Below are 58,111 nucleotides of genomic sequence, written 5' to 3' on the forward strand. Positions count from 1 at the left end.
TAAAAGATTATCTTCATTTTCTTTAAGAGTGGAAACAAATCAAGTCTAAACTTTTAACTCTTTCTACTAAAACATTTTCCTTTTGTTTTAGAGCTGAGTTTTCTTTTTAGTTCGAAAATTCTTTTGAGAGAAGTCTTAAGACTAAAACACAGTTCATCAATGTATTTAGAAACTTTGACAGGAATTTTAACATCACTTACCTCAAATTCACCGTCCGAGTCCGATCCAGTCCGAGTCGATTGTGCCATCGACATAGATTGGCATATTCATTATCACTTTCTCCACACTCGTATCTCCAGTGTTTCGGCTTTGAGAGCTTTTCGAAATTTTTCAGCTTTTCCTCTCTTCTTCTTCGAAGAGGACAGTTGGGTCCGATGTGTCCCTTTTTCTTACATTCAAAAAGCAGACTACATCTTTGTTTGGTTCCTCATCATCACGAGACTTGGTCTCGCTGTCTTTGAAAGCTTTGTTTCTTTGAGTTGAACCTTCTTCCTTTTCTATTCAGTTTTCTGAATCTTCTTATCATGAGAGCAAGCTCCTCATCGTCCATATCATCTTCAGAATCTGTATCATCAGAATCATCATTTGATTTTAATGCAATGGATTTCTTACCTTTTGGATCTTCATCTTCATTGATCTGTTCCACTTCATAAGACTTAAGAGTTCCAATCAGCTCGTCGACAGATAGTGGCATAATTCTTTGTGTCTCTCTTATCGAAGTCTTTATGTGATTCCAATCCTTGGAGAGTCCACGCAGTAGCTTGTTTACCTTCATGGGATCAGAAATTTTTGTCCTTGATTCTCAAGACCATTGACAATATCTGTAAAACGGCTAAACATGTCAGTTATAGATTCTCCTGATTTCATTTTGAAGGCTTCATATTGACCGAGAAGAATATTAACTCTGGTTTCCTTCACTCGATCTGTTCCTTCATAGGTGATATGCAATCTGTCCCAGACTTCTTTTGCTGTAACACAAGAAGATATTCTATTATATTCAGTTGGTGACAAAGCACAATATAAAGAGTAAATTGCTTTTGCATCGAGTGCTTGTCTCTTGTTTATCTCTTCCTGAGTCATTCCGCTGGTCTCAACAGTTTCTTTCCCTCTTTCAGAGACTGATGCAGCTGTATGAGTAATTCCTTTTTCTACAACGTCCCATTCCAGAGGATCCTTTGATCGTAGGAAAGCTTTCATCTTGTTTTTCCAGATGTTGTAATCATTTCCATCAAAGTAGGGTGGTCTGGTATTGCTTTGCCCTTCCATCAGCCCTGGTGCTAGCATACTAGCCATGGATCTTTAACTCAAGTAAAACACTTCAAACAAAGTGAGTACACGAGGCTCGATACCAATTGAGATAGCTAGTATAAACACCTAGAGGGGGTGAATAGGTGCACAAACAATTTGTCGAGATACGAAAGCGATTCTTGGCAAACGATAGAAAGGAAATTCTCTCTTGATTAACAAAATGAAATACGATCAAGGTAGAGAGAGTGAGGAAGAGAAAATTGAACACATGATTTATAGTGGTTCGGCTTATTCCAAGCCTACGTCCACTCTTCAGCCGACAGCCCACCGGCTGGATTTCACTATGATCAAAAGAGAAGTTACAGCACGGCTTTGCCTTGATTCCAAGGTGTAGATGTTCTTTCACACCTCCTCAAGGTTTCTCACAAATATAGACTCTTTTTGTATACAACTATTTGCTCAAAGGAATTGTCTAAACAAAAAGGAGCTTGGACTTTGGAATTCTTCTATCGCGCACACCTCGAACAACTAAGAACGTCTTCCTTATATACTCATTTATGCCATCATACCCGTTGGCACTTACCAAAGGAATTCCTCCAATCTACCCGTTGGACAGAATCAATTAGGAAGATTGTTCGAGCTATTAAAGGAACGTGTTGATAGCCCATACAATCAGGATCTCGGTTTCCATAAGTAGAACCTTCCAATAATATTTAGACAATCATCGAATCTTCAATCATCGAATCAATCTCGATCAATCAAAGGATTCTGTTACGTCTTTTCCAGCCACGAGGTCTTCTCCAGATGATAAGGTTAAATCCTTAACGAAACATTTAGTTCTGGATAGCCTTTCTTCAACGGATTAGAGACTGTCAATGAGGATAGACTTTGAGTCTTGAGTCTGGCTGTCCGGAGGTCTTCAGACTTTAAATAACAGAGTCTGCAAGCCTTCAGACTAGACTGATAGAAACGTTTTGTCAACTTCAAAACACTTCAAGAAGATTTCTCCAACAAATGACACGTGATCGATATAGGGGTCGAGATATCTTTTGGGTTGTGGCCAAGTGTAGTTAAAAATCTTAGCTTTTCTTTTTGGTTGTACCGACCCGAAAATCCATCATGAAAATATGTAAATAAAAGTGGCTCGGCTTTATCTTTTCATATGGTGCGTAGTTGGTGTGCATTGCATTATGGTTATTGGAGGGAGAGATGGTGAGATTCAATTATGCTTCCGCTAATAAGTTGCGTTGGGACCGTTTTCAAAAAAAAAAAAAAAACCTATGAACTACGATGCTTCTACTAAAAGATGTAACTAGTGTTCATTAGGTATAGCGATAGGTACCTGTGGCGACCTTAGGTGTTTCGGGGTGCCACAGGACCGGCGGTCAAACCGGTCGAACCGGTCGGACCAGCCAGGAGCTGTTTGGCTCGCTGGTGCGTGCGCCACACGCGCCACGCACTCAGGCGGCGCGTGGGGGCGCGTGCAAGCTCTGATTGAAGCATGGTTGGAGGCATTGGGTTCGTATGGATGTGCTTTACACTGTGGTATAATTATTTTTTAATTTTGAATTTTATAAATGTATTAAAATGCATAGGAAACCCTATGAACACGTATTTTTTGGGGTTTAATGCATAGTTTATTCATTTGTAGCTTGTATTTTCTTGTGGTTTAGGAAATACAGTAGCTAGCTTGTATGCAAATGATGTCATATATGCTGTGTGGAGCTTGGTTCGTTGATATCATACATATAGTTTAAAATACTTGCAATTTTCTAGTTGCTAGAAAATTCGAACAATGGTAGGAAATCCATTACATGTTGAATTGCACTTTTGATTATAGTTGAAGCATGATTGTTGTTTATGCGTTGGTTATTATCATGCTATGTTTTTTGTGTTAAGGAAAAATGTAGAAATTATATAAGGTTATGTAATTATTTTTTTCCTAGTGGGAGTTCGTAGGTTGGTAGAATTTAAAGAAGTTCTCACCTAGAACTTAAAATTTGCGCAAATTAAACTAATTAATGATAATAGAACAATTGTACATAGAAGTTGATTGGGAACATAGTGAACTTTTGCTTTTGTGTCTTTTGTTGAATTATCATTAATTTAGTTTGTCTTTGCTGCAAATTAAATGTGTGTTACTCTGTAAAGTGTACTAGTATTGAATCTGCGTTTATTATGTCAATGTGTTATAGCAATTGATTATGGTTTCGGCATCCAAGACCATTGTAGCTGACCTCAATAAGGGTGAGAAGCTGAACGGTGACAATTATGATATTGGTACCAAAAGGTTCAGTACATCCTTGAGGAGTAAGAGGTTTTGGAAACCCTCAACCATACAATGGATGAACCTGAGCATGGAACTTCAACTCAACATATGAGAGATCTAGAAGCTTATCAAGCTTGGAAAAAGAAAAATAGCATTGCTCGCATCACGTTGCTGAGCTGTATGCAAGATGATCTCATGTGTGAGTTTGAAAGTTATGATAAAGCTCAAGTTATGTGGGTTGCCTTGAAAGATAAGTTTGCCACTAAGTTGAGGAGACTCACTATCAAGTTTGACACATTCCAAAAGCGCCCAAATGTAACGATGAGGCAACATCTTCGGGAGATGTCAAACATGATCCATGAGCTGAAGTTGGCAGGTCACTCCTTTACTGATGAACAGCAAGTTCAGGCTATTATAAGGTCTCTTCTTGACAATTGGGAGCATATGAAGATCAATATGACGCATAATGAGAACATCGTCACTTTTGATAATATTGCGCGTCATTTGGAATTAGAGGATGAGTGCCTAAAGGCTGCGAGATCCTCTACCCATGCTTATGTTGCTGAATCAAGTTCGCGCAAGGCTTTGGGCTTCAAGCGCAAAAGAAATCTTCAGTTCAACAACAAAGGGAAGAGGACTTATCAAGCACCCAAGGGGGCTAAGACCTTCCGACGCAAGAAGCGTGGTGGAAAGAAAGACAATGCCAAGATGGAGTGCCACAATTGTGGCAAGATGGGTCACTTTGCTTGTGAATGCACTGAGCCAAAAAATGTACTATATTACTCCATTACTTTGAGTAATGTTTTTGTTTCTAGTATGTAATGCTTGTTGAATCTTATCCAATGTGGACTGTAGACTCAGGAGCAACAGATCATGTAGCTAGAGACCGAGAAGCATTTGTGGAGTATCGTCGGATACCGCTTGGAAGAAAATGGATATATGTTGGGAATAACTCAAGAGTTGAAGTGAAGCGAATCGGCACATGTAAATTAATCTTACGTGGTGGTCGAAACCTATTCCTGCATGATGTCCTTTATGCTCCAAATATTCGACGAAACTTGGTCTCTGTAGTTGTTCTTCTTAGCTTAGGTTATGTATTGAATTTCCATGGTGATTGTGTTGACATTTTGTATGGAACAGTTTATTATGGTTCAAATCATGTATTAAATGGTTTTATGGTGTTAGACATTGACTATGATCAGTACAATGTTAATATTGATGGTTGTTTTTCTTTAATTGCATCTTCTAATAACGTTGAGATTGATGCAAGTACTCGACATGCTAGATTAGGTCACATTAGATTGCAAAGAATGCAAAGATTAGCTAGAGAAGGCCTTTTAAGGTCACTCACTAATGTTAGTCTATCCGTATGTGAACATTGTCTAGCGGGAAAAGCAACTAGAAAACCATTCGATAAAGGGACAAAAGCTGAATTTCCATTGCATCTCATACATTCTGACATTTGTGGTCCTTTAAATGTGAGGGCGAGGCATGGAGCCTCATATTTCATCACTTTTATAGATGACTTCACACATTTCAGTTATGTCTTTCTGATCTCCCATAAGTCAGAAGCATTAGACTGATTTAGACGATATATAGCGATGATAAAGAATTAGTTGAACAAAACAATAAAGGCATTGAGAACCGATCGTGGACGTGAGTATCTATCAGAGCAATTTAAGGCTCTTTGTGATGAAAAGGGAATTGTACGACAATTGACTATTCCTGGTACTGCACAACAAAATGGGGTAGCTGAGAGAAGGAATAGAACCCTATTGGAAATGGTTAGGTCTATGATAGCGCAAGCAAATTTACCTATCTCCTATTGGGGAGATGCGTTATTGACTGTTGTCTATATACTTAACCGTGTGCCCTCAAAATCGGTCACTTTCACCCCTTATGAATTATGGACTGGTAGGAAACCAGACTTGAGTAGTCTACGTCCATGGGGATGTGCAGCTTATGTTCATGATTCTTCCCATAAACGTGGTAAATTAGGTCCTAGAGGGAAAAAAATGTATCTTTATAAGATATTCTGAACACTCCAAAGGGTACGTGTTCATAAGTGAACAAGCTGATGGAAGTGTGACCGAAATAGAGTCACGAGATGTCACGTTCTTGGAGAACGATTTTCCTAGTAGAGGTGAGATTGATAAGGATTTCCAATTATATGAGATGGAAGATCCTAATAACACACCCACTGATGTTATAGAGGGAAATGAAAATTTACCTCAACATGCAAGACCTAGTAGGAGTGTTGCATCGCCTAACAAATTGAATTCAATAGAAATTCAATTGCGTAAAAGTAATCGTAAAAGTATTTCTCGTCGTCGTTTTGAGATTGAAGGGGAAGCATTTATGATTGCTTAGAATGACGATGACGAGCCTAAGACTGTTCAAGAGGCTCTCTCATCCTCTGATAAGGAAGAATGGAGAAAAGCTTTGGAAGGTGAGATGGAGTCAATGAGGGCAAACCATGTCTGGGATTTGGTTGATCTACCATCCAATCGTAAGGCTATTGGAAACAAATGGGTCTTCAAGATTAAGCGAATGACGGATGGATCCATTGAAAAGTATAGGCTCGCCTTGTGGCGAAAGGTTATACTCAACAAGAGGGTATAGACTATGAGGAAACATTTTCACCAGTTGTAAGGTTTGCCTCAATACGCCTTATTCTAGCCATCGTTGCACATTTGGACCTTGAATTATATCAAATGGATGTAAAGACGGCATTTCTCAATGGAGAACTAGATGAGGAAATCTATATGAAACAACCGATAGGTTTCATAGCTAAAGGTCAAGAGCATAAAGTTTGCAAGCTTCATCGCTCAATATATGGCTTTAAGCAATCATCTAAACAGTGGTATCTTCGTTTTCATCGAGCCATAACCACTTTTGGTTTCACGATGATCGAGGAAGATCACTATGTATATGTCAAGCGGTCCGAAGATAAATTTATGATTTTATCACTTTATGTGGACGATTTTCTATTGGTTGGAAATGACAAAGTTTTGGTTATCACCATAAAAGAATGGTTGTCCTCTAATTTTGAAATGAAGGACATGGGAGAAGCTGCTTATATATTAGGAGTTAAGATCGAAAGAGATCGATCAAGGAAACTCCTTACTTTATCACAAGAGTCTTATACTATAAAGATTCTTGAGTGTTTCAATATGCAGCATTGTAATCCCATTGATACCCCTGTCATGCAAGATGAAGGCCTAAGTATTGAGATGTGTCATAAGACTCCAGAAGAAATTAAAATGATGGAAACTGTTCCTTACGCTAGTGCGGTCGGAAGTTTGATATATGCTATGATGTATACTCGACCCGACATATGTTATGCCGTGGGATTGGTGAGCCAATATCAATCAAATCCCGGTCAAGCACACTGGAAAGCAGTGAAGAGGATCCTGAGATACTTGAAGGGCACCATGGACTATCAACTTTGTTACCAAGGGAATGATTTACGCCTATTAGGCTATTCAAATGCCGATTGGGGTGGAGACCTGGATGAGCGTAAATCGACTTCTGGATATGCGTTCTTGCTCAATGGAGGTGCGATTTCTTGGAATAGCAAGAAACAAACATGCACGGCCTTATCTACGATGGAGGCAAAATTTATTGCATGTTCTGCTGCAGTGCAAGAAGCAGTATGGCTAAAACGTTTCTTAAAAAATTTAGCCACTGTCACTAAGGTTCCAAGATCGATGATAGTTTATTGCGATAGTCAAGCAGCCATTGCCTATGTGAAGGATCCCAAGTATCATACAAGGACAAAGCACATTGACATAAAGAATAACTTCATCAGAGATATTATAGCGCAGAAAGAAGTGATCCTGCAATACATTTCAACCAATAGAATAGTTGCTTATCCATTTACAAAGGCTATTCCTAGGGACATATTCTTGACCCATAAGATGTCACTAGAATTGCGTAGAATGTAATATCTATTATTATAGAGGATCATTGGTTTATGTATTTGTGGACAGATGTATTGTACTTGTTTGTTTATTAGTGATTTGATGTTTTATCAATAAGTACAAATTCACTATGAGACTAGCACAAACACACATATATTATTGAAAAGTATGTCAGTAGGCAATGATTGGCTCACTCACACGAGCAATCGCCTCAAGTGCTGTAGTTAGCACGTTGAGATGAGACATTATGTACAAATAAATGCTGAAGAGCAAGTCTGGTACATAAAATATGTCGCCTTGATTAGAGTCAAGATGAGATCTGTGATTTTTTTATAATAAGACTGAACATGAGAGTCTCGGATGCGAGTACTTAATTGGACGCTATAGAAAGCGAGCTGATATAGCACTCGGGCTAAACATGAGTACGTGAAAAGCACGTGACTATGTTTAGGCTAAGATCCGTATAGTTGATATATTTGATAAATGACATATGCTCTTATAGAAAGAGTAATCCACTATAGCATGTAATTCATACTACATGTGCATTGTACGACCGACAAGGAAAGGTGAGTAAAATTATCCCTATTTACTCATCGTGTGAGCCTTTGAGGTAATTTATAATTTACCTCATTATGTGCCATATGATACTTCTGACTATGTTCTCGAAGTGAAAGATCAATGTTGCTACTTTAGCATGTTACGGGCAGTCATGAATAGATATGGCCTATGGGACATGTCTAGGAAAGCAGTTGTTCTGAAATGGAGAGAGACATGAGTGTGAATGAAGACTATTGTTATTTTACATCTATCACATGTATTTACTAGTCGACTAATTATATCGCCTTATGTGGTTGCGGATATAATTATAAATACATAGTGTGTTTTTTAGAATAGTCAAGTATAGCCTTTAAGGGATATGTATACTTGGACTGATGTAACAAAATATGTTTGGGGCACTGTGAGACATCGATTGTTTATTTATTTTAGGGTTGTAGCCATTATGTCATCCCTAAAAGGTGCATAATTTGAGCTCCCAAATGCAGGTGTACTCACTGGTCACGCGGCTTATTTGCCAGTATGAATTGTTTTGTAAAGTTGATGAATGTTGAATGCCTTATATTATTGATAGAGCGCTATCAAGCCCATCATGTCCGAGTGGGAGATGTAGTACTTTAGCTGGTACATCCATGATGGGGTGCGATTGGAATGCACCGTTTCGTCTTTGATGCGTTACAATAGAAAGACACTAATGGAAGGGTACGAAGGGAGACGTATAAAAGCCTCCCGAACACAACCGTTGGACCGGTTGGAAAACATACGCACCAGATTTCTCTCCATTTCTATCAAAGAAGAAAAAGGCATTCCAATTTCAGTTTTGCAAGAACAATCAGCATTTATGCCGTGGAATCAGGTGTTTTCCTTGTGATTGCATCCAAACTAACGTGAGGAAGTGTTGTTCGTGTTTCATCAGCAATTCAACGTTCGTTCCGGGGCTATTTGCTGTTTGCACATCGGAATCCAGTAAGTCGTCTTCCGCCGACTTGAATTCCAACAGAGACAAAATATGAAAGAAAGTCTGGAATTCTATCGGCTGGTTACTGACTAAGTGACTAGGAGTCCCATCTCCATTTGGTTACCTGGCATTAGTCTTCAAGAGGAGGGCTTCGGCTTCGGCTCCCGCTTTTGCCTCGGACCGAACTTTCACTGCGGCTTCGGGAACCATCAATAGGCGAGGATCGTGAGTGTGACCTCTCCCGACTAGGATGTGGGGAGTATTGACTTCACTCGGCCGTGCCTTTTCTCCTGAGGCGAAGCAAGTCTGACCCGAAAAAAAATGCATCACATCATACGACAAAAATATGCAAAAGCTTTGGAACTCGAAAATATCACTGCATAACCCAAAATTTTAGAATTTTACAGAGAGATGTGTCAACTAAATCTCTAGCAACTGGACGCAACTGGACAGATAATGAGATTCCCCAAAAAACAATGATTACAACATACCAAGAACAAATTTCTTGCACAAGTTCAAAACCTCACAAAATGCTAATAAAATGCATATCATCAGGTATTGACTCAAAGTCATCAGGAGTTATTATATCACAACACACAACTTATGGCAAAAAAGTTTGCACACATGTTGAATGATCAACATAGCCTAAGTACCAGAAAAAAAAATTGCCATAGACCACATCTTGATGAGAACAAAACCATATTCACTAGATCCGGCTCGAGTCTACTGAGGTGATGATGTTTATAGGGAAGGTCCCATAGAAAAATAGCTTTACAACAGGATGAAAGAGTTACAGACAAGCCCAGAGAGCATTAGCCATTGCATGCCTTCTTATTTATTTGCCCTATTCAACAATCTATATGGTTTTGTTTTTTTTTCCCCTTCCCTAAATCAACTGAGGGAGGAAATAGAACCTACAGCAAGAAACAAGAAAGCAAAGCAGGTCACATACCTTGAGTACCTTCTTTTCGCAGGAGGGGAGAAATAATCACGACTACGGGACCGAGATCTTGCATGACGAGGAGGTGGAGACCAGGAATATCCCACCGGAGACCGTCTTCGATCACTTCTGCCTCTGCTGCATAGAACCAGGAGAATCAAATCCAAATTTTTTTTTTTTTAAGAAAAAGTAATGCACACTTTTTCTTAAAAAGAAATTAAAAAAAATTCACCAAGACCAGACTCCAGTAGATTCCTGTATTTAATTTATCAAAGAAATTAATACATAGGACAGGAAGAAGAAAAAACGCAGGATATTAATTTTCTCAAGTATGAAGTCTTCAGTTCGATGCCATTTTTTTCTTTAAAAAAGAAAAAAAGAAGTGCGAAACAAGAAGAATTATGTGTAACAATTAAATCAAACGAAGTCCTAGATATGCCTGAAAGAACCAGCCACTGACTCATGTTCGTTCAACTTTATATTCCAATATGGCAATCAAAGAATTAAGTTTAATAAAGAACATACATAATGATCCACAAGGTCCAAGATTTTTGCAAAACAGGATGAAGGAAATGCAGAAACAAATTATATATATATAAAACCTGCAATCATGACGAAGATTGCGAACAAGGAGGCTAACAGGCATATCTCTGCTGCGACCAACATAACGACCCCTTGGACTAGGGCTCCGTCCTCTCCTGCCATACCCCCTCAGGGGAGATGGGGTGTAGCTCCTTCCCCTCATTAGAAAGATTGATGAACCCTACACAGTACACGAATGTTTCAGTATGCACACAAAAATGTTGAGGAAATGTAAGAGCAACCAGCATAGCATGATATCAAGGAGCTCGCCCATCTTTTGCTTTAACGAGAAATGAGAAAATTAAAGAAATAATTAAGACAACTAAATGACAGATTGACCGAATCATAATGTTATACGAGCACTGGTAGAGGGAGTCACATATGTCATCCAAAAAGACAAGCAAATTTTCATTGTCTTAATAACACCAGAGGGAAATACAGCAATAAGAACAGGGTAATCAGTTCGATTCACGACAGCCATTACACAAGATCCCAAGAACCCAAACACAGGTAACCCACTATCATATGCCAGAGCTAAAGGTACTGAATAAGAAATCTGTACAACAGAGCCACGTGAACCCGTATTCAATGTCATGACCCTCAGGGTCTAAGTAGAATGAACCGTCGATCATAAGTGATTACGTAGAAATAAAATGACAATTACCCTCGATGTTAATGACTGTGTTAACTCAGATATTCTCCATTTGCATAGAAATATGGCCTACAGAGAATTCAAGGAGCTCAATGGCTCTCACAACCCAAAACTCTAACTCTATCATAGTACCATGCGCATACAAGCCAGTCGGACCGCTCCACTACGCCATCACCGTCTTCGACCCAGAGACCGCGGCCTGGGACCTGCTCGACCCGGTTCTAGACTACCCGGATGGGCTGCCGCTGTTCTGCCACCTCGCAAGCTGCGATGGCGAGCTGGTGGCCCTCGGGGGGTGGGACCCGGCAACCTATGAGCCGGTGGCCGATGTCTTCGCATACGACTTTGCGGCGCAGGGGGGCGTGGCGATGCCCCGGCGGGCCTCCTTCTTCACCGTGGGCACACACGACGGGCGCGTCTACATGGCCAGGGGGCACAACGAGGGCAAGAACGCACTGAGGTTGGCGTGGGCGTACAACGTGGGGCGGGGCGAGTGGGCGGAGCTGCCCCTGATGAGCCACGGCCGGGATAAGTGTGAGGGGGTGGTGGCGGCCGAGGAGCGGTCCTTCTGGGTGGTCAGCGGGTACGGGACGGAGGACCAGGGCCTATTCAAGGGGAGCGCGGATGTGTACGACTTCGGGATCGGGGGAATGGCGGAGAGCGGAGAGGGTGTGGCCGCCAAAGTGATGCCCGAGCTCGCGCGTTAGCGCGGGGAGGGACGAGCGGCTCTTCAACTAGGCCGGGTTGGACCCGGTGGTCCGGGCCGAGACGTGCCGGGTCGAGCTGGGGGGAGGGCGAACCCTGGTGGCGGGGGCGGAGTACGAAGGTGGGTGGCAAGGGTTCTACATGGAAGAGGGGCAAAACAAGAAATTGGAGAGGATCAACGTGCCCGACAAGTTCTCCGAGTTTGCGTGGACTGGATGCCACGTCGAAATCTAAAGCTACAAAACACCGACACTTTTCAGGAGTTTTCACGTCGTGCCGTATTGAACACTTCGACACGTGTCCGATACTCTTGAACACTTGATTAATACGTGTCGGAAAATCCAACATCTGGTCAACTTTCCAGACACTCAAGTCGGAATTCCGACATACGAGTTTTCGACATGTATTTCCGATATCGAGGTACATTTTAAAAATTTTCAATAAATGAGAGGTCAAAATGTATATATGTGAAAAAATAAAATAAAATAATAAAAATAATAAATTAAGAAAGAATAAAAACCTAGTATTCTCTTTTCTTTTGACTCTCATTTCTTGTAATACACAATTAATCCCTTAAGTTTTTTTTCTCCTCTTCCAACATATCTAACATGCGAGATCAAAATGTAGATTGCTTGTTTTTTCTTCAAGTTTTATGAATTATTGAGATAGAGTTGAATTTATCAAATTGAAATAATTAATGATATTAATAAATTGTGGATTAATATTTTTAGTATAAAGTCATTCTAGACTTATTTATTTATGATTTTGAATCAAATTAATTTGATTGAAATAAACATAAAAAATAGATATTTAATATCCAGCGTGTCACAACAGTCGAAATTCTATATTCTTTTAGAAACAACGTATCAGCGTATCGTGTCATGTCATAGCGCATGTCGCGTGTCGCGTATCACGTGTCAGTGTCAATGTTACTTAGGTCTAAAACAGGGAAAAAGGACAAGGCTCTTACCACTTTGATGAGATGGTTCGGCTTTGAAAAATTATCTCATCAGAGTGGTTAAGGACAAGGCTCTTACCTACAACAACGTGGTAGACAACCCAAGGAATAGGAAGCTTCAGCGTTGTTGGGGTCTTGATGCTTCTATTTTCGGTCCTCCTACTTAGAGTGCCTTCAAGCTTCCTTACTTGTCTCTTGACTTGGCTCTTTTTTGATAGTTTGTTTGCTCTCCTTTCCTTTGGGCTTCTTTCTTTTTCATCAGCTCCCTTCCACTCATTATGATTTGTTGTCACTATAAGTGGTTGTTTTTAGCGCCGTTCTTTTATATTGTGGTTAAAGCTATTTATTCATTCTTACCTTTACAAAAAAAAAAAAAAAAAACAGGGAAAAAGGAGATCCTTCCCAAAAATGGAAACAAGCGTTTTTATGTTCGGAGCACGTAGTTTCGGTCACTGTCCGAATTGAGATATTTTCGCCTTTTTCCTTTTTTGGTGCTTGTCTTTTTCTTTTTCTTTTTTGAGAAACGTCTGGAGATGGGATTTTGCTTGTGTACGGTTGTAGGTACGGTTTGTCTTTCAGCCAAAGCTGGGAAACACACCCAGTTTGGTCAATTGTTTCCTAAGTTTTTTATGATGATGCCTGAAGATGTTGTGTACAAGCTTGAGCAATGTAATTATGTGTGCTATGTCACGCCCCGAACCCCAAGCGCATACCCATCCCTATCTGGTCGATAATAATTTACGACTTCCCAGAACGAGTCGCCGACCCTTTCCATTTTATTGCACATACAGAAGCGAAAAGAAATCCCCTCGGGATAGAAACGCAAGATACGAATTCACAAACAAGCATGCTTTTATATTCACATAATGTCAAGTACAAGGTCTATGACCAAAAGGCCACAAAAACTAACTTTCCAAAAAGAGACGGTCCTAGCTGACGTACACTTCACATCACCTCCTCTCGGCTCCCGGTCCTCCACTCGACAACCCTGAAAATATTGTCCCACAACATGGTGAAATATAATCTCAGCGAGTCTAAACTCTAAACCCCAATTAGGAGGGTAATACGCCCGAGGCATCCTAACCACACAATCACGCATTAAGCATAGAGGACTTACCTCGCCTCAGTTCCACCCTGCAAGTCAGTATAGTTCATATCATAGACAGCCATACACATATGAGTAATAACTAAGCTTAACAACTGGCACGTCACACTAAATTCTCAAATCAGTATAGGAGTCCTAATTATAAGGCCAAATCGTTATGACACGTCCCATACCATGTCACACAATTTTGTCCCATAATCCGACACATCACTTCCACTCAACAAGCGTTCTAATTGGCAATTACTCCCACTCTAGGGCACGACCTACTCAAAGTTTGGCGGTCTACTAGCGTAGTCAGGTATCGTCTTACCCCATTGAGCACAGTTATGTCTCTCAGACGACTTTCCCGAAAGAGTATAGGGCCAGAATCTACTGCGACCCAAATCCCACTAAGTGGGTATCTAATATAGGGTAACGTCCATCTGATACAGTTCGGGGATGGGTTCTCTTAATCGGCACACGACCATTCAATCTCGGCCTAGGACACTGTGCATTGCACTCAAACGCCTCAATTAAAATAGTGATTCTAGCATATTTTCTTCGTATTAAAAACACCCAGTAAAAATAGTCGTGTGTGGGTATACAGTTAGATTGGACCTGGAAAATTCATAATATTCTTTTCACAATCACACTGGTTCATATAGTATATTTTCAGTATTTAAAACCCGACACTTGGGATTTTTTGGATAAATATCAAAATTCACAAATTTTGGAATAATTGACCAAATTTCCAATCAGCACTCAATTTTCATAATTTAACACTCAATTGCAGAAATTAACCACACCATTACAATCAACACGAAATTCTAGTCACCGACTATCCCGACCTAATTTCCGGAAAAATAATTAATTTCGGAAATTAATTAAATAAATCAATTTAATTTCTAAAAATAGTAACCTAGGCCAAAATTATTAAATTAAATACCAATATGGACTCAGAAAATTCCTGAACCCTTCTAAACAAATAGTGCAATTTATCTAGGCCTTATCTAAACCATGCTAACCACCTAACATGCTCAATTAAATAATTAAATTTCTAATTTAATCTAACTAACCACCTAATTCCTAATTAAATAAATCTAAACACCCCTTAAATATCATTAGCCTACTAAGAAAATTTTAGAGTATAAACTCACCAGTTAATTGCGGAAACTGGTTCACCGTGACAACGGCGCGACAACGGCCGAAATCCGAATTTTCAACAATGTCGGCAAATACTCGGGCCAGGCCCAAAGGCCTTGCAAGCCCACAGCAAATGCTGGGCTTGGCTTCGGACTTGGGCTTGGTTGCGGCTGGGCCTGCTTTGCGGGCCCAAGATGGGCTTGAAACTTGGGCTGAAATCCAACGGGCTGAGTTGCAATTGAATGGACCGAATTGTTGGCTCGTGGACTGGAATTGCTGGGCTGAACTTGCAACAAGATTCGCGGGAATTGCTGGGCTGAACTTGCAACAAGATTCGCGGGCTACTGCTGAAGATGGGCTGCTGAAAACAATTGCGAACCGGGCTGAGATCGAGGAGATGGGCTTAATGCTGGGCCGGTCGCTGAAACTGAACGTTGACTGGAGAAGCAGCTGGCGTGCGCTGGGGTTTTCGAGCTGGCGGAGATGGATGAAGGAAGCAGCAGCTGCTTCGGTGGCTTCACGCTTCGGTTGCTGGACAAGTGGAGATCGGTCAAGGTAGAAGACACACGGGCTGAAGCTGCTGCAGGCGTTGGGGGCTCCGTGGGTAAAGGCTGGCACGCGGCAGCTTGGATGACTTGCGATGGAGGGAACAATGAAGCAGTAGCGTGGCGTGGAGGAAACCTGGATGGGTGGCAGCTTGATCGAAGTGTTGGGGTCAACTTTGCTGGAGTTTTCTTTCTTTGATTGATCAAGGAAGCTAGGTGCTTGGACGTGTGGCAAGAAGAGAATTCGGTGGGGTGTGGGTCTTCGATGGATAGCAAAGAAACGTGGAGAGGTGGACTGCTCGATGAAGATGGATACAGAGAAGGAGTTGGCGTGCGCAGGAGACCAACGAAGAAAGAGAGAATGGGATGAGGGAGAAAAATGGTGCAAAAAGTCAATAAAGGCTATCCAAATACTTCAATGCTTGGTCCCCCAATTAGCCCTCAAGCTTATCCATGGTCCCCCGTTACTTTCTTGAGAGATAATCCACAATTAATCACATTTTGAAGCCAATTTTTCTGCCCAAAAGTCCAGCTCCGAATTTCTTAAATATCGGCTCCAATTTCTTCGCGAAATTTCCCAAATTGACGTCCAATTTGAATGAAGAAAAAGCCCGTAGAATTTCTACAAGTACCCCTCGTCAAATAGCTTAGCTTGCAAGTCCAATTTTTCCTTTAACTAAGCTAAACCGAATTTCTGCAAATTTTCCGCAACTTCGAACGATTTTCCCTAAAAATCTCAGAATCTCCAAAAAATTTTCGGAGGATAAGTCGACGGTCTTAAAATAAATCGTGACATAACAAAACTTTTAATTTCTGAAATTGGATTCAAATTCGCAGTTAATTTTAATCTGACACGATTCAAGCGTGACCTAATCTACTAGGTAGTTTTTAGAAATTTTTTTAGTGCAATTGACCCGTGATCGATTTATCTCGAATCACAATGTACATCTTCGACACATTGGCAACTATTGGTTATCGTGAAAATCTCAAGATTTCAATTACAGACACAGAGTACTCAAAATGACAAAAATCAATTTAGTGCCGATCGATGAGAATTTTGCAATAATGACGAATCACCCATACTTTAATCACATATCTCAGTCGAATCGACATATATCTAATCTCTGATCAATTTTGACAATGCCATAATGATCCTTGCAAATCGACACGGTCGAGCAGTTAATTCCTGGTCGAATTCTCAAATCCATTACGTTAAAATCCCTTAATGACTTCCCCAGATAGTCTAATTATCTCATGAGTGATCAGCTTAGAAAATGGCACTATCGGCGCGTCGGTGAAATGCCCAATTTATTTAATTGAAAACAAATTATGAAAATTCAGCCTGTCACATGCTAAGCACCTTTTCTTTCTTAATAAGAGTCTGTTTGGCGACTTGGACAAAGGATCCTATGTAGATGGGGTTATACACAGATTTAGTTCGGATGGAAACATGAACGATCCACCCCGATTCTTTGTGTTTACTCGACAGTACTCGCCACAATGATTAACGTAAGTTCCTTTTTTTGTTGATTTTTTTTTTTTGTCGAGATCGAGGCAAATTCTAGTTGGTGATTATTTTCACCTTCGTTGAATGATGTCTATTTTAATCCAATCCGATTCTGTGTTAGTCGGGATTCAAAAGGTTAGGTGTATATTTATTATCCAAAGTCACCCATCATACAAAGAAATAGAAATTATTCAAGTCTTTAAGTCAGGTTTTTTTTCTCTAAATGCCCTGATCCACACCCGTTGAAGAAGTTTTCGAGCCCTTACGGCTTAGGTGGGCTCTAGGGTTACAAGACCCATGATCAGGTCATATGATTCCATTAATTTAAGGTGTTCAATACAATATTAAATGCAATGATCAGGTCATATGATTCCATTAATTTAAGGTGTTCAATATAATATTAAATTCAAAATAAACTATCAAAGCAAAAGATAAGCCAAAAAGTAAGAGTACAACTCGCTTCAATATTATACCTATACCAGTATCCAAATTTAAGAAGTATTTGGGACGGGTTATGTCCCAAACCTATCCCATCAGTCGTATATTATTTCCCAAATTGGCTACCTGTTTTAACATAGTAGCTCAAACCAGGCCCGCCTCACCTAAGTAGTCAAGTCCCATCTACTTCACCTTATTAACAAAGATGGTGTTCTTATTGAACATACCAAGAAATCTGTATGGTGTTTGTTTTGTAAGAAGAAGAACACCCAATAGTCTCGTGCTCTTTTCTCCTCATCTATCAATGAGATGGAGGCTTACTTGACAATCAACTACTCTAAGTACATTAAAAATAAGCTTGACATTTTTCGGTTTTTTCCACCATCGCTCGTGACTTATTGACCTCACCGGTGTCCAGGATATTGACAGACTCTGTGGTTAAAACTAGCCGATAGATTATGGAGAACAATCAATGCAGTGATCACGCAATTTCTCAATTTAACGTTTTTCGACTGAATTTTTAGCCTTTCGTGGATAAAAAAGGGCCCTAATCGGCCGGCTGGCACGTTTTTTAGCCTTTCTTGGGTAAAAAACAGGCCCCCGATCGGCCCAGCCGGCACGTGGGTAGGCGTGGCCGCCCGATGGCTAGCGCTTTCCCTTCTCGTCGGCACTATCTTGTCGCCGCCGGTCACTTTCTTCCGCACTCCTCCGCTCCAATAATGCCACAACCAAAACGTTGAAAAGAACACGCGTAGCGAGCGTGGTTTCCGCATGGTCACAAAGACAGAATGCCACAACGAGGATGGTCCCTAATACAATTTCCCGCACGTCCCCGTCATTCGTTTTGTCTTCCAATCACGGTCACACCGAGCACGCGGGAACAGTTCGGATATACTGGGCATCGATGATTCAAATCTCGAACGGCCTAAACGTGAGTCGTCGAAGGTCGACGGCTTGGTGGGTCCATCACGGTGCGTGGTTTACGAACATATGGACGATGCTTCATGAACACGTGCGTCGTTTACCGGAAAGTTTCTGAATCTTTCGTTTTCGTCTTTGACCTTTACGAACATGTGGATGATACTTCATGGAAAGTGAACTTGATCGTGAGTGTCTGCCCATGAAACATGCCTCGTTCAGATGATGTTTTGGTAGGGTGACTGTGCTGCAATAAACTGCTTTACTCATGTGACGTGGAATTAATAAGTATCCTGAGCACTCCCTTAACAAAACTCTGCGAGGAAAAACTTCACACCCAAATCAACTTCAACTCGATTCCGAAACAACATGATGTCATTATTATTGAAAAGACAAGTGTTCTGAATTTCAACCGGATGGTGCTTCTTATTCCAACTATTAATTCTCACAAATTTCCTTCAACCCAATTTATATCTCACAAGCAGGAAGTTGGAATCTAGAATCGGAACCTGCACATCGACAGTCGCAGCAAGAATACGGGACGATACTTCCCAGTTGCCTCTACAGCTTACTCTGCGCAAAGAGCTGTTGTCGCATCTGATCCCTCAACACTCTCCTCAGTAGCTTGTTAGAAGCCGTTCGAGGGAACTCGGCGACAATCTTGACAGAGCTTACCTGTCAATCAGTTGAGACATTCCAGTTAGCGATCCTCGTGCATGTTCAGATGAAATAAATGCATCGGCCCAAAGATTAGAGATAATCTTCCACTTCTTGAATTCTTTTTTCATCATATTCAATGTTTAACAATAACGTCGTGACCATTCATTGAGTTCGACCTTAATTTTTACTTCACAAAAAGCAAACCATGAGCAGCTTCAAAATGCACTGATGCATCAGCATTTACATCTCAAGGATCAAACCTTGAACAAAGGGTTGAGGTTTCGCTGGATGGCTTTCGAGAATTTCATCTTCAGATCATTCGGTTCAGCCTTACACCCCTTCTTGAGCACCACGAGGACGACCAACTGTTCTGGACCGCCGGTGGGTGGTGCTAGACTTATTGCGGCACTCTCTAGTATAGATTCATCTGCTCTATCACAGACGCGCTCAATCTCAACGGAACTAGTCTGCAATACCAATTGTTCCACATTAGAAGAGGAAAACAAATTCGCAGACCCATAAAACAGCACAAGTAAAAAGTTTTAGGTGGAAGTTGTAACATTCTTTTGACCCAGGAGAACCATATTAGAGCCTGTAGCTACTTTGCCTTCCACCACTATACCACATATCGCCGGCATATCCAATTTAGTACAACAGCAAAGTTCTTAAGTACTTTTAGACGTTTTTATAAAGAGTGAAATGTGACACGTCGTACCTTAATGCCACCAAGGTTCATTGTGTCATCGGCCCTCCCTTGTACAATATAGTACCCTCCAACAGTTCTCTTAATGATGTCTCCATGTCTCCTCAGTTGCTGCAAGTTTGTTTGAATTTTTCAGGCCACGTTTCTTCCATCAATCTACTAAGTTTACTACGCATAAATTTCCAGTAGCGACAAAACATCCGCATCCAGAGAAGGAAAATGGAATGAGTAAGCCACGAATATTCCACAAATCAACATGGCATACCACCCCCTTGTATGTTGGCATTCCCTTGAAGTAAACTTCCTCATGATCAGCATTGAGCAGCCTATCAGTTGCACCCATGTAAATAGGGAACAGTCCCACTTCGCCAACACAAGGTTGATCATCTGGCTGTATGCAATGAGACAGGAAATTAATTATGTACCATAGAAGGGATTGATTGGTTCATTAAAATATGCTATTCCTAAAATTTATCATCTGAAGCAGTTTCCAGCAGCGCTGTGGAACCTGCAATTAAGACTACTTGGTGAAGGGCAATGATTTGTGAAATACCCATGTCCACACCCTGAGAAATTTGTGGTTACTACAGTAAAGAGCTAAACGAGATGGTCTTCAAACTAAATTCAATTAGCTTCTTCTAAGGCTCATAAACACTGTTGGTGCGCATCCCTCAACAGAGAACCTCCTTTACTAGAGAGAATCTTACTCGAGGGACTCCATGGTCGCCCAGGATGACAAAGCCAGTCGTCATGGAAGCATTGCTAAATGCTCCAAAAGCTTGAGGCTGCAGATGATTTCCTTGAATGTAAGACGATGCGAGCTCCGTGCCGCCACAACACTCTATAATGGGGCTATAGAAGGACTTGGAAGAAAGCCAGAGGTCGTCGTCGACATTGGATGTTTCCCCTGTGGAGCCAAATGACCTGAGCCACCATTCATAATCTTGTTACTTCTTTACAAAACATTTTGATGATCATGTGACCAATTTGATGAAAAGAAGAAAGAAAACCTGATCTTTGTCCAATCAAGTCCTTCCATACACTGTGTGCTCTTCCATGTTTTTACTAAACTTGGTACTGTGCCCAAAATGGTCACTCCTGCATCCTGAAATAGATGCAGGAACAGGAGAGAAAGTCTGGTTAACAACTTTATAAGTGCCATCTGTTAGTGCCCAACTACAAGAATTGATCTGAAGCTGCTAGAATTGCCTATAAAAGCTGGTGTTTACCGCGCATTGCACGGCTGTCATACACAAATATAATTAAAAATGGAGTATGAAATATTTTAGCATCGATATAACATTACTATTACAAAATCATGCATGCTAAGATAACAAAATCTAGTCTGCAACAATTTAGCATGGCCTTGTATATGTTCCCCATGATAGGAGAAAACAAAGGAAAAGGGTGATCCATGCAAAGTAAAAAGTAAACTGCCAGGACTGCAGGCCTCACCTGAACAAATTTTCCAAAATCACGTCCTAGTGGAGATCCATGGTAAAGAGCGAGAGTTGCACCAGCTAGAAAGCAAGAGTAGAGTGAAATCGGTCCCATGACCCACCCTAAGTTTGTAGGCCAGCAGAGCACGTCTCCAGCCTGAACATCCATATGAGCCCACGAATCAGCACCGCATCGGATGGGTGAGAGTTGAGTCCAGGGTATCGCTTTTGGTTCTCCTAATTATTCGCAGGAAGGAATTACATCACAGAATTCTCAAAGTTAGGTGTAAACAAGGCGCTATCTTCAACTTACACTACCTGTAGTTCCAGAAGAAAAGAGAATATTTGTCACAGAGTCGGTACTTTGGTAAAAGGCTGGGTAATAATGCCTTCTGCAGAAAGTAACAGAAATCATACTTCTGTGCATGTCACATCTTGTCGACCAACGATCACAAGTTCATGACTACTCAAAAGACTTTCGAAAAAGGGATGATGTTAATTAAAGACTTGAAGGAGAGCTAACAATAGGTTTTCTTGTCGACCTGTATACTCTTTTTGGGGAAATACTAGGCAATGCAAATGCTGGTGATACCTTGGAACATGATCCACTTGCGAAAGAAAAGCTTTCCATGATATGTCTTGCTCTCTCAACTTCACGCCCACGCTATCTCCAGCCACAGGGAGCACAATCGCTTTCACTGGATTAGCTTCCACAACTCGACTGCAAGGGTGGAGAAGAACACCTGCTGTTAGTTCGTTAACAGAATATCTGCCTTCTAGTACTCTCTCTAGGGGACTAGAACAGTAAAGTACGGGTAAATTTACACAAGATAAGCACTTAATGTCAGAGTAAAGCCAAATATGACAAGTGAGATGATATGACAGCTAAAACTCGTGAGGGAAAAAATGGAATGAGACTGTCAGACACACTCAATCCGTTTCTTCTCCATTTTCATCTTTTTTTATCCAATGGGTTTATTATCAAGAGAAAAGTCGCTACAAAGAAGAAATGAAGTGACCAATTTACCTATACAATGGAAACTTCCGGCCTCCTCTTTGTATAAAATCCTGAAACATATGAAGAATAATTTATAGTTCATGTAGTATTGCAGTTAACTCCTAGAAGAAGCATGAAATTTCATGCGAGCAGAAAATTTTATCCTAAGCCTGCTTAAACATTAAAGAAAAAACTTCAACCAGCAACCACTTGAAGGAAATAAAACTTAATCTAGGTGATATATTGACAAGTGAAAGCAAGCTTTTGGCTTAAAGACTAATAAAGCAATAGGGTCACATATATATACCAACAGAATATTAAAGAGATTCCCACGGTTAGGTCATGCATTTCTGTAATGAAATCTCCTATATAAATATCAATAGGTGTAACTTCGTTGATAAGTGTAACTTTGTCATATGCTATAACTACTTCCCTCTGCTTCAGCTCTTGTTAAAGTTGACACATCAGAACTTGAAGTTCCAAGCAAAGTTACAGCATTTACAGACAGCTTGATAACTCACAAGAATGAGAGGTCACCTGAGTAAAGATTCCTTTTGCATTGGAAATGTGCAGACGGCTTGCAATTTCCTTGGGTGCGAAACTGTCAGCTATTGATACAACAACAAATCCTCCAAGTACTATTGCCAAATATATGATAACAGCATGGACCGTCATTGGCATGTCGATTGCAATCGCGTCTCCCTTTGAGAATGTCACGTCCAGAGCATTTGCCACCAACCTGGTTGTATTTCTATTTCTGTTAGGAACAGCAAAGTGAAAATGGACCGGCAAGTTTTACTAGTTTACAAAGAGCAATAGTTCAACCGAGGTCAATGGCGCGAGGATAGTGGAGGCAATCTACTTGATGGGAAAAGGCTTCGAATCTATTAATGTAGTTATTGCAGTCTCGTCATTGTCAAGCACAACGCTAAAAAAAGAACAGGAAAATGATTTGAAAAGTAAGGAGAAACCAATGGAGCTGGCATTTTTTAAAGATTTGCAATTATGTCACATTTCACATTGATTATGAATATCTCGGACAATGAAATTACATCATCGAGGCTGTGTGAGCACTTGCATGAGTTTGATTGTCTGGGTAGAAGGGCAATGTGCTTCAACAATTAGCATTTTGGGACAGGCATTGATCCCAAATCCATGATTTGATTTCATCGACTCAGAACTTAGCTAAAAGGTAAGCGTGGCTTTTTGCAAACAATGACCTTTCGCAGGAGCAAAATTACGCTAGCATCAGAGGAAGAAGAGCATACATTACTTGTTCTCGAAGCTCTTTTAGTGTCATACGGTTAACATTCATGTGATCATAGCCTTCATCTCTCCATACTAAGGCTATGCTGTCATCCCCTCTCCTCTGTTGCTGTGAGGGCAATAAACAGCATTCAGCTATGTTGAATACCGCCCCCGGAAGCCACGTACCCCGGGGCTTTGATTTGTCACTGGAGTCAAGAATGCAGCTTGGGGGACGACGAAATGAAAGTGAGAGTTCATTAAGAGCCATCGACCAGTAGACCTGGAATCAGTTAAAAGAATCCGATATATTATGAGCATAGAAAGTCGCTTGGAGCCATGGAAATTTCTAAGTGGAGAACAAATTAAGTGGGCTCTTTCCAGTACACAGAAATGGACTTACATCAGGATGCTCCACGGAGAATTTCTGAAAAAGGCTAAAGCTCGTTATGGGATCCTTGTATGATGACCCCAGAAGCTTTCTGCCATGCGATTCCATAAGACGTCCCAAGTTTGTTTCTTTCGATTGGGACCTGTCAAGAAAGGAATACTGCATCGGTTTAGATTTGAGCACAAAATGATCAAATTCACAGACAATTCCAAGAGCCGCACATGAATGCCTTGCAGCAAATATTCACCACAACCTCAGCCAATCATACATATTTTAAGTCTGCAAATGGCACAAGTAAGTCATCCGGAAGGATTTGAACAGAAAAAGAAATCAATCCTGATTCACAACTAGCAACATTCATCTATTTCCCCTAGACAGAAATGCTATAAATTAAGGCCAATCGCATCATTTACGCTCGCTACATGCAAAATACGGACCATCACCATTTTCACCAGTGGTTCGATAAATTCACATTTGCTAACTGGACCACCGACCCACTCCACGTAAACTCGCTGTCCCTTTTCCTTCTTATACATTCTCCCTTGCCTCCTTAGAGTGTGTCCAGGCTCATTCTACTTCTATCAACCAAGTAACCGCCATTCCAAGAAAAAGCGCCAAGCACCACCGAAAGAACAAAAAGAATCCGCGAAATGGCCAACGGAATGATAAGAAACAGAGAACGGCGAAAACAGCTGCAAGAGAAGGCTCCTTACAGAGAAGGGAACCAGTAGAGAGGAGGGCCCCGAGCGGAGGCGTCCCAACCGGAGTACACCGAGTAGTACACCAGCTGATGCACCCGGTGCGGATGCGACGGCTTCAACGCCCCGGCGCTCGCCAGCTCTCTCCACACCTCCCTCAGGTCGAGCTCGAGCCCCGGCGACGGCGTCCCGGACCGCCGGGCTCGGGCCACCGACTCCCGGAGCGTCCGCTCGAGCTCAGCGGCGGCTTCCCTGGGCAGGCCCGCCTCAACCAGGTCATCCACGCCCACCTCGCCGATGCTCCTCGCCGATGCTCTTGGGATTGCCCATCTCCCTCTCCCTCTCTCTGGGCAACGAGCGTCAGTCGCTTGACACTTCATTAGGAGGCGCCAATGGAGTAGTAGGTGAGGACGTGGGTTCATGAGGGACCACGTGATTGCCTTTGTTTAAGTCAATAATTTCTTAAGATGTCGTCTCATTCGTATGAAATTTGTTACGGGTGATCAGGTGATGAGACAGTTTAAGGTTGTTGTTGGTATCTGCGGAAGCGTGTATTTAATGTATGTGCAAGTGTGTTTTGTGTGTGAACTTTCAACTTTCAAGAGAGCTAAGGAAAGAACAATATGGGTAAGAAAATGGTTGGACAAAGTAATTATAAGAATATATAAAAGAGAGTGGCAGCAAGGGAACAACAAAAGAAAGCTTATTTATTTATTTATTTATTTAGTTGTAGTACAAAGTACAAAGGAAGGGGAGGAGCTTACCTTTCTGCTTTGCTATTTTTCTACGCTCCCCCCTCCTTCCCTATTTATAGGGACACTCCACCGACTTAGCCTATTTTCTAGGAGTTTTTTTTACAATTTTTTTTCTAGAAATTTAGGCTTTTTTAAGGCAAATATCTCTGCCATTTGCAGAGATAATTCCGTAGATTCTTCTAGGATTTTCTTGTATTTTCTAGCTCAAATCTTTCAAGAATTTTCTAGAAATTGGCTCAATAATTTAACACTCCTCCTTGATCCAATTTCATGTTACTCCAAGCATTTTCCGCAATGTCTCAAACTTGGCTAGTGGTAGTGCTTTAGTGAAGATGTCCGCTACTTGTTCCTCGGTTTTGCAATATTTTAGCTCGATTTCTTTGTTATTTTGTGCCTCTCGTATGAAGTGATATTTGATGTCTATATGTTTGGTTCTTCCATGGAATACTGGATTTTTTTATATAGCGATTGCGGACTTATTGTCGCAAAGTATCGGAGTTGATTCCATCTGTGTTTCTCCAATGTCTTCTAGAATTCTTCAAAGCCATATTGCATGACTAGTAGTTGTAGCAGCTGCAACATATTCTGCTTTTGCAGTGGATTGTGCCACTGAATCTTGTTTTTTAGATATCCATGAAAATATTCCAGAACCTAATGTGAATGCATAACCAGTGGTGCTCCTCCTGTCATCGGATGATCCTGCCCAATCGCTATCAGTATAACCGATCAACTTAGTTGTTGCACTAGCTCGATACCAAATACCATAATCAATGGTTCCTCGTAAGTATCTTAGAATTCTCTTGGCTCTCCAAAATGAATTTGGCTTGGACTCTGCATAAACCGTGATAGTAAACTTGTCACGTACATAATATCTGGCCGTGTAGCAATAAGATATAGTAGACTGCCAATCAAACTTCTGTAGAGGGAGGCATCGGCTTTTTCTGCTCCATCTTCCTTCAATAGTTCTCATTTGTCATGAGCGGAGTTGAAATTGTTTTGCAATAGTTCATCTTGAATTTCTTCAGGAGGTTTTCGGTATATTTCTTTTGCGAGATGAAAATTCCTTCATCTTGATTGACTTCAATACTGAGGAAATAGTTCATCAAGCCCAAGTTCATCATTTCAAATGTCTTCATCATTTCTTCTTTGAATTCTTGGATCATTATCTCATTGTTTCCTATATATATGAGATCATCTACATATAGAGAGACAATGAGAGTGTCAGACTTACCTTGGGTCTTGATGTAGAGTGTCGGCTCACTCATACTCCTCCTGAATCCTTGCTTGATGAAGTACTCATCGATTCTACTATACCATGCACGTGGTGCTTGTTTTAACCCATACAAAGCTTTCTTGCGTTTGAGAACTTTTTCTTCTTGGCCTTTGAGGATAAAGCCTTGTGGTTGTTCTATGTATATTTCTTCTTGAAGATATCCATTTAGGAATGCTGACTTCACATCTAGTTGATGGATCTTCCGTTCTTTTTGTGCTACTAAGGCTATGAGTGTTCGAATAGTATCAAGGCGAACAACAGGAGCAAAAGTTTCAGTATAGTCAATACCTGGTTGTTGCAAGTATCCTTTCGCCACAAGCCTTGCTTTATGCTTCTAGATTGATCCATCCGCTTTGAATTTTGTCTTGTAAACCCACTTGACGCCAATGATCTCTTTGTCTTCGGGTTGATCGACAAGCTCCCAAGTTTCATTTTTCTTGATCTCAACCTCCATGGCTTTTATCCAGACTTCATCTTTGGATGCTTGTTCGTAGCTTTCTGGTTCCAAAATAGCAAAGTTGCATGTGTCGTAAATTCTTCTAAGGGCTTTTACCCTTAGTACTGGAGACTCTGGAGTAGATTCTTCTTGTGTCACCCTTGGAGAGCTTGGTGGAGTTATGTCATGAGTGGTGGAATCCGGTACTTCTCCTTCTTCTTGTGACGTTGACTCCTCTTGAGTAGGTGGTATGTCTGGCAAGGTGATATACTTCTTCTCGATCTTCTCATCCTCCCAATTCCAGGCAGCATTCTCGTCGAACTTGACGTCTCGACTAATCATAAGCTTCTTGGTTCTTAGGTTGTAAACCCGATAGCCTTTTGATTGGTCACTGTAGCCAAGAAATATTCCTTTTTTTGTCTTTTCATCTAGCTTACTCCTTTCCTGAGCAGGGATGTGGACGTAGCAAATGCATCCAAACACTTTGAGATGCTTTGCTGAAGGCTTCCGTCCACTCCATGCTTCAACTGGAGTTTTATTTTGAACTGCTTTAGTTGGACACCTGTTTAGTAGGTATACAGCAGTATAAACTGCTTCTGCCCAGAAAGTGTTGGGAAGGCCTTTCTCCTTTAGCATGGACCTTGCCATCTCCATGACAGCTCTATTTTTTTTCTTTCAGCTACTTCATTTTGCTCTGGGGCATAGCCAACAGTTGGTTGATGATGGACTCCTTCATCTTCACAAAATTTATTAAACTCCTTTGAATTGTATTATGTGCCTTTGTCACTTCTTAGGACTTTGATTCTTTGGCCACTTTGATTCTCGACGTGGTTCTTGAATTTTCTGAAGATAGAGAAAACCTCAGATCTTTCTCGAAGAAAGTATACCCACGTCATTCTTGTGTAATCGTCAATGAATAGGATGAAATATTTATTTTGACTGGGTGTAGGTGTCCTCATCGGACTGCACACGTCCGTGTGGACAAGTTCCAATGGCTCCTTAGCTTTCCATGCAACTCCAAATGGGAAGGACTGTCTCTGTTGTTTTCCAAGAAGACAGCCTTCACAAACATCTGAAATTTCTGTGATGGCTGGAAAATCTCTCATCATATTTTTCTGATGGAGAATTTTTAGCCCAACAAAATTGAAGTGGCCAAATCTTCAATGCCATAGCCATGAATCATCAAATTGAGCTTTCATGGCCATATCTTTGACATATTTCCATTGAATAGGAAAATTGTTATATTTCTTCTTAACAGAGGCAATGATATTTTTATATTTATCATAGATAATGCAGGTATCTCTATTAAAATATAGAGAATAGCCACTTTGTATCATTTGACCCACACTTAATAGATTTTGTGCAAGACAAGGGACTAGATATACATTATGTATATATTTTGGGCTTTTATTCGTTTCTACGGTGATGGTGCCTTTTCCTTTGACATCTACTAATGCACCATTGCCCAACTTTACTTGGGATTTCACCGACTTATCAATATTAGTGAATATAGATTTGTCCCCCGTCATGTGATTGCTGCACCCACTATCAATGTACCATGTTTCACTTTTATTGTTATTTGCCGCTTGGCCTGCGTAGAATGTATTCTCTTCACTTTCTTTTTTTTCTACATAGTTTGCTCGATTATTTGTTTTCGAGCGACAATCTTTTTCTACGTGGCCATATCTTTTACAAAAGCACCATTGTTTTTTATTTTTAAACCAACAATCCTTCTCCAAATGATTTGTTTTCTTGCAAATACCACAAGGTGGATAATTTTCCTTTTTTATAATTTCTCCTCCTCTTTTGTTTTTCCATGAGCTCCTTCCACCATTTTTAGTTTGATGAGACCGTATATTTACTTTAGACTGAAAGGCGCTTTCAACTGAATCTTCATCTTGTGCCATTAGTCTTTTCTCATGTGCTTCTAGAGAGTCAATCAATTCACTCACTGATAGGGTCGTCAAGTCTTTAGTTCCTTCTATAGTTGTAACTATGGAGTTGTATATTTTGGTAAGTGACACCAATATTTTCTCAACAACCCTTTGATCAGTTATCCCATCTCCATAGGCTCTCATTTGATTAACGAGTTCCTTTAATTTTCCACAATATTCTTGTACGGTCTCATAATTTTTCATTTTAGAATTCTCAAAATCTCTTCTTAGAGTTTGAAGGCGAATAGTGCGTACCTTTTCCGATCCTTGAAATTCTTCTCGTAGTATATCTCAAGCCCCTTTTGCAGTCCTTGCTCCAATTATTCTCGAAAATATGGTTTCCGAGAGTGCTTGCTGGATAAAGTATAGCGCCCATGCATCCTTTTGTAGCTGATCCTTCGAAACACTTGCACCTTCTGGCGGAGCCTCGCAACCTTTTTCCACGATGTCCCATAAGTCTTGGGCCATCAAGAATGTAGTCATTTTTATGCTCCAAAAGTCATAGTTGTTCCCATCAAAAATGGGAATGGGAAATGAGGATGGGGTAGAGTTGGCCATGGTTTAGTTAGTGGTTATTTGGAAGGGTAGTTTTAGGAATGAGTAGTTAGGACAAACGCCCAATACCAACCAAAGACGTGGCTCTAATACCATTGTTGGTATTTTTGCGGAAGCGTGTGTTTGATGTGTGTGCTAGTGTGTTTTGTGTGTGAACTTTCAAGAGGGCTAAGGAAAGAACAATATGGGTAAGAAAATGGTTGAACAAAGTAATTATAAGAATACATAAAAGAGAGTGGCAGCAAGGGAACAACAAAAGAAAGCTTTTTTATTTATTTATTTAGTTGTAGTACAAAGTACAAAGGAAGGGGAGGAGCTTACCTTTTTGCTCTGCTTTTTTTCTACGCTCCCCCTCCTTCCCTTTATAGGGACACTCCACCAACTTAGCCCATCTTCTAGGAGTTTCTTTTACAATTTTTTTTCTAGAAAACTAGGCTTTTTTAAGGCAAATATCTCTGCCATTTGCAGAGATAATTCCATAGATTCTTCTAGGATTTTCTTGTATTTTCTAGCTCAAATCTTTCAAGAATTTTCTAGAAATTGGCTCAATAATTTAACAGTTGTCAACTACCACAAGGCAGAATAGTTGGTTAGGACATGTTTTGTGAAGAACGTCGGGTGGCGATTTCTGGAATCGCCTCGTCAGTAGCACTTAAACACCAACCCAGGCACAGCAGCTTTCTCTATAATTCGGAAAGAGACGTGTTACCATTCCCATCCAGACCAGAATAGCCTTGGACATCGCCATGTTGGTTGTAGAGAGAATTCCGGTTTGTGCTTGGTAACTAGCTTTTCCGCACTTTCAAACGGTTCGCATACTTTTTGCCAATTGAGCGGCACTATCTAGGCAAGCTGGCGTCAGATGGCCAGCCGGCCGGCGATTACGTGATTTGTAATTTTTAGTGAAATGCGACTGCGATGTAGGCTTTCGGCAACATGCGCAAGTAGAATGATACCTACTTCGTAGCTAGAACCCAACGGGGTAGGGATCATTTTGAATGGCAGCTTTAGCTAAATCTCACCTCAAATGTTTTGATCGCCTGACGTCTGTTGAGAGGACACTTCCAACCAAACATTTTTATTTTCCAGTTGGACATGAGAGGTCACTTCCAACCAAATATTTATTTTCCAGTTGGACATGACGATAAGCAAAACAAAACTCCGGACGCTGAGATCTCCATCCCGCCAAAATGTCCTAAGAACAGATTAGAACGATAAGTAGTTTGATCAAGGTCTCTATCGGACAACAATAAACTTTTGCAGCTCATGTGCTACAGCCAGTTCGCTCAGAATGCCCATATGTTTCATCAACCGAAGCACATCCTCAAGATCATCTTCAATAACATTTGATTGTCCCACCTCCTACATGTTAATCATTCTTACCTGTCCAAATTCCTAGATCCAATCTGACCATAAATTAAATTCCTAGGTCCGAAACAGTTAATTTTCCCATCAAGAAACACCCATATATTTTACATAGTAGACAGTGACATCCCGGTGCATGTCAATTAAGTTCACTATTTCCACACTAACAGAGACACCTGAGGGCCGAATCCACCAACAATCAACAAAATTAAGTTCATCATGCAATCTCCATCAGATTGCGACATGAAAAGGACGTCCTACAATATTTAACGCCAACAGCAGAGGAGTCTACATACATAATGACAACAAACCACAAAGCAACAGAGAGATTATCAAACTCAGGGACAAAATATGAAAGAAAGTTTGGAATCCTATCGGCTGGTTACTGACTAGGAGTCCCATCTCCATTTGGCTCCCTGGCATAGTCTTCAAGAGGAGGGCTTCGGCTTCGGCTCCTGCTTTTGCCTTGGGCCGGACTTTCACTGCGGCTTCGGGAACCATTGATAGGCGGGGATCGTGAGTATGACCTCTCCCGACTAGGACGTGGGGAGTATGACTTCTCTCGGCCGTGCCTTTTCTCTTGAGGCGAAGCAGATCTAACCCAAAAGAAATGCATCACATCATACAACAAAAATACGCAAAAACTTTGGAACTCGAAAATATCACCGCATAAACCAAAATTTTAGAATTTTACAGAGAGATGTATCAACTAAAATCTCTAGCAACTGGATGCAACTGGATAGATAATGAGATTCCCAAAAAAACAATGATTACAACATACCAAGAACAAATTTCTCGCACAAGTTCAAAACCTCACCAAATGCTAATAAAATGCATACCTCAGATATCGACTCAAAGTCATCAGGAGTTACTATATCACAGCACACAACTTATGCCAAAAAAGTTCGCACACATGTTGAATGATCCAACATAGCCTAAGTACCAGAAAAAAATAATGATAAATTGCCATAGACCACATCTTAATGAGAACAAAACCACATTCATTGGATCCGGCTCGAGTATACTGAGGTGATGATGTTTATAGGGAAGGTCCCATAGAAAAATAGCTTTACGACAGGATGAAAGAGTTACAGACAAGCCCAGAGAGCATTAGCCATTGCATGCCTTCTTATTTATTTGCCCTATTCAACAATCTATATGGTTTTGTTTTTTTTTCCCCTCCCTAAATCAACTGAGGGAGGAAATAGAACCTACAGCAAGAAACAAGAAATCAAAGCAGGTCACATGCCTTGAGTACCTTCTTTTCGCATGAGGGGAGTAATAATCACGACTACAGGACTGAGATCTTGCATGGCGAGGAGGTGGAGACCATGAATATCCCACCAGAGACCGTCTTCGATCACTTCTATTGGGGTTTCATGAATCATGTATAAGATAAATTAATGAAATGAACGCAACGGAAACAAAGATATATTTTATACACGATTCTCCTAAGGCGTTGTTCGTTCATTTTAATCAAAAATCTAAACATAAAAGGAAGTTAAACGAAATACCTCTCGAAGCGCGCTTTGAAACAAGTCGGTTCGGATGTTCTACAAGACGAGTCCCACAAGCGTCGGACCTCTAGTTCAGACACACCAACAACGAACGTCAAACGGAAGAGAGAACTTTCGGATATCCACAACTTCGATCGTGCTAGCAATCACGTGGAAAGAATCCGTCGTATTCTTGATGTATAATAGTCACGGCCCGAACGAGAGAATTGTTTCTCTTCCTCGTGTCTCAAAGACACAAGAACACACGCACACTTTTCCAATTTTCCAGCAGCCCTTTTTCTCTCGTCCCTCAATGGTTTTTATAGAAAAACCGACCAGCAACGGTTGCTGATCGTCCAAAGCACACAATCGTGCATGAGCGGTTGCTCATGCACGACCATCGTGCATGAGCAACCGCTCATGCACGATCTTGGCATGATGGTCGGTGGTTGCTGACCATCCATGCTTCGTGCATAATGGTCGGCAATCGCTGACCATTATGCTCGTGCATGTGCACGAATTCGTGCACATGCATGAAGCTTTAAATTTTTTTTTTTAATTAGTTAATTAATTTTAGGGCATACTTCTAACAATCTCCCACTTGCACTAAAGCCAACTTGTTTGGTATGTTAACATATATCCACTTTGGGCATGCGTGTGTATCATATGCAAGTAGGCTCGTGACTATAATACAAATAAATTAAATCTCATTTAATTTAATTTCAAATCGACTCAATTCGATTGCAGTAATTGCAAACACATTTGCAATAATATTTCTCTCTTGTTCCACGTCATCCTAGTCGTTTATGGTGTGTGACATCCCTAGGTTCATCACTAAGCTGGTAGTAAGACTTGTACTAACACATTAGTACTTCCAAAAGAATTAATTGTCCCGATTAATCTTTTAGGTCCTACAAGCCACGATTGACATCTAGCAATATATCATGGCTACCCAGATAGTGTGAATACTTTAAGAACATAATGAACATGTCAGCTTTTGCTACAGTGTAATTCAATCCCTCTGTCTTACTATGTCCCGATCAAACAAAGACCATGGAATATTTGTCAAGTCATTAATTCGATCATATGCACAAATCTAATTGACATGCATTTTATTTGAGACATAAACAATTTATTCTCGATTACAACCCCGGCCGAGGATTTCAATGCAGTGTCACAATTAGATCGCATAGGACATCATTATCATACCTTGCATATAACAAGGAGACAGATTCCATATTGCGCACACGTGTAACTTCGTATATGAACAAACTATGACCATCAAGTATAAAGACGGATCGACGACCCGGCATTATGTGCACCCGTGAACCATAGTTGTTCGATACACAAGTTAACACTGTGCCTCAGGTCTAAGGATTATTTACACAAGACCAAAGCATGAACAATCAGACATTGACCACGCTAAAAGCTTCCATGTCGCTAATCGTTCCATATGCGTCACGTTCAGTGAATTTGTCTAATACAAACACCTGTGTTCTAACTCAGGTATCATAATACCCAATGACATGTGACTCATCATTCCCTTAAGTATCCAATACTTAATGGCGAAGTTAAGAACACACCGGTCTCAACAGGATTATTAATATCCACTTAATAATCCATCGGCAAAGGGAACAATTTAAAGATTCAGTCTAACTATGAACCCATCACATATATTCTTGACGTCTCAAGAATAGGTCTAGTTGCAACTGATCTTATGGAATCATTCATCAATATAAAATAATTGGACAAATGAATGAATACGTCATTGCCATTAGTTAAATAATAATAATGAAAATACAACTGAAATCCCTAATATGTAACTATTACATAGCAACTTTAGGGCATACATCTAACAATTTCTCACTTGCACTAAAGCCAACTTGTCTGGTACCTCAAACCCATTTTCTCAATATGTCTTTCAAAAGAAGACTGAGGTAAGGCCTTAGTGAAGGGATCTGCCACGTTTTCTACTAAGGCAATTTTCTGCAAGGCGATATCACCTCTCCCAACAATTTCTCTGATGAGATGGAAGCGTCTCTCAATATGCTTGGACTTCTGGTGAGACCTTGGTTCCTTAACTTGAGCTATCGCCCCATTGTTGTCACAAAACAATGTGATCGGTTGCTCAATTGAAGGAACGACTCCAAGTTCAGAAATAAACTTCTTCATCCAAGCGGCTTCCTTTGCTTTGCTTCGAAGCAGCTACATACTCTACCTCGGTGGTGGAATCAGCAGTTATACTTTGTTTAGAACTTTTCCAACTAACTGCACCACCATTGAATGTAAAAACAAACCCAGATGTAGACTTATAATCATTAGGATCCGATTGAAAATCGGAATCAGTATAAGCTACAACTTTAAATTCTCCTTCTCCATATATCAAGAATAAATCTTTAGTCCTTCGCAAGTACTTAAGAATATTCTTGATTGCTATCCAATGCTCTTCTCCTAGATCAGACTGATATCTGCTGGTAATACTTACAGCATGCGCAATATCAGGTCTAGTACATAGCATAGCATACATTATGCTTCTAATAGCGGATGCATATGGTATCTTTGCCATCCGCTCTCTTTCTTCAGGAGTGTTGGGACACATCTCCTTAGAAAGACGGATCCCTTGCCTAAAAGGCAATAATCCTCTCTTGGAACATTGCATGTTAAACCGTGTTAACACTTTGTCTATGTACGTAGATTGTGAGAGGCCAATCAATCGTCTTGATCTATCTCTATAGATCTTGATACCTAAAATGTAGGTTGCCTCTCCTAAATCTTTCATGGAGAATTTCTGTGACAAGAATAGTTTTATTGATGATATCATTGGTACATCATTTCCAATCAAAAGTATATCATCGACATACAAAACTAGAAATGCAATTGCACTCCCACTAATCTTCTTGTATACACAAGGTTCATCCGGATTTTTATGAAGCCAAACGATTTGACTACCTCATCAAAACGAATGTTCCAACTTCTCGGAGGCTTGTTTGAGTCCATAAATGGATCTCTTAAGCTTACACACCTTCTGTTTTTCACTATTGGATTCAAAACCCGTGGCTGTTCCATATAGATGTCCTCATCGAGAAAACCATTTAGAAAAGCCGTTTTGACATCCATTTGAAATATCTCATAATCAAGGTGTGCAGCTATAGCCAACATAATCCAAATGGATTTTAGCATGGCCACAGGTGAGAAAGTTTCGTCATAATCAATTCCTTCTTTTGACGATATCCTTTCGCCACTAGCCGTGCTTTGTAAATTCAATTTGACCTTCAACATTCATCTTCCTCTTGAAGATCCATTTACAGCCAATTGGTACAATACCATCGGGCGAGGTCGGTCAAGGTCCAAACCTCATTGGAATACATTGAATCCATTTCGGATTTCATGGCCTCTAGCCATTTACCATAATCGATGTCCAACATCGCCTCCTCATAGGTTTTAGGATCACCGGGTTGATCACTATCATTCACAATGAATAATGGTTCAATATGATCAACCGAGTGTCTATAACGAGCAGGTGGGCGAGACGTTCTCGCACTTCTCCTAAGAGGTTGTGTATCGAAGCTCCCACTTTGAATCGAGATTGGTATCTCGAACTCGGTAGTTTGGCACTTCATTATTTTCTTCTTGTAAGACTATTTTCCGCCCAAAGACCACTTTCTTGGATGAACTGATTCTCCAAAAAAGAAGCGTGCTTGCATACCAAAATTCTTTGGTCTGAATGAAAATAGAAATAATATCCAAGAGTTTCCTTTGGATATCCAATGAAGCGACCTTGTTCAGATCTTGCCTCCAATTTTTCCATTTTCAACTTTTTCACGAAAATTTGGACAACCCCAAATCTTAATATGATTAAGACTAGGTTTCTTACTATGCCATATCTCATAGGGCGTAGTTGGAACAGATTTGGACGGCACTCTATTCAAGTATATATACAGCAGTCTCAAGGGCATATCCCCAAAGGGATATTGGCAAATCGGTGTAACTCATCATAGACCGTACCATATCTAATAAAGTACGATTTCTTCGTTCGGATACACCATTATGTTTCGGAGTTCCGGGAGGTGTCCATTGTGATAAAATGCCATTTCTCTTTAAGAAAGTCCAGAAATTCAGTACTAAGGTATTCACCTCCTCGATCCGATCGAAGAGCCTTAATACATTTTCCTGTTTGTTTCTCAACTTCAGCCTTGAATTCCTTGAACTTTTCAAAGGATTCAGATTTATACTTCATGAGGTATAAATAACCATACCGTGACTGATCATCGGTGAAGGTAATGAAGTAATTATAACCACCTCTAGCAGTTTCATTAATTGGTCCACATACATCTGTATGTATTAATTCTAATATGTCAGCAGCTCGCGCACTTTGTCCCACAAAGGCGCTTTGGTCATTTTTCCTAGAAGACATGCCTCACAAGTCGAGTATGACTCAAAATTTGAAGGATCAATGTATCCATCATTACTCAACTTGTTAATTCTGTCTTCTCCAATATGACCTAATGGAGATGCCAAACATACTTTTTATTTGGACCGTCTCTAGGGCGTTTATTAGTTATGGCATTTATATCAATTCTATTTTGCTTATTGACATTGGTAATCACATTACCGGACATTGTAATGGTATAAAGATTGTTGGTTAATAAGCTAGAACCAACACATATTCTATTATGATAAATAGAACATACATCATCAGCGAAAGAAAATTCATAATTCTCTTTACCGGACAGGTATAGAGATGATGTTCCTAACAGCATTCTTATAATGCAAACAGTTCTTTAAAACTATTACATGTCCAGAAGGGAAACATAAACGAAAAGTCCCTATAGCTAATGCAGCAACTCTTGCTCCATTGGCAAACGTCAGGACAATCTCATTTCGCCTTAGCATCCTGCTTATTTCCAGATTCTGCAAAGACATACAAATATGTGAAGTTGCAGCAGAATCTAGAACCCATGAGCTGGATTCAGCACTAACCATAAGATTGGTTTCAATAAGCATAGACATCATACCTTCATAAGGTCGGTTCTTGGGCTTGACCTTCAAGCTCGCGAGGTACCTCTTGCAGTTCCTCCTCCAAAGTGCCCTTTGACACCACGGTAATGACATTTCCCTTTATCAATCATGGGTTTTGGTTGCACAACAGGTTTGGCAGGCCTCTTCCATTTATTTTCTTTAAAATGGTCTTACCCTTTGAAGAAGAAGCCTTAGCCATAGCCACTACATTTGGCCTCGTGTTATGCATTTCCTTCTCATAAACTACCAACATGCTATGTAACTCAGCAAAAGTTTTCTCCATCTTATGCATGTGGAAGTTTTGGACAAAACCGAGAGAAGGAATCGGGTAAAGATTGGAGGATCAAATCCACAGCTAACTCATTGTCCATAACGAGATTCAGCCTAGCCAATTCTTCAATGTGCCGAGATCATTTTCAAAGCATGATCATTAACGAGATGATCCTTCAGCCATCCTCATACGGTACAATGCCTTAGATATCTCATATCTAGAGGTTCGACCATTCTCATCAAAGTATTCCTTTAAGTGCAAAATGATCGACCCAGCATCTTCCATAGATTCATACTTCTTCTGTAATTCATTATTCATAGAAGCAAGCATATATGACCTAACTTTTAAGTCATCATCACGCCACTTATCATAAGTGACACACTCCTCTTGGGTCCCACCCTCAGGAAAGGAGGTTGGCATCTTTTCATCAAGCACATACCCAATTTTTTCTGAATTGAGAACAATTCTCAAATTCCTCACCCAGTCAGTGAAATTGGGTCCAGTCAAACAATTCTTGTCAAGTATAGAAGCGAGTGGGTTTGTGGTCACCATTTTTCAGAGTAATAATATATCTGTTGCAGAAAATAAATTGTTAGCCGTTGTACTTTTCATAATAACTATTTCATTTTGGTCTTTAAATGAAATAGATCCTCCCACTAAATTTATATTCGAATCCCATACTCCTTAAGATGGGAAGCGGTAATCTTCGTTGGGTAAAGATTACTAGTGGGGATTGAGTCCCACTAGCCCAAAGTCCACCTCACCTAACAGTTATTGGTGTCCTATGAACTTAGTGAGTGAACCAGCTTGTTCAACGCATCATATGCGAGTCCCAATCATAACTTCGGCCTCTAGACCATGAAAGCCTCACCTAACAGTTATTGGCATCATGATCATAGTTAAGTCTAGCCCATCGTCTCATGCAAGTATTGAAAACACAAATGATTCCCTCACCTAACAGTTATTGGAAATCATTTGGCTCCAACCCCACAAAGCATCATATGCATAATGGAGTGGTCCAATATTATAAATGGTAATTAACCCCTATGTATCCATAACCGGTTAGTTAACCACTATAATATTGGATCAAACCACGACGATGGAAGGCCACGAGTCCGAAACCCATTTCGACTTAATATTCTTTGTAAGGAGATTTGGGTCGTTATTAACGGTCTCACTTTGCACATTAACTGGTTTAACATGCACGATATCATAAACACAATAAATAAATAGATATCACATAATATCTATCCTATGTGGTGATCATGGAATTATGGTTCAATGGGTCTCGAGCCAAAAAGACCCATTTAGCCATTTTAATGTTTTAATTATATGGACCTGCTCTTCACTTTTCTTCAATCTTTGAACTCTTCAAAGACCGGGCCCAAAGAGCTCACCGGTTTAATGGCTCCTCCAATGGCTCCTCATCTCTTGTAGTATTTACATCAACAATTAAAATACTAAACTATACTAAAAATTACATATCAAGAAAAATTAAAGTAAAATAAAAGGAAGGACGCAGCCTCCATTTAATAATTACATCCCCAAAAAGAATACCTGTAATCATCATACATTCATCCATACAACAATCACAACAATTAGGGATTTTTCCATGATCACCACCCTTCCTTACGAACCATAAATTCAAAATTTAAAGCTCTGGAAGGCATGCATAAAATTCTGCATATCATTTGTAGAATATAAACACGAAGTACAACAAGTTATGGATTTTTGATTCAAAATTGATTTAGTTCTAATTTTGCTTAGTTGATTAAATTTATCACATAAATCAATCAACTTCTATAGGCCACATAAGAGCAAGAGAACCGATTCTCTTAACAAAAGTAAATTGGCCATTAGAACGCAAAAATATATTTGAACTATAAATCAATTAAACGCACGAAACGCCTAAGGTTGGCTCTGATACCACTGTTGGGGTTTCATGAATCATGTATAAGATAAATTAATGAAATGAACGCAGCGGAAACAAAGATATATTTTATACACGATTCTCCTAAGGCGTTGTTCGTGCATTTTAATCAAAAATCTAAACATAAAAGGAAGTTAAACGAAATACCTCTCGAAGCGCGCTTTGAAACAAGTCGGTTCGGATGTTCTACAGTACGAGTCCCACAAGCGTCGGACCTCTAGTTCAGACACACCAACAACGAATGTCGAACGGAAGAGAGAACTTTCGGATATCCACAACTTCGATCGTGCTAGCAATCACGTGGAAAGAATCCGTCGTATTCTTGATGTATAATAGTCACGGCCCGAACGAGAATTGTTTCTCTTCCTCGTGTCTCAAAGACACAAGAACACACGCACACTTTTCCAATTTTCCAGCAGCCCTTTTTCTCTCGTCCCTCAATGGTTTTTATAGAAAAACCGACAGCAGCAACGATGGACGATCAGCAACCGTTGATCGTCCAAAGCACACGATCGTGCATGAGCGGTTGCTCATGCACGATCTTGGCATGATGGTCGGCGGTTGCGACCATCCATGCTTCGTGCATAATGGTCAGCAACCGCTGACCATTATGCTTCGTGCACATGCATGAAGCTTTAAATTTTTTTTTTTAATTAGTTAATTAATTTTAGGGCATACTTCTAACAACTTCTGCCTCGCCGCATAGAACCAGGAGAATCAAATCCATTTTTTTTTTTTTTTAAGAAAAGTAATGCACACTTTTTCTTAAAAAGAAATTTTAAAAAAAAAAATCACCAAGACCAGACTCAAGAGGTTCCTGTATTTAATTTATCAATTATTAACTCCAAGCAGATGCGGACATAGTTCTGCCAAACCTGATTCTCTTTTACCTCATCCTATAACTTATTAACACAAGGATACAACCATTCATTCATGACGATTGTGACAGCCTGAATTTTTAGAATTTATTTTTAATTAAATAAATCGGGCATTTCATTGACGCATCGATAGTACTATTCTCTGAGCTGATCACTCACGAGATAATTGGACCATCTAGGAAAACAATTAAGGAATCTAAATGCAATAAACTTGAGAAATTCGACCAGGAATTGATTGCTCGACCGTGTTGATTTGCAAGGGCCATTACGATACCGTCAAAAATCGATCAAAGACCGGTGATAGGTCGATTTAATTGAGATATGTGATTTGTGCGTGGGTGATTTCATCTAATTACAAAATTCTCGTCGAACGACATTAGACTAATTTTTCTGTCATTTCTGTACCTGATGTCCGTAATTGAAATCTTGAGATTTTCACGACAACCGAAAGTCTTCAATGTGTCGGAGATGTACTTTGTGATTTGAGATAAATCGATCACAGGTCAATTGCACTAAAAATTCTCAAAAGTTACCCAATAGACTAGGTCACGCTAAAAGCACGCCAGATTGAAAATAACTGCGAATTTGAACCCGATTTCAAAAGTTGAAATTTCTGTGGTGTCACGAGCTATTTTAGGAATGTCGACTCATCCTCCGAAAATTTTTCAGATATTCCGAGATTTTTACGGAAAATCGGTTCGGACGTTGTGGAAAATCAGCGGAAATTCAGATGGGCTAAATCGATGGAAATTGAGACTTCTAAATTGAGCCTTCGAGTGTCAGGGACTTATATAAAATTGTTCGGGATTTTTCTTCATCGAAATCGGACCTCAATTTGGGAAATTGAGTAAGGAAATTGAATTTAATATATTGAAATTCGAAATTGGACATGAAGCTGAAAAATTGGGACTTCAATTGGGTTTATTTATGGAAAATCTATTCAAGAAAGAAAGGTGGGGATAAGCAATTAAGGCAATGGCTAAGGATTGAGGATTGGGCCCCTCCTTGGCTTCCTTTGCACGGTTCTTTCCTCCCCGTGCGTCACTCTACTCGATCCCTCTCTGTTTGCGTTTGTTTTCATTCTCCCTGTCTGCTTGCTTCAATTCTCTTTTTCCTTTGTATTTTCATCCATGAAACAACGCCCACACTCGACCCATCCAGCTGCCCCGAATACCCCTCCTCTTTTCTATTCACATTTGGTCTTCGCTTTCATTTTGTTTACCTCACAACAACCGAAGCTGCTACCCTTTTGAATCATCGCCAGCGAAGCCTCCACGTGTGTCTGTGTCTTCTCTCCTTCGCCCGCACAAATCCAGTCAATCGAAGCTGCTTCTCGTCCCCTAGCTCAGCCACAAATTCTGCAGCTCAACCCACCGAATAGCTTGGCTTCTTCACCATCCCTCACACCATCCTCCAGCTGCCAGCCGATTCCCGTCCCACCGAAGCCCATCTCGCACGTTCAGTCAAACGAAGCAGCGTTGGAGACACCGAAGTTGACCCGTCTCGCTGCTCCATCTCCGCGTGGGCTTCTTCAGCAACTTCCAGCGCTTCTTTGGCCCAGTTGAGGCCATTTCAAGCCCACATTTGGCCAGAATCGGCCCAGCTTTCAGCAACAGTCCACGCAAGTCTTGTGGCCCAATAGCTACGTTTGTCTTTAATCCATCAAGCCTAGCGAATTTCAGTTTAGCTAAGTCCAAAAGTCCAGCAGTCTAGTCCAACTTTAAAGCCCAGTAAGTTGTCTTTTTTAGCAATCCAAGCCCGCAAGGTCAGCCCGCTTCAAGCCCAGCCCATTTCAATAACAAATCTCAATTTGGGCTGAGATTTGTTGGGCCCGTTTTAGGCCCAGCCCGAGTATCCGCCGACGCCGCCAAAAATTCGGATTTCAGCCGCCGTCGCACCGTCATCATAGTGAACCAATTTCCGCAATTAACCGGTGTGTTTATACTCTAAACTCTTCTTAGTAGGCTAATGACGTTTAAGGGGTGTTTAGATTTATTTAATTAGGAATTAAGTGGTTAGTTACATTAAATTAGAAGTTTAATTTTGAGCATGTTAGGTGGTTAGCATAGTTTAGATAAGGCCTAGATAAATTGCATTATTTGTTTAGAAGGGTTCGGGAATTTTCTGAGTCCGTATTGGTATTTAATTTAATAAGTTTGGCCTAGGTTAGTATTTTTAGAAATTAAATTAATTAAATTAATTAATTTTTTTAAATTAATTAATTATTAATTATTTTTTCGGAAATTAGGTCGAGATAGTCAATGACCAAAATTTCGTGCTGATTGCAATAGTGTGGTTAATTTATGCAATCGAGTGTTAAATTGTGAAAATTGAGTGCTGATTGGAAATTTTGTCAATTATTCCAAAATTTGTGAATTTTGATATTTATCCAAAAAATCCTAGGTGTCGGGTTTATAGAACTAGACTTAGAACCAGGGAAGGAGAGTAAATTTTCTGCAGGTATGCATTCCACAATGGGCAAACAACCCGTTCAAGCCCTTCAGGGATAGCCTTTTAGCAGAAAATCATTCAACCCTTTAGTTCAAAGCTTAGAGACACCCAAACGTTCCAGGATGGAATTGTTTCTAACCTACCCAAGCTGCATTTCTTGGAGGATCCTATCAGGCTGGAGAAGAAGAGAGATTTAGAAAGCCATGGAGAGGTTTTTCACAAAGCACACACTTTACTTCAAGGGACTCTGCCCAACACAATACATCCTCCTCGCCTTTTATAGATGATTAGAGGTCATAAACCAACAAAACAAGGACCAAGCTCATGGGTCCGGAAACAAACAGAGGCACCGGAAACTTTCGGGAGGGAATTATTCGCACACTATGAACAAGAATCGCATCGTGAACATTACTTTCCTAGCCTAGTGCTACGGAAAAGTGAACGGTGACTTGCTACGGTGAAATTGTACAAATTCAACGGTCTCGTCATGTCACGAGCATTGTAGCTACACCGAGTCATCTCGAGCTGTCTTCTAGGAGATGTGCCTCGTATTTTGTTCAAGGGCTTCAAGGTCTTCAGGTGAGAGGATTTGGTTCAGCCTTCATGATGAGGATGCTTCCTCATGAGCCCAATGTGATGCTTCTTCTTCAGCCCAATTTGTGTTTTCATTTTCTTAATTGTCGGCAGGAATTCTTGTCTGAGGCCAGTTGGATGGTTGTGCATAGAAAGATGTGTTCATGCTTTGGAATAAGGACGAATGTCCCTATTCGTAGGGATCCTGGGACAGAGGGCCTCCAAAGCATGCATAGGGGTCCTGGGTGGATTGGACAATGTCATCTTCGCTTGTCATTTCATGCTCTTGGGACGATGTAGCTTGTCTGTATTGTCCGAGTGCTTCCTTAGCTTCTGGTGCTAGGTCATAATGATCCCACGTAGTGGGTACATTATTCCAAACATCTTCGGGAATGGTTTTGTTTTCCTAGCACAGGATTCTCTAGAGTTCTCAGTATTCGTGTCCACAAAATCTAACAGATCTTGGATAAGATTTGTGAATCCGTGCTTCTTGGCTGTCCAAGTGAGGTTTATAGGATGTGGTTCCTATTTCCTTTGGGGCATCAATGATTCTTCCATTGTTTGTGAAAAAATGCCATGGACGTCTGAAAAACAGGATGGTATGGACTTCAGGATTCGGTGTCATGGTTCTCAGTTCCTTTTCCAAGAGTTGTTTCCAGTAAGTAGGAGAATAGAACCAGTTAAGAAAGTCTAAGAGATTCTTATCACTTTCTTTTTCAACATTTCTTCCAAGTAAGAATATCCTAGTGAGATTGGCGATGAACCTTCTGGTTGGAATTTCAATGGCTATCAAGTACTTATTGGTTAAGTACCACAATAACATCTTGAGCTGTTCAGGGAAATCATCTTCCTTCCAAATAAGAGGATGAATGAATGGATAATTCATATTTAACCCAAAAGGATAAAGAATCGAACCTCCATTGAATCTAAATAAGTTTGTGTGGCTTTGCCACATGAGATTCTCTAAGTTCTCAATGAGGTCATTTTCATTTTCGATTTGCTGAATAATCTCCTAGGGATATTTCCAGCTTTGCAAATCTTTGATATTCTCAATCTTGTATTTCACTCCATGATTGAGCATATGGAAAGCATGCCTCTTGATGTACATGTTGATTTCGGCTGGTGCTTTTGGCCTTGATAAGAAGTCAGCAAGCACATTCTTCTTTCCAGGAATATGTTTGGTTTCAAATGAGTATTTTGAGAACCATTCAGCCCATCGAAGCAGTTGGGAGTTTGGAATCTGCTTCTGTTTAAACTTGGTCATCTGAGGGAAAGATACCATGTCTAATTCTACTAGGAAGTGATGGCCGATGAGATGAAACTCAAAATTTTTTATTCCATTTTTTACTGTTAAGATTTCTTTAAAAGTGGAATGGTAATGCATTTCAGCGAGAGAAAACTTTCCACTTTTATGAGCACAAAGGTGTCTCTCACCATCAATTTCTTCAAACAGGATGGCTGCCCAGTATTCATCACTGGCGTCAGTTTGAAGAATTCTTTTTCCTGTTGACGGTATTTGTAATGGTGGGAGATTCTGCATAATCTCCTTAAGCTCAGCAACTGCTTTAGTCTGGGTTTTTTCCCAAGGTGGGGGATTCTTCTTTAGCATGAATTGCAAAGGAATCAAGAGCTTTGCAATGTTTGGGACAAAATCCCTGAGATAATTGATTATCCCAAGAAATTGCTGAACTTGTTTTGTAGTGAAGTTATCTTCAGGAAACTTCAATAATTCTTGAGCAATATGTGGCCCTGGGTAGTATGTACCTTTGTTGAGGTGCATACCAAGAAATTCAATCTCTGTTTGGGCAATATTCATTTTCCTTTGAGAAAGCATAATGCCATGCTTTTTGACGATTTCTGCGAATTGCTCAAGGAGTTGGCAGTGTGACTGCTCATCAGGACTGTAGAGCAGAATGTCGTCAATGTATACGGCTGTACTTGATAAGATTGGTTGGAAAATACGACACATGGCCTTTTGGAAAATGGATGGTGCTACCTTTAAGCCAAAATGAAGTACTTTCCACTGGAAGTGCTGGTTTGGGATACATAATCATGTCTTGGATCTGTCTTCAAGATGGATGCCCAATTGCCAAAATCCGGCTTTGAGGTCGAATTTGGAATAGATATGGGCCTTGGTTAGACCAGCAAAGAGAGAGTCTCTGGATGGTAAAGGGAATTTATCATCTTGGAGAAAAAGGTTGAGAGGTTGATAGTTGATAGTTAATTACCAATCTCATTTTTCCCCTGTTTTGCTCAGAACGCTTATTGACGTAAAAGGCTTCGCATGCCTATTGAGAATCAGAGATTTCAATAAATCCTTGTTGCAATAATTCTGAGCATTCCCTTTGAGCTAAAGCCAAATGTTCTGGCTTCATTCCCATGTGACTCGCCTTAGTTGGATTTATATCTTCATTCTTCTTGAAGGGAAGACGAACAAAGAACTCTAGATTTTCCCATAAAGGATGGGAACATTTCTGAGCGAATTCTGAATGGGATTCCGAACAAGATTCTAACAACTTTTGCATGATTGGATCTAATAGACTTATCCGAATGGAAAAGAGTCTCTGAATATTGACGAACTCAGAGAATTGGTCTTTATATCTAAGACATTTTCCAGAAATGATACGGAGTTGAGAGATTTGAGTCATGATATCGCACCCAATTATCAAGTCTTTATTGGGGAGGCTTGATCCAAAGATTTTTGTGGTTATAAAACACTGCGGGAAGAACTGGACTATTATGGGAGTGGTTCTGACATTTGTGGAGAAAGTATCTCCTGAGGCAGAATTGAAATATCGGATATAAGGAGTCAAGAATTCTTCAGGAAGAACTTCGGTGTCCAATATTGAACAACTTGCTCCTGTGTCAATGAGGGCGATAACTGTGATGGGTTTGGCAAACTTTGAAGTGAAGATTTTTACAGGGAAATGGGGACAGTGAGTTTGACTTGAAAATATGTCAAAGTTAGGTTCTGGAGATGAGGAAGATATATGAAAAATATCTTCAGACTCTGAGTCTGACTCAGTCTTACTGGAAGTTTGGTAAGAGGGAATAACACAAAGAGTTTGTTCAGATGGTTCTTCGTCAGCAGAGAATAAGGATTTAATATCATCATTTTCAAGAGAAATACCTGTTTCATTCTCAATATGATGAATTAGACAATTCTGACATTTTCTTGCTTGTGGACAATTTTTGGCAAAATGTCCTTTCTGGTTGCAGATGTAGCAACGGTTTGATTTCTTATAGCCTGTGCGATCCTTTCTTTTACGTAGGTATCGCCATTTCTTCTTTTTCCGGAAATACTTGGACCCATGTTTGGATTTGTTTATCCAAAACTTCTTGTAATGTTTCTTTTTTCGAGAGAACTTACCACAAATACCATCACAGTCTTGCTTGGAGCATTTGATTTTTAACTTCTTATGAGAGCAAGCCGATTCAAGGCGTTTGTCATCTGTGATGTATGTACGGACCATATGGCGCTTTAAGCATAATTCTTCTAGGCATAGATGGACTTCTTGCTGTATTTCTCCCAAGGGAATATCTTGTACTCTCCTTTGTTTTCCAAAAAATGATCTTTCAGCCATCTGGGATAGTTCCTTAGGGATGGAAGTAAGGAAAACATGCTTTAAATTTGGATCTGCGCCAATTTGGTAAAAAAGCCGAAGCATCACTCGATAATGCTTATCAAGATGCTTCTTCTGGAGGGAGCAGCATTTTCTTTCGAAAAATTCTCTTCTTTTCATCTCTATGAGATCGGTGGGTTTTCCCACAAAGACATGATATAAGAGAGTGATGGCATGGCCAAAATTTGGTGACATCAGGAAATGAATATGGTCCTATTCAGAAATTGATTGCCACCAAAGTTTGAGGCTGCCCGTGAACCTTGTAACAAAGTTGTAAAGGACATCATTCATATCATGGTTGGTAATGGACTGAGTATTTAACCAAGTATGAAAGTCTTCAAGTCTTTGTGGCCATTTATGATAAGGAATATCATCGATAGTGAAGAACTGTTTTGATGCTATAGACACATGCTGAGCAGAATTGTTTGTCTGAACATTTTCTGGCTCAGAATAGTTTGATTCCATTTCATCATCAGAAGGATCAGCCATGAATATTGATGAAGTTACTGGTGCAATAGGGAGAGAATCAACTATAGGAATGGAGAAAGATGAAGAAGAGGAAAGTGATACTGAATCTGATTCAGTCTCAGGAGTAGTGTGCTCAACTGGGAACAGGATTTGTTTTTATGGAATGATAGGATCATGTTGTTGAGTAGCAGGTTCAGGATCTTGAGTACCCAAATCCTTTAGAAAGGATTCTAATGGGTTGGATAACATCATCTGTTCTGATCTTTCTCTTATAACAATCGAACTTGATTCTGTAGGCGGCATTTTTTCCTTGAGGCGATTTCATATTTCTGCCATGTCTGGTTCTCTTCTATAGGGATCTTCTGAAATAGTGGCAAAAATAGATGTTTGTGGCAGTGGAGGTAAATACCCGGTTCTAACAGAAGGTGCCAATGGATCGAAAGGTCTAAACCTTCCTTCTTCAAGAAGTTGGATTTGCCTCTTGAGCTTTTCTATTTCTGGCTTTGGACTTTTAAGATAATGATACCCAAGATGTTGTCCTGATTCCAAGACATGAAGCCTTTTCTGGAACTCAGAAAGTATCTTTTTGGTGCATTCATCATATCTTCGGAGATCTTGTTGCACATTTCCAATATTGGAATCAATTGCTTTAAAGGCATTGTTTTGTGCCAACAGAGTTTCTAATTGCCAATTTAGAACAGCTTCAGCAGCAGGAGTCTTTCTTTGTCTCCCATGTTCATCCACATCAGTGGGGGTTGGAATCTTAGGAACATGGCGGTATCTGCCATGTGGATCAATAAATTCTTCTTAAGCCGGCAACGAGAGTTTAAAACTTTCTTTGGCAAGAGGGGGAAAGTCAGTTTCCTAGAACATGGCAATGGAAGAAGTGGGTGGTGCTTCTACTGGAGTTTCGAGTGGGTAGGAATGTTTCTTAGCCCATTTAAGGATTGGCTTATAAAACCGAGAGAGAGCTTGTTTTTTCTAAGGAGGAGATGGTGGGGGTGATTTTGGTGGATCTGGTAAGGCTTGGGATGTAGTACTGTACTCTGGTGGTGGAGGTGGTGCATAGGAAACCATGAACTGGTATTTATCACACTCACCAAGAGTATCAACGGATGGATCTCCGTTTAAGTAGCTTTGGTATACCTTATCCTTTGGCTTTTTCCTTCGAGGTGAAGATTTTGCAAAAGCATCTACCTCGTCAGGGGATTTTGTACAATAGGAAATTGACAAAAAGGATCTCAAAAACAATGACCATAGTTGTCTTTGTAGTAATGGACAGGATGTCCATCACCGTTAAAGTGTCTAACAAGCTTGTTTGGATCTGACTCGGAAATTGATTGAGGAACACATGGTTCAATCATGAAGAGGGTCTGGAAGATAGAAGGGCTTTCTTCCTTTTCCTTCACAAATTTGATAGAAACAGTTCCATCTTTTTTTCATACGAACTCTGAGTCCGTAGACTGAAAAGGCTTGTTATGTTGGTGTAGCTTTTCGTAGTTGGTGATCCAGGTCTCTAGAAGGAGCTTGGCTAACGTATCCTTTGGGATCTGTCTGGGAACATGAATACAGGATGCTTGGTCATTCTGCATGGAGATAAATAAAGCATCTTCATTACCATTATTGAAGTTGAGATCAAGGGCATGGTTCTGCACTCGATAAACCATCTGGTAATGTAGAGTTGCAGCTATAGAGTCAGCAGTTTGAGGAGCTCTAGTGAGCTGGACTTGGACTTTTAGAAAGGAGAGTAACTAGGGGTCTGAAAGAGCGATATTGAAGTTTGGATACAGAGTCACGAAGACTGTTCTAGCATTCAAAGTAGTTTGGACAGTACCGATGCAAGCATGCTGGTATTATAAAAACCTGGTATCCAACAATGCTATTCTTGCCACAATTAGCAAACCTTTACGACCATGAAAGGTAAGAGCAAGACGAACAGCTCCATAATGAACATGAGTGTATCCCTGTTGAGCCCATTGTCTGGGGAACTCTAGAGGAATTTGAAGAGTAAGAAAGTACTCTTTTTCAATGGCAGGAATGGGATGCTGGTCGAATTTGGAGGACTGGACATACTCCTTTACTTGCTTTGGGGTTTGGTGAATAAGTTGGCGGATGGAGCGGATAGGTGAAAATGATGAGTTGGGTTTGGCAAAAGTTGAGTAAGGGTTCATGAGAGGAAGTTGAGTTTCAGGAATCTTGGTTTCATCACTAAGATAGACTTCATAAAGATAATCTATCTTAGAAGCATTGGAAACACGAAATTCTATAGGAGTTGAAGATGAAGGAGAAGGAGCAAGAGAAACGAGTGCTTCGAGAATTTCTGGTTCTGTAGACATGATGTAAGGAGATCTTCTCAGCACTGGATTCACCTACCAAGCGCATGGAATGGATAACATTACAAACGAAACCATGGCTCTGATACCAATGAATGGACCAGTGGAATTTTGAAAAGAATGTTATGAATTTTTCGGGTCTAATATGACCATGTATTTACACACAACTATTTTCACTGAGTGTTTTTAATACGAAAAAATAAGCTAGGATCACTACTTTAATTGAGACATTTGAGTGCAATGCACGGTGCCCTAGGCCGAGATTGAATGGTCGTGTGCTGATTAAGAGAACCCGTCCCCGAATTGTATTGAATGAACGTTACCCTATATGAGATATCCACTTAATAGGATTTGGGTTGCAATAGATTCTTGACCTATACTCCTTCGAGAAATTCGTCTAAGAGACATAATCATGCTCAATGGGGTGAGAGGATATCTGGCTACGTCAGTAGACTGCCGAACTTTGAGTAGGCCATGCCTTAGAGTGGGAGTAATTGCCAATTAGAACGCTTGTTGAGTGAAAGTGATATGTCGGATTATGAGACAAAATTGTGTGACATAGTATAGGACGTGTCATAATGATTTGGCCCTATAATCAGGACCCTGTACTGATTTGGAATTGAGTGTGACATTCCAGTTGTTAGAGCTTAATTATTACTCATATGTGTATGGTTGTCCGTGATATAAACTGTACTAACTTGCAGGGTGGAACTAAGGCGAGGTAAGTCCTCTATGCTCAATGTGTGATTGTATGGTTAGAACGCCTCTAGACATATCACCCTCCTAATCGGGATTTAAAGCTTAGACTCACTGAGATTATATCTCACCCCGTTGTGGGAAAAATTTTCAAGGTCGTCGAGTGAAGGATCTAGAGCCGAGAGGAGGTGATTTGAAGTATAGGTCAGCTAGGACTGTTTCTTTTTTGAAAGACGGTCTATATAGTCTTTTGATCATAGACCTTGTACATGACTCAGTGTATATATAAAAGTGTGGTTTATTTGTGAAATTGTTGTCCTGCTTTTCTATCCCGAGATTATTACTGTTAAGGGATTTCTTTTCGCTTCCACATGTACAATAAAATAAAAAGGGTCAGCTACTCGTCCTGGGAAGTTGCAAATTATTATCGACCAGATGATGGGCACGCACTCGGAATTCAGGGCGTGACAACGATGCCCTCCGCTGCACATATGATTCCATTTCAGGATTTCTTCCCAACCCCCTCCAAAGAATAATAAACCCTTTCCAAATGTTTCCACCAATGTCTTGCAGAACAAATGATCAACTAAGCATATGCATGTCTAGGATCCTTCACAACACCTTTGTCAATGCCCCTCTATGCCAAAATAACTCAAACAAATTATAGAAAATTCCACCACATTATATAGACTTGTGCTACTATTCACCATGCATAAATTATATAGTTATGGAGACGGAAGGCACCTTACGCGCTCCCTCACCCTCCTTTCAGTAGGTTTCTTTCTATTCTCTTCTGCAAATACAACAGTCAACTCCCGACCAAGAAGCATATATCCATCCATATGGTACTTAGCCTCCGCAGCATCAGCAGGATCTACATATTGGACGAAACCAAAACCACGTGGCTCTCTGCATATAGAGAGAGAAAGAGAGAGATACAGGAAAAAGTCATTACAGGGTTCATTTGAAAAGCCAAAAAAAAACATACAACATAAACAGGGAAAACCAGAGCATGTAACTTGCCAGAATATCCCAAACGAGCCATAAAGTCAAGATAAGCAAGTAAAAGCAAGCACTCTGGTTGCTAACCTTGCAAGTGTCAGTTTTAAGATGACTTGATATTCTTCAAGACTTGGAACATCTTCTCAATGTATTCAAACCCAACTTCCTTCCAATCTTCACTACCATTAACATCATCTTCAAATGAACTCTAATTACTTGATTGATCTCTTTAAAACTTCATTTTCACTGGGTAAATATCTGAACAACTTCAATAAAACACCCAACTGGTGAACAAAGGAGAACACAGAAAGCTGCCCTCTGATCCAAATTAAAGTTTGCAAAAATGAACCCTTTAGCATGCTGAGTCAATCTCCCGAAGATGATTTTACCAAAATGTAAACAGCGAAAGAAGACAAACTGAGTAAAACAATTACTAGGAAAAAACATTTGGATGCACAAGCTCTTGGATATTTCTACTAATTTACAGTGAATAAGAATCATGCATTCAAATTCCTTGCAAATAAAATCCAAGGAGAACATTTATTTGAATTATTATGACACAGAAATTTTCAGATGCGTGGATAAAAGACTCATTAAGTTTTATTAAATCAACATCAAACATGAAACTTGTGAACTCAAAATGGAGATATGAAGAAAATTGGCATCAGATAGAAGCTTCCAAAGGATTCTGAAACCAAAGTCTACTACATGATAGCATTAACGTAATTGGCTTCATTTGCTCACCCAGTGTAGTAGTCCTGGGCAAATAAATGTCCTTAAGAGCACCAAACTTGCCCAATTGGCTTCGAAGATCTTCGGCCTGCAATAATTAGTCAAAGGTTATAGTATGCAACATGCCCACAAGAAACCAATAGCATCTGCTTTCAAAGAAATGAATACATAGGACAGGAAGAAGAAAAAAACTCAGGATATTAATTTTCTCAAGTATGAAGTCTTCAGTTCAATTCCATTTTTTTCTTTAAAAAACAAAAAAAGAAGTGCGAAACAGGAAGAATTATATGTAACAATTAAATCAAACGAAGCCCTAGATATGCCTGAAAGAACCAGCCACTGACTCATGTTCGTTCAACTTTATATTCCAATATGGCAATCAAAGAATTAAGTTTAATAAAGAACATACATAATGATCCACAAGGTCCAAGATTTTTGCAAAACAGGATGAAGGAAATGCAGAAACAAATTATATATATATAAAACCTGCAGTCATGACGAAGATTGCGAACAAGGAGGCTAGCAGGCATATCTCTGCTGCGACCAACATAACGACCCCCCTTGGACTAGGGCTCCGTCCTCTCTGCCATACCCCCTCGGGGAGATGGGGTGTAGCTCCTTCCCTCATTAGAAAGATTGATGAACCCTACACAGTACACGAATGTTTCAGTATGCACACAAAAATGTTGAGGAAATGTAAGAGCAACCAGCATAGCATGATATCAAGGAGCTCGCCCATCTTTTGCTTTAACGAGAAATGAGAAAATTAAAGAAATAATTAAGACAACTAAATGACAGATTGACCGAATCATAATGTTATACGAGAACTGGTAGAGGGAGTCACATATGTCATCCAAAAAAACAAGCAAATTTTCATTGTCATAATAACACCAGAGGGAAATACAGCAATAAGAACAGGGTAATCAGTTCAATTCACGACAGCCATTACACAAGATCCCAAGAACCCAAACACAGGTACCCCACTATCATATGCCAGAGCTAAAGGTACTGAATAAGAAATCTGTACAACAGAGCCACGTGAACCCATCTTCAATGTCATGACCCTCAGGGTCTAAGTAGAATGAATCATCGATCATAAGTGATTAGGTAGAAATAAAATGACAATTACCCTCGATGTTAATGACTGTGTTAACTCAGATATTCTCCATTTGCATAAAAATATGGCCTATAGAGAATTCAAGGAGCTCAATGGCTCTCACGACCCAAAACTCTAACCCTATAAGAGTACCATGTGTTGGAGAAATCCTCTTGAAGTGTTTTGAAGTTGACAAAACGTTTCCATCAGTCTAGTCTGAAGGCTTGCAGACTCTGCTATTTAAAGTCTGAAGATCTCCGGACAGCCAGACTCAAGACTCAAAGTCTATCCTCATTGACAGTTTCTAATCTGTTGAAGAAAGGTTATCCAGAACTGGATGTTTCATTAAGGATGTGGCATTATCGATTGGAGAAGATCTCTTGGCTAGATATGACATGACGGAATCCTTTATTTGATCATAATTGATTCGAAGATTAAGGATCCAATGATTGGCAAAGTATAATTGGAAGGTTCTACTTATGGAAACCAAGATCCTGATTGTATGGGCGAACATGATTGATGGGCTATCGACATGTTCCTTTAATAGCTCGAATGATCTTCCTAATTGATTTCATCCAACGGGTAGATTGGAGGAATTCCTTTGGTAATGCCAACGGGTATGATGGCATGAAGGAGTATATAAGGAAGACGTTCCAGTTGTTCGAGAGGATGCAAGATAGAAGAATTCCAAAGTCTGAAGCTCCTTGTTCTTAGTCAATTCATTTGTTGAACAAAATCTTGTAAACAAAAGAGAGTCTATATTCGTGAGAAACCTTGAGGAAATGTGGTAGAACATCTACACTGTGGAATCAAGGAAAAGCTGTGCTGTAACTTCTCTTTTGTTCATAGTGAAATTCAGCCGGTGAGCTATCAGTGCGGAAGAATGGACGTAGGCTTGGAATAAGCCGAATCACTATAAATCTTGTGTTCAATTTTCTCTTCCCTAACCTTTACTTTACTTTGATCGTACTTTCCTTTCTATCGTTTTCCTAGAATCGCTTCCGTATCTCGAGAAATTGTTTGTGCACCTATTCACCCCCCCTCTAGGTGCTTATACTAGCTATCTCACCATGCGGGCACAAGCCGGTCGGACCACCCCGCTACTCCATCACCGTCTTCGACCTGGAGACCGGGGCCTGGGACCTGCTCGACCCAATTCCGAACTACCCGGATGGGTTGCCGCTGTTCTGCCACCTCGCGAGCTATTAGCTGGTGGCCCTCGGGGGGTTGGACCCAGCGACCTACGAGCCAGTGGCCGACGTCTTCGCATACAACTTCGCAGTGTGGGGGGCGTGGCGATGCCCCGGTGAGCCTCCTTCTTCGCCATGGGCGTGCATAGTCGGCGCGTCTACGTGGCCAGGGGGCACAACGAGGGCAAGAACACGCAGAGGTCAGTGTGGGCGTACGACGTGGGGCGGGGCGAGTGGGCGAAGCTGCCCCCGATGAGCCACGGCGAGGACAAGTGCGAGGGGGTGGTGGCGGCCGAGGGGCGGTCCTGCGGGTGGTCGGTGGGTACGAGGCGGAGGACCGGGGGCCGGTTCGAGGGGAACGCGGAGGTGTACGAATTCGGGACCGGGGGAGTGGCGGCGGGCGGAGAGGGTGTGGCCGCTAGAGCGATGCCCGAGCTCGTGCATCGGCGCGGGGAGGGACGAGCGGCTATTCGACTGGGCTAGGTTGGACCCGGCGATCCGGGCCGAGACGTGCCGAGTCGAGCCGGGGGAGGGCGGACCACGGTGGCGGGGCGGAGTACGAAGGGGGCGGCGGGGGTTCTATGTGGCGGAGGGGCAAAACAAGAAATTGGAGAGGATCAACATGCCCGACAAGTTCTCTGAGTTCGCCCGGACTGGGTGCTGCGTCGAAGTCTAAAGCTAGGAAGCACCAATACTTTTCAAGAGTCTTCATCTCATATCGTGTCAGATACTTCGATATATATTCAACACTCAACACTCTTGAATACTTAATCAACATGTGTCGAAAAATTCGATACTTGGTCAATTTTCCCGACACTTGAATCCTTGCAGCTTAGGCGGGCTCAAGAGTTACAAGACCCATGATCAGGTCATATGATTTCATTAATTGAAGATGTTCAATATAATATTAAATGCAATGATTTAGTCATATGATTCCATTAATTTAAGGTGTTCAATATAATATTAAATTCAAAATAAACTATCAAAAGCAAAAGATAAGCCAAAAAGTAAGAGTATAACTCGCTCCAATATTATACTTATACCGGTATCCAAATTTAAGACGTATTTAGGACGGGTTATGTCCCAAACCTATCCCATCAGCCGTATATTATTTCCCAAATTGGCTACCCGTTTTAACATAGTAGCTCAAACCAGGCCTGCCTCATCTAAGTAGTCAAGTCCCATCTACTTCACCTCATTAATAAAGATGGTGTTCTTATGGAACATACTGAGAAATCTATATGGTGTTTGTTTTGTAAGAAGAACACCCAATAGCCTCGTGCCATCTTTTCTCCTCATCTATCAATGAGTTGGAGGCTTACTTGACAATCAACTACTCTAAGTACATTAAAAATAAGCTTGACATTTTTCGGTTTTTTCCACCGTCGCTCGTGACTTATTGACTTCACCGATGTCTAGGATATTGATAGAGTCTGTGGTTAATACTAGCCGATAGATTATGGAGAACAATCAATGCAGTGATCATGCAATTTCTCAATTCAACGTTTTTCATTGAAGTTATTAGCCTTTCGTGGATAAAAATGGGCCCTAATCAGCCGACTGGCACGTTTTTTTAGCCTTTCTTGGGTAAAAAATTGTCCCCCGATCAGCCCAGCCGACACGTGGGTAGGCGTGGCCGCCTGATGGCTAGTGCTTTCACTTCTCGTCGGCACTATTGTTGGTATTTGTAGAAGCGTCTGTGTGTGCAAGTGTGTATGTGTGAAGTATGGGTGGATATAAGTGGACTACAACGGCAAGGGAGTATGGGTAAAAAAAAACAAAATTTTTATTATGATAGTTTGTATTACAAAGGAATGAGTATTTCTAGTTTTCTTCTATGACACAAGCATCCACTAACTCCTATTTATAGGCATGAGTCAGCGCCTTAGTACAACATTCTAGATTTCTATAGAATGTTGTCTATGTAGGCTTCATCTAGGAATTTATAGATTGTAGTTCTTCTGGAGACTTCTACATTTATGCTTCTACATTTTTCTTTGCCACCTAAGCTAGATTTTCTTAAGGATTTTTCTTGACTTTTCTAGCTAACATCAATCTTGAAGTTTTTAGAAATTGGATCAATAGTTTAACACTCCTCCTTATCCAATTTCGTGTTAGACCAAGCTTCTTCCACAATGTCTCAAACTTGGCTAGCAGTAGTGCTTTAGTAAAGATGTTTGCCGCTTGTTCCTTGGTTTTGCAATATTTCAACTCGATCTCTTCGTTACTTTGTGCCTCTCGTATGAAGTGATATTTGATGTCGATATGTTTGGTTCTTCCATGGAATACTGGATTCTTTAATATAGCGATCGCCGACTTATTGTCACACAGTAACGGAGTCGATTTTGTTTGTGCTTCTCCAATGTCTTCTAAAATTCTTTGAAGCCATATTACTTGACTGGCGGTCATTGCAGCTGCGATGTATTCAGCTTATGTAGTAGACGATGCCACTGAGTCTTGTTTTTTGGATGCCCATGAGAATATTCCAGAACCCAGTGTGAAGGCATAGCTAGTAGTACTTCTCCTATCATCAGCTGAACCTACCAAGTCGCTATCAGTGTAGCCAATGAGCTTGGCATTTGCACTTGGCCGATACCAAATGCTGTAATCTATAGTTCCTCGTAAATATTTGAGAATTCTCTTGACAGCTCCAAAGTGAATTTGACTCGAACATTGCATGAATCGTGATAAGTAGACTTGTCCCATACATAATATCCGATCGTGTAGTAGTGAGATATAACAAACTGCCAATAAGACTTCTGTAGAGGGAGGCATTAGCTTTTTCCACTCCATCTTCTTTCAATAGTTTATCATTTGTCATGAGCAGAGTTGAAATTGCTTTACAATAGTTCATCTTGAATTTCTTCAAGAGGTTCTCGATATATTCTTTCTGCGAGATAAACACTCCTTCATTTTGGCCGATCTCGATGCCAAGGAAGTAATGCATCAAGCCAAGTCCGTCATCTCAAATGTCTTCATCATTTCTTCTTTGAATTCTTGGATCATTGTCTCATTGTTTCCTGTATATATGAGATCATCTACATATAGAGAGACAATGAGAGTGTCGGACTTACCTTGGGTCTTGATGTAGAGTGTCAGCTCACTCATACTCCTCTTGAATCCTTGCTTGATGAAGTATTCATCAATTCTACTATACCACGCTCGTGGTGCTTGCTTTAACCCATACAAGGCTTTCTTGAGTTTGAAAACTTTTTCTTCTTGGCCTTTGAGGATAAAACCTTGCGGTTGTTCTATGTATATTTCTTCTTGAAGATATCCATTTAAGAACGCCGACTTCACATCTAGTTGATAGATCTTCCATTATTTTTGTGCTGCAAGGGCTATGAGTGCTCGAATAGTATCAAAGCAAGCGACGGGAGCAAAAGTTTCAGTATAGTCGATACCTGGTTGTTGCAAGTATCTTTCGCCACAAGCCTTGCTTTATGCTTCTGGATTGATCCATCCGCTTTGAGCTTC

At 40.5% G+C, this 58,111-nt stretch overlaps 1 protein-coding gene, 1 long non-coding RNA gene and 1 pseudogene across 2 annotated transcripts; all 3 read right to left on the minus strand.

Annotated features, from left to right (window-relative positions):
- Window positions 1-13,621: 13,621 nt before the first annotated feature.
- LOC108956664 lies at window positions 13,622-15,318 on the minus strand. The gene is made up of 2 exons (XR_001982967.2): window positions 15,032-15,318; window positions 13,622-13,778 (listed from the first exon to the last, which is right to left on the minus strand). It is a non-coding gene; the product is annotated as an uncharacterized LOC108956664 (long non-coding RNA).
- Window positions 15,319-18,745: 3,427 nt separating this feature from the next.
- Window positions 18,746-24,987, minus strand: LOC104422315 (probable acyl-activating enzyme 18, peroxisomal). Its single transcript, XM_039303351.1, has 14 exons — window positions 24,574-24,987; window positions 23,873-24,002; window positions 23,493-23,752; window positions 22,762-22,963; window positions 22,255-22,295; window positions 21,820-21,948; window positions 21,546-21,619; window positions 21,244-21,464; window positions 20,799-20,893; window positions 20,496-20,712; window positions 20,054-20,179; window positions 19,801-19,899; window positions 19,346-19,552; window positions 18,746-19,100 (listed from the first exon to the last, which is right to left on the minus strand). The coding sequence occupies exons 1-14, from the start codon at window positions 24,978-24,980 to the stop codon at window positions 18,987-18,989; spliced, it is 2,322 nt and encodes a 773-aa protein (XP_039159285.1). The 5' UTR covers window positions 24,981-24,987; the 3' UTR covers window positions 18,746-18,986.
- A 6,271-nt stretch (window positions 24,988-31,258) lies between these two features.
- LOC104428932 lies at window positions 31,259-53,408 on the minus strand (annotated as a pseudogene).
- Between the last annotated feature and the right edge of the window lie 4,703 nt (window positions 53,409-58,111).

Source organism: Eucalyptus grandis, chromosome 10 (genome assembly GCF_016545825.1).
Source record: "Eucalyptus grandis isolate ANBG69807.140 chromosome 10, ASM1654582v1, whole genome shotgun sequence".
In the NCBI taxonomy this organism is placed as follows: domain Eukaryota; kingdom Viridiplantae; phylum Streptophyta; class Magnoliopsida; order Myrtales; family Myrtaceae; genus Eucalyptus; species Eucalyptus grandis.

Coding starts and splice junctions, on each gene's coding strand:
- LOC104422315 (XM_039303351.1), bottom strand. CDS start 24,980: ATGAACCCACGTCCTCACCTACTACTCCATTGGCGCCTCCTAATGAAG. Junction 23,753..23,872: donor TCTCCGTGGAGCATCCTGAT/GTAAGTCCATTT, acceptor AACTGATTCCAG/GTCTACTGGTCGATGGCTCT. Junction 19,553..19,800: donor TGAACCTTGGTGGCATTAAG/GTACGACGTGTC, acceptor TTGGTATTGCAG/ACTAGTTCCGTTGAGATTGA.